The sequence below is a fragment of the Cupressus sempervirens genome, chromosome 5 (assembly GCF_028749045.1).
Source record: "Cupressus sempervirens isolate cs-2001-9-10 chromosome 5, ASM2874904v1, whole genome shotgun sequence".
In the NCBI taxonomy this organism is placed as follows: Eukaryota; Viridiplantae; Streptophyta; class Pinopsida; order Cupressales; family Cupressaceae; genus Cupressus; species Cupressus sempervirens.
This window is the reverse complement of record NC_143122.1, coordinates 920,602,323-920,674,411: the sequence shown is the minus strand read 5'-3', so window position 1 is coordinate 920,674,411 and position 72,089 is coordinate 920,602,323. Positions and strand designations below refer to the sequence as shown.

At 32.9% G+C, this 72,089-nt stretch overlaps 2 protein-coding genes and 1 pseudogene across 2 annotated transcripts; all 3 read left to right on the top strand.

Moving 5' to 3' along the window:
• The first annotated feature begins 15,950 nt into the window (after nt 1–15,950).
• Nucleotides 15,951–18,050, top strand: LOC149558968 (L-type lectin-domain containing receptor kinase IX.1 pseudogene; annotated as a pseudogene).
• Nucleotides 18,051–30,171: 12,121 nt separating this feature from the next.
• Nucleotides 30,172–50,577, top strand: LOC149558967 (basic agglutinin-like). The gene is made up of 3 exons (XM_089831171.1): nt 30,172–30,214; nt 30,371–30,771; nt 50,491–50,577. Exons 1-3 carry the CDS (start codon nt 30,172–30,174, stop codon nt 50,575–50,577), a joined length of 531 nt encoding a protein of 176 aa, XP_089687297.1.
• Nucleotides 50,578–51,681: 1,104 nt separating this feature from the next.
• Nucleotides 51,682–52,694, top strand: LOC149558966 (seed lectin-like). The gene is made up of 2 exons (XM_089831168.1): nt 51,682–52,182; nt 52,242–52,694. Exons 1-2 carry the CDS (start codon nt 51,682–51,684, stop codon nt 52,692–52,694), a joined length of 954 nt encoding a protein of 317 aa, XP_089687294.1.
• Nucleotides 52,695–72,089: the final 19,395 nt, after the last annotated feature.

Below are 72,089 nucleotides of genomic sequence, written 5' to 3'. Positions count from 1 at the left end.
TAGATGTTATTGGCAAATTCTTACAATTTGTAACCTAGATAAACATACATACGAATAAGAGATTTTCCCCTATGGAAAGTGCATGTAGACAAATTGGTGAACCGTTGTTTAATTTCTTGTTTTTTGATTCTCTAACTTTCTTTTTAAATTTATTTCTCCAATTTTTGAACAATTGATATCAAAGCGAGGTAGGATTGTTGGTTGAGATTTCAGCAATTAAAATCCTAGAATTGTGGAAAAAACTTGAAGGTAGAGAAATTAGTTGGATAGAATTTTGATTTTTGAATAGTGTAGATGGAGTCTTTTTTTATAAAGAAATACCTCAAACTCACACTTGATGGAAAATTGAAGAATCTAACTTTGGAAGAGGATATAAAGTCTAAGAAATCCTTAACAAGAAAGAAAGATAAATTATATTTCTTTCACTTCCCAATAATGTCCTCTTCAACATCACAAGTGAAACAACAATGAAAGAAACACAAGAAAAATTTACAACCATCTATGTAATGACATTGGCTACAAATAAATGATTCATAATGAAAAAGTTATAAGAACTCAACATAAAGGAAGGTGACATCATGGAAATAGATATAAATTAGTTTAATAATCTAATTAGCCATGAAAGTTCAATTGGTATGATACTAGATAATAAGTACAAATCCCTTCTCTTGTTTTATCCTTTAGCAAATAGTTGGGATAGAACTATGACAATCATTATCACTTCAATATCTAGTAAGAACAAGATGATTTTTGATGATATAGAAATTACTCTTCTCAATGAAACCATCTAAAGAAAGAACCAAGAATCCTCATCTAGCAAAATCTTCATGATAATAAGCACTAAAAATAGAGGAATTGATCACAATAGAGGTAGAAATAATTATCCTAAAAGATTCAAAACTAGCTAGGATATCAAAGTCTAGAAGAAGGAATATTAATTGTTGGTTTTGTGGTGATTTTAGTCATTAAAAAATAATTGTAGAAATTAAAAAAACACACAAGAACTAGTGCAGGACAGTGAGGCAAAATAGTTTATACTAAAGATGATAGTATTTTAATAGTATCAGCTAGTGAGACTATTTTATATTATTGGGTCTTGGATTTTGTTGATTCATTTCATGCCTCCTCATGTATGAAATACTACACAAATGACCAATATGGTGTGTTTTATGAAGTACATTTAGTATAGAAAATAAAGCTTCTAAAATTATCAATAGAAGGGGTCATTTTTTGTCATTAAATGAAGGTTGTGAATGGTTGCTACATGAAGTCGACCATCTTTGCAAATTAAAAAGAAAATTGATGAAGGTGTTTTTTTAGTGGCTAATATTTGTCAACTAGCTAATTTTAGAAAATTTTGGATAATAATTTAAGATTTAATGTAGCCTAAATTGCCACATTTTTATAGAATAGTCCTAGAATATTCAAATTTGCTTAATAATTTATTTTATTAAAAAAAATTAAATTGAAAGATTCACCAAAATATTTGATACATGATGAGATTTAACTCACCTAAATTTTATATACTATTGGAGAAATTAAAAATATTTCACTAATTATTATTAGAATCATTTGTTACTTTAGGGATATATCACCATGTTGGTAAACAGATAGTTCTTTCCTTTTACTCTTTTGGATGCCAAGTGTTTGTGAACAACAATTGATTGCAACAGTTGGAAAGTTGTTACTATGTGACTAAATTCCCTCTGAATTCTTAGGTATAGCTCCCTTTTGTGCTTGTAATTTGCAATGAATTGTGTTTTATCTCTAACTCTAAAATGGGGTATGTTCTTAATATGAGAATAGGAAAGGTGAACCAAGTTAGGCCTAAATAGAAACTAACTTAGGCAAGGGTTTAAATTTTAGGATTATTCAATTTTATGGATTCACACATCTTACGAACCAACAAAGCTTAGCAATTCAATGATGTGTACTATCTACAAATAAACTAAAATTAGCAAGATTTTAGTTCTAAGAATGGAAAAGATATAGCTTGAAGGGAATCATGGAAAGGGATTTGTCTTGGACTTCAAATAACAATACTATTATCTTCAGTTCATAGTTTTAGAATAGGGGAACAAAACTCTATTCATTCCTTGAACAAAACTAATATAGAAAAAAATAGAATAGATAATTATTGACACAAAATACCCTTCAATTGTCTCTACAACATCAAGTATTTCACACTAAAAATTACTTGACCTTTTGTTAATCTTTCAAATCTATATATATATATATATATATATATATATATATATATATATATATATATATATATATATATCTAAGATGATCGTTACAAAATAGGACTCAAATCGGTTCATCTCCTTAAAATTGACAAATGGAAAGGAGCCAATTTGTTAGTTACAATCATTACATGAAAATTTGAAAGGAGGGATATGAATCACTTGGCCTTCTTTCCTTTTTATGATTTTTCCTTATAGGCCTTGGCACCAACAATGATTGGAATCACCTCCTCATGCCTATGAACATGGACGTTAATATATCTTAAGAACCTCTTGGAATGTTCTTTGGCTAAATCTTTAATGGCATTCGATCACTCATGTATTTCGTCCATAGCTACGTGTACACACCCGCCAAGTTTTTAGAGCTCAGACACTCTATTATGGTGATTGGAAGATATCTCTATCAAGCCATCTAATAGCTGAAAATTTTCTTTTGCATGATGGCCACCCTGATGTTCAATTTTCCTTATCCACTAGCCTGGGAATCTATATGCAAACCTCTTAATAGTTCATAGTCTCTATCTTGATCCTTTTTCACTTTAGCTTCTATTTCCTTCAGTCCTTCCTCTACTACCAAGATCATTTCAGATTTGAATTGCATGCTCTAAAGCCATTCAGAAAAAGGCTCATCTCCCCTAGGAAGAATCTTTACTTCCATAGCTTCCTTAGCCTTCATATGGATAATCATTTTCATAAAGAAATACAATCTTCACTTTTGAATTTCTCTACTACTAGGGTGGTTTGATTGGCTAAGATATTGTCCTTATCTATTTCGAGCCTCAGTGCTACATTTCCTATTTTCTCTATAATTGCAAGTCCTTTTGACTTGAGTTTTCCACTCCACTCTCTACTAATTTGTCTGAAGTTCTTGTCTTCTTGTAGTTGGGAGATGAGAGCATGAATGTCAATAGCAGTAGGATCACTACTGATTGACATCCCTAAGATGCTTGATAATGGGGTGACTAATTTCTTGATGAAGCAATTAAGCTCATGAATCTCTTCATTGATTCTAATTTTTGCTAGCTTAAGGCTTTTGATTTGTCCTTATATCACATCATTTATGAACTTCCAGATGCCCACTTTAGTATCATGTCTTACTTCTTTGAGATTCACTGAATGTAGGGTGAAACCATCTGTAGACATGTCTTTGATTCTCCCTTCTTTAGTGGGCTTGGAAATTTCAATAGTCAGATGCCCTATGTCACGGTCTTCTACTCCTTGACTTTACTCAATGTTGATCTAGAGTGGATAGCCAAAGATAAATTCTTTTTATTGGGAACTACCTCTTCTTTTCTCTTCCTTTTTCTATCCAAGGTGTCCTCTAGCCATGATTCTATGCCAAACACCTTGGATGCAGTCTTGAGTGTGTCCATACTAAACATCTTTCTCTTGACTGGAGTCAAAGTCTTTTTAGCCAAAGAGAAAGGATTCTTTGGGACCTATGAAATGATTTTTGAAGCTTTGGGACCCCTCTCAATTTCCATGGTTTTCTTAGTAGCTTTGTTGGACTTAGTAGACTTGCTTTCATTTCTTCCACCATCTCCAAGGTCTACCACTTGTACTTGGGGACTACTTTCTAAGAGTAGTGCAACATTAATAGATGGGATCAAACTACTATGGGGTGAGAGAGCTACTGTGACTACACTATCTTTCAATTCCTTTGCGTTCTTTTCCTAGCTTTTGCTGCAATTTTCATTATAGGTAGAGAACCATCCTTACAAGTTTTGGCAAAAGGAACGCTCTTTTTTGGAGGTTGATCACCTCCACTTGATGGTTATACTATCCATTGAGTGATAGATAAACCCTAATTATCATGTTGATACACATATACAAATTACGAGTGTCAAGTGACACCATAATATTCACTATTATGTAACATTAAACACCTCACCATTACTAAATGGTAAATACATTCTAATTATGATACGATTAAAATATGAAACAACAGGCTCTACATCTCTTTATTAGACTCAACCTTGGGTTTCATAGATTATACATAGGGTTGATTTCTGATTCTATGTTAGATTCCATGGTCAATAATCCTACACACTCAATTCACACATCAATAGCTTGAGAAAAATCACATGTATATATATTTAAAACTCATTATGATAATCACATTAATCAAAACATCAAACTTTCATTTAAAGACCTTTATCTCATCTCTACACACATATATTTAAGCATTAAAAATTGCATAATTAAAGTATTAACCATATTCCTAATTCTAAATTCATTTACTCAACTACACCATCATTATGCATGCTTATAAAATATCAAATAACATGATTAATCTTTTTAAAGTAAAGCATCACATGATATAAAATAATATAATAATGTCTAGTCCATCAAACAATGTCTTGACATATCAAGTCATAATGAATCACAATAAAAATTTGTTAGATGTGTTGTGATGGATCGGGCTGAGGCCTCACAACAGATGAAAGACTATTGTTGAGAGTGGTAATTTAAGATTTGATGAAAAAATTAGAGTTCAAGAAAGGATACATGATTATAATTCTAATGTAGAGACTAATCAAAGAAATCACAAGGAATTATTTTATGAAGTTGACACTAATTTGCACAGTCAACTACAAAGAGAAGAATGGAGAGAAATACCTAGATCAAAACCTAGAGTAGAAATTAAAATTAAATAAGTGACACATAAGAGAAATAGGGAAAAGAATCATCTTATTGAACAAGTCATTGGGAGTAAGTAAAAAAGAGTTCTGACAAGGAACAAGGTATATAAGGAACTATGTTTAATTTCTCAAAATTTTCCTAAGAATGTTGATGAAACTTCTAAAGATGATTATTGGATAAAATATTCGAAAGAGGAATTAGATCAATTTGAAAAGATCAAGACTTAAGAATTGGTTCCTAGACCTAAATAATGGTATCATAGCTAAATGGGTATTTAGAAACAAGATGAATGGACAAATTAAAATTGTGAGAAAAAAAATCAATATTGGTATGCAAATTACATGCACAATAGGAAGGAATTTATTTTGAATAAAAATTCTCAACTATTGCTAGATTAGAGGTCATAAGAATATTTTTGGCAGTTGCAACTAACAAGAACTTTAAATTGTATCAGATAGATGTTAAATTAGTTTTTCTAAATGGAGAACTTGAAGAGGAAGCATACATCGAGAAGCTTGATGGTTTTACCTTAACATATGAAAATGACATGGTTTTAGATTTAAGAAATAATTTTATAGACTAAAACATGTACCTAGAGCCAATTATGCAAGATCGGATAAAAATTTCACAAGTTTTATTTTTGTGAAAGTTAATGTTGATATTAATTTGTATCTGAGAAAGAATGCAGATTAATTGTTAATTATTGTAGCATTTGTGGATGACATTATTTTTAGAGGTAATGATGAAGCAAGTAAGATATTTTCAAAATAAATGAAGAAGGAATTTGAGATGACTATGATTCAGGAGATGCAATGCTTATTGGGACTATAGACTAGACAAAACAAAGATAGAATTTTCATATCCCAACATAAGTATCTTAGATATTTGTTGAAGAAATTTGTAAACCTATTACAATACCTGTGTTAACTTGATGTAAGTTATCTAGAAAAGATAAATTCTGTAATATAAAGGGAAAAAAAAGTATAGATCTAAGTTTTGTGGATTTTAATATTTGACACATAGTAGACCTAATATAACTAATACAATTGGAATTGTGGCAAGATTTAAGGTAGATCCTAAAGAGACAGAACTTGTAGTAGTTAAAATAATTTTTATATATTTGAAAGGTACACTAGATTATGGATTATGGTATGATAGATCACATGATTTTACTTTATGTGCATACACTAATACATATTGGATGGGAAGTGCAGATGACAGAAAGAGAACTAGTGGTGGACCATTCTTCTTAGGTGGAAGATGGGTTTCTTAGCTGAGTAAGAAGCATGATTGTATTTCACAAAGTAAATAAGAGATAGGATATATTGTAGTAGGAAACAACTGTAATCAAATTATTTTGATGAAGCAAATGGGGAAAGACATTGGGATAGAATTCATTAAGCTAGTTACCATACATTATGATAACACAAGTATTGTAAGTATGTCAAAGAATCAAGTATTAATCCAAAGAAAAATTATTAAATAAAAGAAAAATATGATATAGGGGGAAATATGATATGAGGGGGAATATAGGATCTATTCTTAACCCAAATTCCAAAAAGGAATGATCCAAATAGATTAACCATAAGGAAGTGATCAATGCACAAATGAATCAAACAATGGAGAATATGAAGAAAGGAGAAAATCCTATAACCTATCATAGAAATTATTTACTTCAAACCTTGAATAAAACAAAGACAACTACTAACCTCAAAGTAGGGAAAATATGGAAAATATTGATTTATAATGTCTGTGTACAGTTTTAACGAATTTTGCAACTAGTTGCAAACTGAGAAAACCTAGAAAATTTGTGTCCTTCCAAGGGTAGATCAACCTTGACCTAGATAGCAGGGCACAATATTACCTTGGGGCATAATCTTACCTCAAACTGTCAACTTTGACCTATGCCACTCCGATGAAACTTTTGTTCCCAAATCCCCAAAGTTTGATGAAAATGGTATCCAAATCTACACTCTAATTCATTTTCTTGTACTTGTACCTACAAGAAAAATTATTATTATTTTTTGGATAGGTGGTTTTCCTTGGGAAAACCCCAATTTGGAATCAACCTTGAAATGTAATTGAAATTGCAAATGGATAAATAAAGTAAATGAAACCATTCACCTTTCTTATGTTGAAATTATTGTGGAGGATTCAAATCCTTGAATCCACAAATACAGATGCTCCAAATGAGTGTAGGAATGTATGTAGGATTCCTCAAATCAATAGAATTAGATCTTCAAAACAAATCTTGAATGGATCATTGCATAGGAAGAGGCTTGTATGAATATGGATCGAGAAATCTTCAAAAAGAGGGCTCCAGAGAGATTGAATCCTTCAATAGTTAACAATGGACCTCCTTGCATTGTATCTTGAATGCTTGAAGGCTTGAAGGCTTGAGAATGGATCATTTGACATAATATTCTTATCTTATGACCTTAGATAGTAGATTTTAATGTCATAGAAAATAGATCTGTGAGATAATAGTTCATAGAATGTGGAGGTCAAAATGAGGGACGAAGGATTCCTTATATAGAGATCTAGGGCAGAAACTTCTAGAGAAAGTCGACACAAGAGCATTAAATTCCAATTAGCCTTAACCCATAGAGATGGACCTATATTAAATGCAATTTAAGAGTTTACCATTTTGAAACTTGAAATAGTCAACTTGGAAGTGAGAAAATAAAATTTTTTGAAGCCCGATATCCCAAAACTCATGGAACTAGAAAATGGACCTAGGGTTAAGGATGAGGTTGACTCTTCCCTAGGTCAGGGTCAAGGTCATCCTTGACCTAGTTATGGGTCGAGGTCAACCTCGACCCAGAAAGCCAAAGTCTTTAGTTTCATAGAGAAAATTATTAGAAAGAGGCTGGAGAGAGAGAGAGAGAGAGAGAGAGAGAGAGAGAGAGAGAAGAGAGAGAGAGAGAGAGAGAGAGAGAGAGAGAGAGAGAGAGAGAGAGAGAGAGAGAGAGAAGTGTAATAGGCTAGATCCATGCAAAGATCCATTCAAGGCCCTTGACATGACCCCATACTACTTACTAAGAGGGCTACATGATCTTAACATGAAAGTTCTTCCATTTTAAGATGATACAAGAATATATCTATTAAGTATCACTTTTTGAGAGAGAAAGTTGCATAAAAAGAGATCAAATTGGAGTATGTTTGCACAAATGAACACATAGTAGACATATTTTCAAAACCCTTGGCTAAGGACATATTTGAGTACTTAAGAGGTATATTTAAGGTAATGTGTCAACTTACTTCATGTAGAGATTGCATCAATCTAGTTGGTAGAAGAGCATTATTCTTTACTTGGATTGGTTGCTTAAATGCTTCTCCTCTTGGGGTGTATTTTTTATTGACCTTAGTCATCAAGGACTCTTAGTATTTATGTTTAATAGTGTCTTTGGACACAGAGCTTAGAAACATTATTTTGGAGATGATTAAACTTAATAATTTAAAATTATGATATCCTTGTCATTTATGTCAATGGGGGAGAGAGTATCACATGAAAAACATCATTTATAGGAGAGATAGTATGATGAAGTGTGCTTCCCTTAATACCATAAATACATAACACAAAAAAAGAAACAACAATAATTGCAAGAGAAAAAAATGGGCTTCTTATTATTGCCACAAATGTGGAATTACAAAATCTTGAATTAAAAATATGCTAACCCACATGGGCACCTTCATTACAGTAATCTTCAAGACAAAGATGCAAACTATCACCCAAAGCTATCCTAGACAATGTTTAGGCCTATCTTAAATATGTCATTTTATACCGCTCAAGAAGGTTCTAAACACTCAAACTTAATACTTAGGGCTGATAGACCCTAACAATTCATAAAGAGTTGGCCAAATACACTTTTGAGATTTATTTTAGAATTTTTAGGTAGTCAAACTTTAGAAGAAAAAACTCTCGAACCATTGCTTTGATTGGCTATTATAACCACTTTTCAAAAACCTCAGCTCCTAATCTATAGACTCAAATTGGCACAAACACCCATCCATCAAGTTTTTGAGCCTCGTTCAGGGCCTCTAAGGCCTTCAAAATTAAGCTTGAAGTTTTAATACCAAAATTACACACCAAAAATTTGTAATGACAGTACAAATACATATAATCTAGCCATAAAAATCCATTGACAAATTGATATAACTAAAATAAACCTTCACCACTAAAAAAGAATATTATGAGCTCGTATGACTGACTTATTGAGTAGCAAGCCTCCATAGACAATAACTCTGCATTAAGAAAACCCTAATTGAAACAACTAAAAGGAAGTATTTTTGGATTACACCCAGGATGCTCCTACATCAGACAAATAGGGTAATTTGAGAACTAACCTCGCCACATCTCAAATATTTAGAGGAAAACCAAGAGGGTTAACCTCCTCCTTTTCTAGCCATGATGAATCTTCTACTGGCCTCCCTTTCCATTTGACTGGGTACTCTTCATAAGTTTTGTTCCTTGTACTTTTGACAACATGGCTGTCCAGTATCTCCTCAATCTCTTTTGTAGATGAACTAGATGCTGGAATACTCCACTACACTTCTATAACTTCATCCCCATCACCTCCTTCATGGTACTCTATCAAATCTGAAATATTAAATACTAGTTAAATATTTAATTCAATAGGAAATTCCACTTCATAGGCATTTCCAAAATCATGTATTTTCATTATCTTGCATGGTCGAAACTTCTTCATTTTCATCTTATTATATGTGCCCACAAGAAAATGCTCCTTTCGCAAATGAACCATGACATCATCTCTAATCTTAAATTCCTTATACCTCATTTTCATGTCTAACTTATCCTTATACTATGTATTCATCTTGACAATGTGTTTCCTCACCTCCTTATGGATATTCTTCAAATGCTTAGCAACTTCTTCTGCTTTAGCACTACTTATCTTGCCTTTATCTAACTATCTCAACTTAAAAGCATTTCTAGGCTTGCTCACATATACAATCTAGAATTCTAATGTACTAGTACTCCCATCAAAAAAATTATTATATGAAAATTTTGACTATGGTAAAATTAGGTCCCATCCTTTTGGCTTGTTTCCAACCAAACATCACAGAAAATATCCCAAACTGTGATTCACACCTTATGTCTGACCATCAATTTTGGATGATGTGATGAACTAAAATTCAAATCTATCTTCAATTTCTTCTACAATGTATGCTAGAAATACCCAAAAAGCTTGGCATCTTGAGCTAAAACTAGATACTCTTTGGTAAACCATGTAATCTCACTACTCTAAAAAAAAACTCTGCCACATGAACAACATCACTAGTGTTCTTCCAAGGAATGAAATGTGTAATCTTTGAAAACTTTTCAACCATAAAAAAAATAGAATGATGTCCTCACTGAGTCATTAGTAATCCAAGAACAAAATCCATGTTGGCCCCATCCCATAGCTTCTCTAGTATAGGTAATGGCTAGTACAACCATGTATTTTGCTTCACTCCTTTCACTATTTGACATACTCTACAGCTCTTTACAAAATTCTTCACATCTTACTATAGCCGTGGCCAATAATAGTTCTCAGCAATCAAAACAGTGGTCTTATCTCTCCCAAAGTTTCTATCTAATCCTCTGTTGTGCTTATCCTTGATGAGATTCCCTCTCATTGAGCTTCTAGGAATGCACAATTGGATTCCCTTGAACAACATACCATCTTGGATTGTGAAATCTAACCACTTTGTCCTATCAAGTGTAATGGGTTTTGTACAAGCCTTCCACACTTTTCTAATGGTATTCCTATGAGGTTTTCAAAGATGACAACATAGTTATCATTCTATGAAGATTGAAAGAGTTATAGATGAAGAAGTATTTTGCATGGTTTATACGTTAAAAATCAACTTATGTATACTTGAGGATATGTTCTACAATATTTCTAGAGGGTAAAACAAAGAGGCTGTATGGAAATATGAAGATTGGATAGAGTTATGAGGGCTTTAATAAAAGTTTCTTTTAGACATCATTTCTTGAAAATGGGTACTGCTATTTTGATTTTATCTCCTAATAGATATAGAATCTGAGTCAATGATCTTACAAGGATTTTAAATACATGTTAGAGATATCATGGTTCAGAGGACATAATAAGATTAGTAGCCTGTGAAAGGTTATCAAGACTATGAGCTAAATTTTTTTGCTTGTAATCTTGGATAAAGTATTAAATTTTAATATAACATATATTATAATATCTTAAGATGGCCCTATATTATTATCATAAATTGAGAAAACCTAAAGACTAACTCAATTAATTTTAGGACTTGGTATAGAGGAAATTCTTTCTCCTTGTCAAGAGAATATAACCTGAGGTGGTCATGTGAATGGATAGGTAGAGTGAAAACTAGATATGAGAATTAGTAAGTAGTAGAAGAGGTTGAGTTTGATGGTATTGTTGGAATATCAGAGGAACAATATTTGGAAAAGATAAGTTTTCTGTTAAAAAATTCATTATTGATATATCTTTCTTTGTATTATTTAGTAAGGATAGTATTGAAGTTGTTTGGAAAGTGGGTCCAACTAACTTCTAATCAACTCCTAATATGGTTTGAATCTCCTAATAGAGACTCATATCATTGATTTTTTTTTATTGGCTCCTAATAGGGTCTATCCTTTCAAAAGGAACTTTTATGTTAGTATGTCATCTTGTGGGCATCATTCCCGCGAAGAGTTTTCCTCTGATAAAGGGTCTCCCTAGTTAACATATGTGGTGTTATTATGCATGAGTATCTTTCTATGACTATTGTATCTATTGTTTATGTATTTCAAATGAATAAATATATATGCTTAGTTTTTTCTAAGAGTATAACTCCTTCACCCCAACCCTCCACCTCCCTACTCCTCCTTGCTCTCAATTATCTTGATGGACTTTATTTTTTAATATATGTTTCCTTAGATGGTTTGCAAAAACATAGTTTATCAAAAATAAATATTGAGTGAAGTAAATGTATCTTTCTTCTTTTTTGATAATTTATATCAATAAACTTCATTTTGTAAGAGTAAGAAGAGGGAAAAAAAAATTTATTTATAGCATTAATATCTTCACATAGATATATGATCATTTCATATTCATGTATGGTACTAATAATTGATTTTATGTTTTTTGTAGTGATAATGTATATCTCCTATTAGAATAAAGTAGATGAAACCAATATTAGCATTTATATATCTATCTAGCTATATAAATTCTAGCAATTGTGAAGGGTAAATTCACAAATTTGTGTCACCTTTTAGGACCTCTAAACTTGTTTAGGTCAAATCACATTTCTCTATAAAAACTAAACTTCTTTTCAAAAACTAAAAGCATGCTTTTATAGATCTTGGAGTCAATATCATAATTATATAATTTTCATAGTGTTTTGATTAGTTATAATATGTTATAATTTCAAAATATTATAAGAAGGTATTTTAATATTTCAGAAGATATTTTCTCAAAAAAGGAAAAAAAAAACTAGTAAATCATATCCAAAACAATTAAAATTTATATTTATCCCTAGAGGAGAGATTCCTCTTTAAAAATATGTAATTTTTTCAAAACTGTGTAGATTTGATTGGGAAGTTTTATGAGAAGGAAGAAACTATTCATTTTTTATATAGTCAACCTTGAGTACTTATAACAAAGAAAATATGCATTAAAAAATAGTATCTATTTTTTAGGGGCCTAACTATACATATCATCTATAACATATTTTTAGATCAGAAAATTAAAAATGATTTGGATATACATTTTTGATAAGAACTACATCCTATATTTTTCACAATTAAAAGAAGGACTTCAATTTTTTTTTTAAATGAATAAATCCTCACTCGACTTTTTTTCAAAAACATAGGCATAAAATTCATCCAATTTCACACCTTTCATTAGTGTACATCATCTTCAAATTATAAACAAAACTACCATTTTATGTCATAAGTTGAATAGTATGCATTCTATGATCTTTTTCTTTATAAAATGTAACACAGGTTTGTTCTTTTACCCTCAAATAAATGTACTTTAATGTTCCCTTTTTAGTTCTCGTAATAGTGAATGTAATCTACATGCATATCAATGTTGGGGAATAATAGGAATTGATCTAGCATGAGGGATGTGCTTAATATCACACTGGGACATCTCTTAGCCCTTCATTCTTAGCCAAAGAAGTTTCAACCTTACACTCATGATCTCATATCATACTAATATATATGTATATAAAATTTTAGTCACAAGAAATAAATAATTAAATAAATAAATAAACATACAATTTTTACAATTCACTAATTTTATTATTCTTAATCAAAGAGACAATGATAAATTTTCTTGACATCATGCCCTAAGCTTAAAGGATATCATTTAGCCCTTGGAAATTACTTTAGGAATCTTTAAGTCTTGGATGAAAGTCTTTGAATCATTTAGCTTATGGGACCAAGAAGAACATTAAAGTAGAAAAATATCTAAATGTGATTTGTTTCCATATTTTCTTAGAACCTTTTTTTGTTGTCTTAGAATATTATTAATAGTAGAGTTTTACAATCAATAATAAATCTGAACCTTGGTTTGCAAGTTGCAACATGGCATGACTCCCATGAATGAAAATTCACTAAAAAAAGATTAATGTCTTCGATGTGTTTGATCATTTGGATAAAATAAATCTAAAACTAAATTCAATATATAAATATATTGAATGATAAAAATAAATTAATAAACAAATAAAGTTTGCGATATTCATCTGGGAATGAAAATCTTGACCAAACCTATGTAGTTACTGTATGCGCCCTAAAATGGTCACCTAAGTTTGATCACTTTATCCTAAGTCTTATCTCATTAAAAGAAATTCTCTCTTTTAATTAAATAATTAATCCACATTTAATTAATTTAGAGAAAACCCCTCCTTAAATTTAATTAAATATTTCCTATTTAATTAAAATAACTTGCTCCCTTTTAACTAAATAAAATCTCACATGAAAAAGGAAATGAAATTAATGAAAATTAAATAAATTCTTTTTTTTTCTTCCCTCATTTAATTTTCCTCCTCTTTTCTCATTGGTGGAATTTTGCCTCACATGGATCAAACTCTATTATGCCATATTGGTTGTGAGAAGCCTCCCACCACCACATTCTTCTTTATAAGGGAGAGTCCTCTCCTCATTTTCAACATCCACAATTATTCTATTGTTATGCTACAAGTTTGGAGAGTGATTTTTGGAGGATTTTGAGCATTAGTGCATTTTTTGGAGAACTTCTATATTCTTGTCTTCTTCCCTCATGCATCCATGGCTTTCATCATCATGATCCATCCTTGCATTTTCATATTAGCTTAGATTCATATTTTTTTTCATAGATTAGTATTACATTGTTATTTCCTTTCATAGATTAGATTTCCTTTCTTCCATTGCTTTGCATTGTCATTATTTAGATTAGTTTGCATCTTCATTTGCATTCATATTTTGATATTTGAATCTCTCATTTTATGTTGTACTTGCATAGACACAAACTAAGTCAAACTAAGCACCTCCATTACAAACCCTTGTACTCCATGAATAGAAAACTATGAGCCATCATTTGAGACCTCATTCTTGAGTAATCTTGGATATAATGACTCATAGAAGTGTGCTCACATTTTAGGCATACAATTACTAAAAACAACAAATAGAAATATCACCCTGGGATGCAACACATTATGATCAATTCATCATGGATGGTGCATCACATATTGATATCCATACTCAACATAAAAATGGTTTGAGGTTTGTGAAATATGCACTAGTTAATTGAGGGAAAAATATTAACTAAATGAATAGTTGTTATCAAAATTAATAGGATAGATATAGAAAAGATCATGAAGATAAAAATAAGGATCTTCTTCTTAGTCCCATAAGTTATGTAGTCTCATGGACATTGCTAAAATATTTCATTCATTCATTTATCAATGACCCTAGAACACTAATATTTAGATGACCATGGTTTGTCAACCCTTATCCACCCTACAATTAAGTTTACACTTTCCTCATTTCAAAGATATTGATGCTCCAAATCATGCCAAAAGTGACATGTAGTAAAAAGACAACTTACAACACATGATAAATCAAGTAGTGTGTGGGAGAGGGGGTGGGGCATAGCAACAACTTCGTCCTATTTACAATGGAGCATCTCCTCTAATTTTAGGAATATTTTTCTAACCTATATTTAATTCATATTTCTGGGTATGAAGTTTATTAAATTATTATAGAGAGAGCATTCCGTTCTTTTTGGTGTCTCTCATCTTCAATCAACTCATGGACGCTTCTAGTAGATGTCTTGATATGCTTAACACAACAATGTATATTAGCTCACTCCTTCAAATGGTGGTTGTGGAATTTGATACATACAAAAATCAATATGATCTAAATGGCAATCACAATATCATCATTTAAATTTTCAATTTCTTGTTAACAACTTGATTTTCTATAATAGCCTCTTTTATAAGTCACAAAAATTAGAAGAAAAAAAAAAAGCTAAATAAATCAAGTATTAATTATGATTCAGCCTAATTTAGATCTACAACTATAACACTAGTCTCTAAAGGTAAACCAGAATGTAGAACTAAATCTAAATCTATGAAAACATACACTTTCTAAAATGTATTCCTCATTTCCATGTAGGAAAATCATTCTAAAAATATCGATTTAGAACTTTTACAGTGCACTATGGTCTTCCTAGACAAATTCTGAAAATTTTTTTTAAAAAGGTAAAATTTATAAAAGAGTTATTTTAGAATTTCGATTCATACGGATACAAAAGACAAACTGAAAATATAGAAGTAAATATAAGTGTATGATATGAACCCCATTGGGGAACACGTCTGGCTGGCTTAAAAGATCCTTTATCGGTATCGAATGCAACGCCACAACGAAATCCGTATCGAATTTTTAACGTCTTGTATGGGTTTTGGTCGTTTTTCGAAACGGCGTGATATCCAAACCATTTTTGTCTTCAATTTTTGTGCTTGATGTCGCCTGCTTTCCATCCAAGGCCCTTCAAAACTAACAAATCGCCTGTTCTAAGACCCTGTGAAACAGGGTATCAGATGGCCAATCTTTGTCAGCCTCTACCTGCCCTCCTTTTATTTTGCTTCGTTGCTTCTTTAATTTTATTCACGCACTCAGCAAGTGTTAGCTTTAACTTCCCTCCTGTGACAGATATAGGAACAGAACACGATGCCGAATACGAAGAGGACCATGAAGGAGGCATGCTGCGGCTTACCAAAAATGAAGCATCGGAAAGGCTAGATAGAAGCTATGGCTGGGCATTTTATAATCAAGCTATTCCTCTGTGGGAGAGATCCTCTGGGGCTCTGGCTAATTTTTCTACCCATTTCCAATTCGTTATTGAAATGAACCACAATACCGACGACAATCATGGTGATGGGCTTGCGTTCTTCTTGACACCTTTCGAGTTGGAACCACCGGAGAACGCTTCAGGCGGAGGTTTTGGCTTATTCAATGAGGAAACCTATAAGGGATCGCCCTATCCCATGGTTGCCGTGGAGTTTGACACTTTCAAGAACGAAATGGATCCCGATAACAATCATGTGGGGATTGATATCAATAGTATTTTCTCAAACTTGACTGTTTCTCTTAACAACTCCAGATTATTCAATACCTCTTGCTACCATCTCATAAACGGTAAACCATGGGACGCCTGGGTAGATTATGATGGTGTAGAAAAGAGTTTGCGTGTCTTTCTCTCTTGTAATCCAAACAACACCAATGTTTCTTATGAACCCAAAAGCCCTCTTTTTAACTATACAATAGATCTGCGTGACTATCTACCAGAAACCATCAAGGTTGGCTTGTCGGCTTCCACAGGAGCTTTCACGGAGGCACACACTGTCAGAGTTTGGAATTTTTCCTCTCACCATTCTTGGGAAGTCCGAGCTTCTGTGGATGGAATTAAAAAGCACGATAGAAAGAAATTTATTGTCCATGTTTTTTTGATATGTGTGTTGTTCGTTGTTGTGGTGCTATGTGGCTTTATAATAGTTAGGTGGTTGCAGTATTTCAGAAAAAGCAAAAGAGGTAAGGCGAGGGATGAAAGCGATCCAGAGCTGGACAAATGTTGTTCCAATGGCCCACGAAGCTTTTCCTACTCCGAGCTGAGGGCCGCAACAGGAAATTTCTGCGAGAAAGAAAAGCTTGGGCATGGCGGCTTCGGCAGCGTTTATAAAGGAATCCTGCCCGGCACGGGGGAGGCGGTGGCTGTAAAAAGAATAGCGCAAGGTTCGAGACAAGGAAAAAAGGAATATGTTTCCGAAATTCAAACGATCAGCAGGCTGAGACACCGTAACCTTGTGGGGCTTTTAGGATGGTGCCATCAAAAGGGCGAATTACTTCTTGTCTACGAATATTTGCCAAATGGGAGTCTGGATAAACATATTTTTGGGAAGGAGAAGGATACTCTGCAGTGGGACCGAAGATGCAGTATCGCCTCTGACATAGCGTCTGCTCTTGTTTATCTGCACGAAGAATGGGATCAGCGTGTTGTACATCGAGACGTCAAGGCCAGCAACGTAATGTTGGATTCCAATTTTAATGCCAAGTTGGGAGATTTTGGTTTGGCGAGACTGATGGAGCGTGATCAGGCGGCTTCCCACACGACCGTGGTGGCCGGCACGCGGGGGTATGTAGCTCCAGAATGCTATATAACTGGGAAGACCAGTCCAGAGGCTGACGTGTACAGCTTTGGGGCGGTTGCTCTGGAAATCGCCTGCGGAAGGCGGCCGGTTGATCACTGCTTTGAAGAGCACAATTGCAGACTCGTAGAGTGGGTTTGGGATCTATACGGGAAGGGAAAGGTCCTGGATGCGGTAGATGAGAAACTTGATGGAAATTTCAATGCGGAGGAGATGGAGCGCCTGATTGTTGTGGGGCTGCTGTGCTCTAATCTGGATTCAACATCGAGACCCAAAATGAGAGAGGTGATAAAGATATTGAAAAATGAAGTTGGACTACCATACGTTCCTTCAGATTTACCGGTAGCTGTTTACAGCCAGCGTAATCCGCTTAAAATGAGTTCAGGCTTGTCGAGCTCTGGGGTGCTTTTCTTCGCGGGCGTTGTTGAGCCCATTATGTCATCAAGTTCACCGGTTCTCACTGCGCCGGTTTTGTTGTCTTGCGACTGCAAATAGCTCTGAAAATCTATCTTCGGGCGCTCTACATTTCACAACTAGCCTTGTCAATTTAGATTATATCAAATTGAAGTGGGTGTCTAGAATGGAAGTTTCGTGTTTTAAATCTGTGTTTGTGAAAAACCAAAAAAATAAAAATTAATTGTTTTACAATTTATATTGGTTTTCTTTGCTCTCATTTCTTTAGTATATATGCAGCTTTACAGCTTTACGTAGCTCTATTATGCAAGAGGCTCTTAAGAACATTTCAAATATGAGACTCACACATCTTTTATGACAACACATAATCTGTAAAAAATTGTCACACGGTCAAATGCTGAAAATTCAGCTATAACAAGATATAGTTCTATTTATGCTTCTTGGTGAGATTGTGTGTGAGTTTATCAGCATCAATGTTTCAGATCATACTCAATCAGGATGAGAGAGCTAAGAAAAGAAATAATAGGTTGCAAACCAGACTTATAAAAAGAAAAGGAGAGGGGGCCAAGGAGGGCAGCAGGCAAGCCAAGAGGACAAATAATAAATAAAAAGAGAGAACAATGAGAAAAAAGAAAAAGATGTAGCTGTCACAACACTTGATTGATGTGTTTTCAAAAGATATTGTTAATTTATTAACATTACAAATAATATAAATTTTCACATCCTACTATGCTATTATAAATATTGAAATAAAACTTCTAGATTAAGAAAATAGTCAAGAATAACTTTAAAGAGAGAGGGGGAATAGAGGGAAGCAAGAGATGGAGAAATACATGTATATGTGAATGATATAAAAGGAGAGAGAAAGAGAGGGAGCAAAATAAAGAGATAGGAAAAAATAAAAAAATAATGAGGCATAGGGAAAAAATATTTAAGAAGTGACATGTAGAAATAGATAAGTAAAAAATACTTATGAAAAATATCAAATCTATAATAAATAAAACTATAATTATATAGTATATTTCAATAAATAGAAGGGTGAATTCTAACATTTAAAATTAAAAATAAATAAATTAGAACAAAATAATATTTAGATATTAAATTATTCTATTATTTGTAATAAGATTTAAAAAATAAAAAATTATTGATTACTCAATGCATATTTTTATTATTACTTAATTTTTATTTTTTTTAAATGTGTTACTAAATTTAGTTACAACTAATTTATTTTTAATTAATTAAATTTTACAATTCATAGTAGTTTGAAAAGTATTAAGTTTATTAATAGTATTGATTGTATTTTTCAATTTTTATTATTACATTTAAAAATATTAATTAACTATAATTATTAAACACTTAAAAATATAGAAATCACACAACTTAGAATACAAATGAAAAAACATGGCAGTAGTATTGAAATGTAACAAAATATTTGTTTTCAATTCATATTTCTAACTTATTGTGCCATATATTTTATAATAGAACTTGAGTTATTTTCAAGATTAAGGATATTTAAAAATAATTTCAAAGCACTAAGAAACTTGAAGACATTATTCCTAGTGTTCACACGTTAGCAAAAGGGTATCAAAAACTTTAGATAGGTAAATCAAGGGAAGATGGAAAATTTAGAGGATAAATTCGAAGGTGTAAATTTTTTTTTACATAAGATTGTGAATATTAGAAAATCTACTCTACATGATACCAATGAGGAACTAACATAGATTAATGAACAATTTGAGGTTGTACATTATCCATCTAAAAGTAACTCCCCAACTTCTAGTTCTAAATTTTTTATACACGGAAAATTCTAGGTGAACAAGAAGCATAGAGCAATAGAAATAGACAAGGACATGGCGAAAGATCTTGCACCTCCTGCTAGTACTCAAGCTCTACTACGCATCTATTTTTACAACTTGTTAATGTCAAACTTTTTTTGGGTTATGATCTATTGTATCTTTTCAGAAGTCATTTGGATTTTGACTATTAACTTTTGGGTTTCTAGTCCCTGTATAATAAATTTCCTCTAATAAAATAATTGATACTTCCTAAAATGCTATTGCTTAATTTTTAGCATTACACATAACATAAATTTTCACATGCTACTATGCTACCACCAAGATTGAACTAAATCCTCTTAATTAAGAAGATAATTAGGATAAATTTTCAAATAGTAGGGAGAAATGAAGAGAGAGGGGATGTGAAAGGAGAGAGAAAGAGGGGGAGGGAAAAATAAAGATAGAAAAAGGAAGACTGATAGAGAGGGAAAAAAAGGTATATACGAGATGAATTGTAGAGATTGGTAAAGGAATATATATATATACTCTATCTTTAAAAGTTTAAAATTGAAGAATTTCAAACTTTATAATATTTTAATATTAAATCATTTTTATTATTTATAATTAATTTTTTTAATGGCATTTATTAATTAATAGGTATTTTTAGTATTACTTAGAAATCTTTAAAAATAAGTTTATGCTAAATTCGATTCTATTTAACTTATTATTTCTTAATTTAACTTTAAATTTTAATTTTGTTAAACAAATTGTCTTTCATAATATGAATTATTAATAATTGTGAAAATATTCAACAAACAAAAAATAAACCATCAAAATACAAAAGAAAAAACTCGTTAATGTTATTAAAATACTATGAAAGCTTTATATCGATATATTCAACTTCTTGTGACATATTTTGTATAATGGATTTCTTTTTGTGGAGACTTTTATAGATTATAATCTCCTTTACTTGTAGTGTGCATAATAGACAAATAGATATGGAAACAAAGAAAAAGAAATTGAGTTATGAAGAATCATGGATCCAATAAGATTATGCACCACATGATATCATTTCTTATAATCAAAACTAAATCAAACAATATAATTTTTTTATTTCATCTCATTTTTGTTTGGTAAGGAATATTTTTCTTCAAATTTGTAAGTCTAAAATAATGAATTAGTCTCAAATAATATTTTTCTATAATTCTTAAAATTGATTGTTTACTTTTCTATTAATGCACTTGTTTTTGAAAAAAACTAATACATAATATGTAAAATAAAAATCTAATACTTGTGGTTATATATACAAAGATATAGTAGTTTACTTGGCATAACATGTCATCTTTTGGTCAAATTGCTATTGTCAATTTAATAGTCTTATTGAAAAATATATATTAAAATTAAGTAACAATTTTTTTTTATAGAATCAACTTTCTTACTTATACATTTAACCTACATAAATATAAATGAACTGAAAATGAAAAGAAGTTGTAAATAATATGAATAAAAATTAAATTATTTATCAATTTTCACATTCAAAAATACTACTTAAATATGGAATTGAAACAATCCAATCAAAATAACTAGAAGATTTACATTTGTCACCATTACTAGCAAATCGAATCATAACATTGAAATTTGAACACTGTACAAGCTTAAATTTAAAATGTAAATTAAAAACCTTGAATTACTAATAATAGTAGGCAACTTGTTAAATGGTTTTACTATTCAATCATTATGCCTTAAAGAGATTGGAATAAAATTCTATAGTTGGTAAGTCTTTTACAAAATGTTAAGGTGGATAGAATTAGTAGGTAACCCTCAAAATGAGGAAGAACTAGATTTGATTTTTTATTCTTGAAAACTAAGCATGTAGTTAGAATAAGTTGAATTCATAAAAATTATATATCTGTAGTTCTTTTCAAACACATTAGTTTCTATTATAACTTAATTCTATTTTAGTGTATAAATATTTTATGTAAATTGAGAAATTATTAAACATGTTCTATACGGTTGATATTTTAATATATGTGTTCATCCTAAAATATTTTCATACCATATTTGTAAGGGATCTAAACTTTTGGGCCAACCTAGCCTTATGACTGGTCATGTTGGAGTTGGCTAACTTAGGTAATTCACTTGCACATTTAGCTAGCAGGCTGACTTGGGTTTCCATTCTCAGAATGGCACTGAGCTTGGAGCCAACTTGCTATTTATTTACACATCAGGTCCCATGGTAGGGTTTATCGTATGTTAGACTGGATTGTTTAATGTAGTAGGTCACCATAGATGATTCAAAGGGGCTAGCCCTTAGTAGTTATTTCCTTGGAGAAACAAATAAGTCTCACCCCTTAAGTAGTTGTTTAGGCTTTATGGCTAGTTGCATTAATTTTGGAGTGATAGGGCCTAGCTGCCTAGATGGTTAGTTGATGACTTACCCAACGCCACCTCTACATAAAAAGAGATGAAGGATCATTTGGAGATCATCATCACTCAGCATTACAAGTTGGAGCATTTAGTCACTTGGTGTCGATCAGAGGCAATGAACTAAGAGAAGAGAAGCATTTTGATTCTTCCTAGCCAAGTAGCATCTGAGGAGCAGCAAGGCATGAGGAATTAAGGAGTAACTACCTTGATACCAAGCCACATTCAGCTAACTAACTATTGAAGATAGTTGTACTTGAGATAGATGCTCATCATTGTAATAAAGGGATATCCAAGAGACTTTGGCATGATCTCATCTTAGGGGTGATCTTTGTTCTTTAATGCAACATCCTATCCTTGATTGTTTGTCATATCAAATTGATTAATATATTAGATATTGGGGAAATCACCCCACATCACATCTTGGTCTATGTTGTTTGCTTGAAGTCATCATTTTGCATGCCTTCTTTATTTTGGATCCACTTGCATACAGTGTTAGGAATAATGAAGTTTGTTTACTTAGTATCTGCTTAAGCATAAAATGTGAAGGTGTAGCTTGGTATCCTTTATGTGAGCTTGGCTTGCATACTTATTTTGCATATGATAGCAAGTGTTGCATGGACATTTCCCAAGGTTTGTGACAATATGGGTAGTGCTTCCTTCAAATTTGCTCCTATAAGACCCCATATATATGAACTGAGAAAATTAACATAAAACACTTTTAATGATTTTAGAATTTAAAATTTCACATTTAAAAATTACTAAAATGATAAATGAAAAATAAAAATAAAAATAATTACATTTGATTGACCTAAATACAAAATATTAATCATGAGTTATGAGCGAGTGATTGTATAGTATATTTCCTACAATAAATACAACAAAAACTATATGCAATAGGAGTCCCGCCATTTGCCAAAATATGAAAAATTGAACCATTTGCCAAAATATAAAAATTGAACCATTTTCCTCAAGATGGAACATTGAGCCATTTTCCTCAAGACCAAAACATTGACTTTTATGCCATTTGTCAAAAGATAAAAAGATGAATTCTATCGTAGGGATGGTGTGATTGATAAAGGAGTTGGATGGATGAATTATCACATAAAAATAATAAATAATATGTAGATAATTTTATCAACACAAGTTTTCTTCTAAAAAAGTTGTTGCTATTGATCTTAGTAGTAAATGATTGGCTTCAGAATTATTTAAATCAGTTTTACAATATAGAGAATTGATTTATGTAGAAACACCCACATGAAATATGATTTTGTAGATTACATATAGTGCTTAGAAGCTCTATGGAATTCCATTTTCTCACATATCTCCACAATCTATAATCTTAGAGATGTTCTAAAGAGTTACACAAATTGATTATTTATAGATTGGCATGGTATAGGAGTTGGAAATTGTCATGCATACTGTTTGGAGGTGTGTATGAGCACCTTTTCTTTGAACATGAGTAATTTAAGGTATAATATTTCATCACAATGTATGAGTGAGAATATAGATGAGTTGAAAAAAAATAAGATGAGAACACAAGCTAGGAGAAAATCTCAAATAAAGATTTGTAATAAAATCATTGAACTTTTCAATTTTAAATAATTTTAAAAGTCTTCCAAGTCTTTAGTTTGAATGTTTGTAAACCAAATCAAAATTGAATGCATTTTTCTATAATATCTCAACGTTGAGAAGGCTTGATAAATAATAGTTTCCACTAGTAGTGACAAGATCCACAACTTGTTATTGTCCCTTTGAAACATTAAGATAAACAAACTAGTGATTTTCCATAAATTTGTAGACTCGAATCTATTTGTAAACTTGATAAAGGAAGCATAATTCAATGATATTAGTTGTAAGAAAGATGAATAGATAAAAATAATTCATAAAATATATAAGATCATCTATAGCAAGAAAATGATGGAAGAAAATTTGAAAACTTTGCAGACCCCTACTAACTATATTTAGAATACATAGTCAGTACAGGAAACATTACTTAAAAAATTGATATGTAAGTAATGAATTGCGTAGGAGACTTCCATTAGAGAATTCCAATACTAAAATCAAAAGGAACTAACCTATTATTATCATATAAAGGACCTAACCTATTATTATCATAAAAAAGAAAGATGGTAGAATCTGCCTACAATATCACTCCTTTTACTCCTTTTAGACACATATAATTTTCCAGTTTGGGGCATCATTCTACTGGCCTTATCATTTGTCATTTTTGGGGTGGTGGTCTAGTATTTCTCTATTGCTTTCACCTATCATTGATTCTTATATGTGTTGTTGGACAATTTTTTTAAAAATGAGTGCATAGTGTGAGAGAATAAAAATATGAGTTGCTAGTGTGAGAGAATAAAAATTTATGTCATTCAAAAGTCTCTGCATGCAACAAATATGGTATTTATCACAAATTATCCATTTCATCTATAACTCATGTGCTTATTTCCATGCTCTGTATTTTAATAAGAAAAGAGAATTCTCATACACTAGAGACTCTCAAAAAATATTTTTTGTCAATTAATAGTTATCAGTTCTTTGTACTAAACGTTGGAATGGAATTTAGGGAGAAAATTGATGAATGCTATTGACTTCTCAAAGGTATCATATTACTTATATTAATCATCAATGCTCCCATAATGTTGTAAATTGTATAGGTTCAAAATTTGTCTCTATCAATATAGGTATGTATGTTTAAAAGGATAGAAATAAACAACAATAATAATAAATGAATATTTCAATAGAATTTGTCTTTACTTTCCCACGGGAATATCCTGATATATGTTCACTATTGCTTGAATGTTTAATTAAATAGACATATTAGTTGTACAATGAAGAGCATTTAAGTAGAGATAAACAAAAATAAAACCAAACAAATTATGAGGAAGTGTGAGATACTAATAAAAACAACTACAGAAGTGTTGAAAGAAGTGATGTATTCATAAGTAATAAACATAGCAATGGAAGAACCGTGAGTATCTGAAGGGAAAAATGCATCACTTTCTTCTAATGGGACTATATACTAATGATTCAAATACTCATAAAACACAAAACACAAAACCTACCAAAATTGCAAGAAGAGGAAAATTATAAAACGCTCCTAGCACAGAGAAAAAGGCTCTCAAGGTGGTGAATTGGTACATCTCAAGGAGTTTGTGGGAGAAGATATTGATAAGTATTCTCCCTTATCTGACAACATTACATGTAAGTTCCTTTGAAAGGAGAAAAATAAATATGAAAGAAAATGTAAAAAAAATGGAAATTATAAAAATTTGGAAGAAAATGTTAAAACAAATTGAAACTTATTGGATGATAAATTATTTATTGATGTTCTCAATGTTAAGGGAAATAGTTTCCTTGTTCTTGATAGACACACAATTAAGAAAGAGCTAAAAAACAATAATTGAATTTCACTTGTACAAATTTATTTTGTAAGGAACCACTAAACAAAATTGGGACTCGAAAAATTAATTTTTTGACATCACTAACATACCTTCTCAAAAATTAAATTTTCTAATATGAATCATCTATCTCAATTTGTAGAACTTCCAGTTGCAATTGTTCCTTCAATTTTTAGTCAAATTTTTGATTTTGGGATAAAGTTTTGCACTAGCCAATTACCTGCCACAAGAGATGTGCTCACTAATATGGAATCTATATTCAAATATGGAATATCTTAACACAAAGTAAAATGCGTAGATTGACGTTGAAGGCATGTATGCAAAATGTGTGAATATAAATTTGGCACATGTATTATTTTATGGTTGTCAACAAATGCAAAAATGTCACCCAAGGATAGAAGTATATGCCAACTACAAAAATGTTAGAAAGGTGCCACTTGTCCAAGTTCAAAACATTAGTTTAGATTTTTAGATTTTTTTTCAACTAAGAAATGGAAAAGAGCATTAAGAAAAATGGAAACAACCAATAGAAAAATAGAAATAAAAATTCAAAATTTTATTTTTGTAAGGAAATTTGTTCAGACCATAGCATATAGATAAAAGTTGTGTAATTCTTCAAACATAAATTAATTTATTTAAAGCATCGAAAACTTTAGTCTCCACCTTTGAAAGGTCGGACTAATAATAAATACCAAAATTAATCTTGTTTGTTAACGTTGACATAAATATATCATTTGATTTAATAATTAATATATCATGTGTAAATTCATCATTATGAAATGAAACATTAAAGGACAAAAATTTGTGATTGAGGATATGAAGAAATGCTTACCTTACAATTGTTTTCAGACGTGGGTATCCTCCCTACAAAATGTACTATTGACTAAATTTCAAAAAATCAAAACCATGCTGATTTTTTTTTTCAGCATTTGATCTTCATGGTCTACATACTTTGTGATCGAAAACAACAAAAAGTTTGAAAAAACATCATCGTGGTTTCATGAATCTGAACAAAAACTATGTTTGACATTATTTTGTGTTTGGTACATTTTGTCTAGAGATTAGCCAGTGCCATTATTTTCTAAGGAATACTAGACCATAATATTAAAGAAAACAAACTAACGAGACATTAAAATATTATACAAAAAATTGGACATTTATGATATCCATCATTTTGTGGACCATGCCTATTTTCCTTGAAAAAGACTAAAATCATGGAACGTCAGAACAAGAACCCCGGATAGTTTCAATGTATTCAATGTTCATAATGGCCAAAGGCATTTCATGAAAAATTTCGTAGTGGATGACATCGAAAATATTTCTCTTGCACACTCTTCATATCTCAATGAAGACCTTGATGAAACCTGTGTGTCATCAAGGTTTAACCTAGCTCTTATACTAGGTTGTAAAGGAATCCTTTTTAGATACATGTTTCATCAATATGTCAAACAAAAAAATTAGGGTGTCGGGCACAACTGATAATGCACCCCATACATTCACATAGCCCATTAACAACCATCACTAATTCAATCTTCAATGCTCGATTGGGGGATATCAATCCAATAATCATCTATTACATGAAATTTTTTGATAACAACATACCTATGACATGCAAACAAACAAATTCTCACTGCCAAACTCACTACTTTCAATCCAAACCAAAGTAGACATCTTGAATAGACCCTTGTGCCATAAACAATCCTCAACATACCATCTCACCAACAATCAAACCATTTCTACTTGATGCAATCAAAACTAATTCTCATAACTAATCTATAACATCAAACATACATTCTTCAAAAAAAAATACATAATAAAATACTTATAATAGTAAAATAATTAGCTTTCACCCTCAAATTTAGCTTCCTTACTTTCACATTGCATTATTGTGAAATCTTCTTCTTTGTCAAGAATTGTGCATGCACTCTCTAGCACTTCTGCTTGCACAAATGTTGTCCACAAGACTATTAATCTATGACTAGTAGCTACACAATACAAATGCTCCAAAAACCTATAGATTTCTAATAGAAATCTCTATGGGACGAATTCCTAGCAACACTTCTCCAAATTTTTTAATTCTCCTTCAGCTCACTTCACAAAATAACAATCACAATTCATACCAAAAAATAGATTCATATTAAAACAAAATACTAATAGATTCATATTAATTCTACTAATTTGTTATTTAAATTAAGAAAAATAAGAAATAATATTTTATTTCAAACTGCACACTTCAGAATTTACAATATAAGTAAAGCAAATTTAAGGGCAAAGCAAAATGAATAATAATCTATTATTTAATTCTATTAATTTTTTATTTAATCAAAGAAAAAGAAAAAAACAATTTAATTTTTAAACTACACATAATTAAAATTCCTATCAATACTAAATATCATGGTTGTATTATTCTATAGTTGTAAGTTAATCTTGACTTTATGGCATTATGCATTATCATAGTTTTCCCAAAATACCTCTTACCATTTAATCGTTGCATGTACATAAACGTGCAACTCCTAGAATACCTAACAACTAAACTATGTTTATATGATAAATCATTATTATTGAAAAAATGTCACATAATTAAATTTTTGGAAATAAGGAATGTATTTTGTCTCGTTCAATTAAGTGATTTATTATATACATCTAATTAGTATAAATTTCAATTAACATGATTTTACATCAACATATAAGATAATATAACTATAGCTTACTTTCATGATTTTGTGATTACTTTTTGATCTTCTTGATAAAAATAAGATCTTATAAACATTAGGCAGGCAACTCCCCTGCCTACCTCTCTAATACTTACAGATATCAAGTTTAGGACAAAATAGGCTAAAATCGAAGTTATCATCGGAGTTACCTACCTACCTCTCTTTGGCATCTATGTTTCTTACTTGTAAAGAATGATAGTGTTTTATAGTAGTATAAATACATAATTTTGCTTAAAAATAATGTTGGAAGTAACAATTTCTATTGTTTGGGTTCTCCCAACATGCTTCAATGGTGGAGGGAAGCACTCCATTGCACCGAACTACATTCAGAACTTAGGATTGTGTTGTTCAATATAAACTCTATTAACACTTCCGTCTTTACTAGAATTAGACAACCCCCAATAGACACACCCATCGAGGAATCCATTTTCACATTGTAAGAAAGTGATCAATTATGAACAACTCTAGAATTCATGGATTCCTCAAATCATCATTGAATTATAGCTGACCCAGAAACATTATCTTCTTTGCTACAAAACTGTGTAGATGAAAATGACTTGGAAGAAGGTAGGCAAATCCATACCCAAATTATTAGAAACAACTTTGAGCAATATCTTTTCCTATCTAACCAACTCATAAGCATGTATGCCAAATGCTCGAGCCCATTAGATGCTAGGTTGGATTTCAATAGAATGAATAATTCAAACCTAATTTCATGGAGTTCCATGTTTAGGGCATATGCCATGCATGGGTGTTGTGAAGAAGTACTTAAACTATTTAAGGAAATGCAATTATATCAGCATACAACATCTATATTGTATACAACATTTATATCACCAGTGACATTTACTGTAGTTTACCAGAGACAAATCTAATTATGTGGAACAAGAAATGAATGTAAATTTCTGATCAGCAATAGGAGCAGTTTTTTGTATGTGCCTACCTCTTTTTTAATTTCAATTAGAAGATCTTTTACTTTGTGGCATAGCCAGTGCAAAGAATCCAGGCCCTTCAATAGCAGAATCAATATTCATATAACATAAGGTTTTGCCCCCAGGTTTAGGTGAAAAAAACAAAGCTGATCCATCTATAAAATTGATGGAAGATTAGACAGCAAATTTTCTTCAACATGTAGATTGCATAAGAAAGTTGAAGCTACCGATAGACATTTATAGAAATTAACAAAAAACATTAGAGAATTAGCAAGTTAAAAAAAAAGGGGGGGGAGAGAATTAGAAACGTCATAATAATAAAGATAGTTTATAAACAAAGGATATTTTTAAAAAATGCAAAAATATTGTTTATTAAATATTTCTAAAAAATGACTTCTATTGAAAAAGCTATCATAAAATAGAAATTCATTTGGGTTGACAACTTTTCCTTCAAAATTAATTTTTTTGGGAGCGAAGCTCCCACATAAAGCCTATCAGCTTAATTAATAATAAATAATAATGAAGTGTATGATATCGAGACCATTGGGGAACACCTGGCTGGCTTAAAAGATTGTTTATCCGTCTAAGAAGACGGAAATGCAACGCCAGACGAACAATCGTATCGAAATTTAACATCTTGTATGGGTTTTGGTAGTATTTTCAAACGGTGAAATATCCAAAACAATTTTCTTTTCAATGTTTTTGCTCTTCACACATCGACGAAGACCTTGATGTGCCCTGCTTTCCATCGAAGGCCCTTCAAAACTAAGAAATCACATGGTCTAAGACCCTGTAAAACAGATCATCAGATGGCCAATCTTTGTCAGCCTGTACCTGTTCTCCTTTTATTTTGCTTTATTGCTTCTTTAATTTTATTCACACACTCAGGAAGTGTAAGCTTTAACTTCCCTCCTATGACAGATACAGAAAGAGTACACAATCAAGGAGGGATGCCGCAGCTTACCAATAATGAAGCATCGGGAAGGCTAGATGGTAGCTATGGCTAGGCATTTTATAATAAATCTATTCACCTATGGGGCAGATCCTCTCGGGCTCTGGCTAATTTTTTTACCCATTTTCAATTCGTTATTAACCTGAACAACAATATTTACGGCAATCATGGAGACGGGCTTGCGTTCTTCTTGGCAGCTTTCGAGTTGGAACAACCAGAGAACCCTTCTGGTAGAGGTTTCGACTTATTCAATGTGGAAACCTATAATGGATCTCCGTATCCCATGGTTGCCGTGGAGTTTGACATTTGCAACAACGAAACGGATCCCGATGACAATCATGTGGGGATTGATATCAATAGTATTTTCTCAAAGTTGACTGTTTCTCTTAACAACCGTAGACTATTCAATACCTCTTGCTACCCGTATCTCTTCAATGGTAAACCATGGGATGCCTGGGTGGATTATGACGGTGTAGAAAAGAGTTTGCGTGTCTTTCTCTCTTGTAATCCAAACAACACCAATGTTTCTTATAAACCCAAAAGCCCTCTGTTTAACTATACAATAGATCTGCGCGACTGTCTACCAGAAAACATTAAGGTTGGCTTGTCGACCTCCACAGGAAATTTCACGAAGACACACACTGTGAGAGTTTGGAGTTTTTTCTTCTAACCATTCGTGGGAAGTCCGAGCTGCTGTGAATGGAACTACAAATCACGATAAAAGAAGATTTCTTGTCCAAGTTTTTTTTGATATGTGTGTTGTTCGTTGTTGTTGTCTTATGTGGCGATACAATAGTTAGGTGGCTGCAGTATTTCAGAAAAAGCAAAAGAGGAGGCGAGGCGAGGGAAGAGAGCGATCCAGAGCAAAATTTCATGTTTTAAATCTGTGTTTGGAAAAAACCAAAAACATAATTAGTTTTGTTTTATAATTTATATTGGTTTTCTTTCCTCTCATTTCTTAGTATATATGCAAAAGCTTTACCTAGTTCAATTATGCAAGAGGTTCCTAAGCAGGTTTCGAATATGAGATACACACACTTTCTATGACAACACATGATCTTACAAAATTGCCACATGACCAAATGCTGAAAATTCAGCTATAACAACATATAGTTGTCACAACGATGCTTTCCCAAAAGCTATTGTTGATTTATTAGCATTACAAATGATAAAAAAATTCACATGCTACTATGCTATTATAAAGATTGAAATAAGACTTTTACATTAAGAAGATAATTAAGATTAATTTTAAAGAGAGAGGGGGGAGAGGGAAGTTGAAGAGAGATAGAGAAATATATATATATGTCGATGATATAAACGGATGGAGAAAGAGGGAGAGCGAAATAAATAGATAGATAAAAAAAATATTATGAGGCAAAGGGAAAAAATATTTAAGTAATATGTAGAAGTAGGTAAGTAAAATATATTTATGAAAACTATCAAATATGTAATAAATAGAACTATAATAATATAGTATAGTAAAATAAAGATAAATCCTAACAATTAAAATAGAAAATAAACAAATTATAGAAAAATAATATTTTCATATTAAAATATTCTACTTATTTGTAATATGAATTTTTTATTTTAAATAATTATTGATTACTCAATGTATATTTTCATTATTACTTTTTTTATCAAAAAATATGCTACTAAATTCAATTATAACTAATTTATTTTTTATTAATTAAATTTCACAATTCATAGTAGTTTGTAAAGTATTAAGTTTATTATATTTTACAAAATTGTGTTACCAATCTCTACAATTCTTCTGACATATTTGTATAATAGAGATTGTGTTTGTGGAGACTTTTATAGATTATAATCTCATTTTTCTCTAGTGTAAATAATAGAGAAATAGATATGGCAATGGAACAAAAGAAGTCGAGGAATGAAGAATCATGGATCTATAAGAGTATGGACCATGCGATAGCACTTCTTATAATCTAAACTAAATCAAACAATATAATTTTTTTTTATTTCATCTCATTTTTGTTTGGTAAGGAATATATTTCTTAAACTTTTTAAATATAAAATTGCTATTGTCAATTTAATATTCTTGTTGAAAATAATTAAATATTAAAAGCAAGTAATTAGTTTCCATCCATCGATAGTTTTTTCACTATGTTGATTATAATTTTTTAAAATTTAATTTATAAATTTTAATTCTAGAATGTGTTAGAAGTATCAAGTACAAAGTCTAAATTGAGTTGGTATAAAATTTTGACTACGCTAAAATCTATGTGCAAAAATGAATTGGATTAAAGTATCAAGATTTCAAGGTGTAGATTTGAAAACTCCACATGGAAGTAAATTGTGTAGAAAGAAGTACTCAAGGATTATAGCTTTCTTGATATCTACTACATGTGTACAAAACTTGTACTTTTGATATACAAAGATATAGTAGTTTACTTGCCATTGTTGATTTAATAGTCTTGTTGAAAAAAATTAAATATTAAAAGAAAGTAATGATTTGTTTTTATATAATCATCTTTCTTACTTAAAGATTTAACCCACGTAAAGATAAATAAACTAAAAATGAAAAAAGGTTATAAATAATATTAATAAAAATAAAATTATTTATCAATTTTTACATTGAAAAATATTTTTAAATATTGAATTGAAACAAACAAATCAAAAAAATGGAAGATTTTCATTTGACACCATTACTATCATATGAAATTATAACATTGAAATTTTAATACCTTACAACCTTAAATTCAAAATCTCCATTAAAAACCTTGAATTACTAATAATAGTAGGAAAATTGTTATATAGTTCCACTATTCAATCATTATGCTTTAAAGAGATTAGAATAAAAGTCTATAGTCGGTAAGTCTTTTATAAAATATTAAGGTGGATAAATTTAGTAGGTAACCTTCAAAATGAGGAAGAACTAGATTTTAAGTTTCTATTCATGATAACTAAGCATGTAGTTATAATAAGTTGAATTCATAAAAAATATATATCTCGAGTCTTTTTCAAACCATTAGTTTCTATTATACTTAACTATATTTTAACTTGTATAAATCTTTTATTTAAATTGAGAATTTATTAAACATATTTATATGGTTGATATTGTGTGTGTGTGTGTGTGTGTGTGTGTGTGTGTGCGCGCGTGCGCACTGTACAATATGGGTAGTGCTTCCTTCAAATTGACTCCTATAAGATCCAATATAAATGAACCAAATAAATAAACAAAAAATACTTTTAATAATTTTAGAACATAAAATTTCACATTTAAACATTAGTCACATGAAAAATGAAAATAAAATAAAAATAATTACATTTGATTAGCTGAAATTAAGACTAAATGATTGAATGGTATATTGCCTACAAAAAATACAATAATAAAGACTAAACTAAATTAATTTTTTTTGTTTATGTTGACATAAATATATATCATTTGATTTAATATTTTCTACCATATTCTCCACATTTATGTGTTTCTAGGTTGGGGGTTGATGGTATCAGCACATCAATACTACTTTTGATTTTCCCTCTTATTTTGTAAGTTGAAAAATGTTTTCATGGATAGATTTTATTGGTAGTTGAGCTAATTTTATTTCTAGTCTAACTTGAAATCCATTTCTTGCAAGCCATTTTTTCCACTAAAGTTGACATTCATCATTGGATGACTTATATCACAGTCAAAGTTTTGTCTACAATAGATCAACAAGAATCAGTTCACTTAATTATTGGTCGGTATAATTGCTAAACTAAAGCCAATGTATCTTTTATTTTAGAAACTTCACAAAATTTACTTGTGAATAAAAATTCAAAACTACACTTGAGAGTACTCAATGAATCTTTTTGAATTGAGTTCTCAAAGTTTTGTTTTAGATTTCATGAGAGCATTGCTCAAAGAAAAAAATTGCAAAGCTTCTTGTTCCTAAAGTGAAAAATAAAATAAATAGTATTCAGCTCTCATAAAAATAATGCTCTAACCTCACATGGCCATGTATTTTATTCCTATGTCTAAATTTATGCTCTATCATGAATAATATACCTGGTTGATTTTTGGTTCTTTGGATTTCCAAATGATACTTTTCCAGGGAGTATTTCCTTCTTTCTTTCCTTTTTATTGTTTGATGATAACCACTTTGAAACGAATAGGAGATCGATAATCAGGCACAATTAGTTGCTAAAAATCACAATGTTGATGATAGCTGAAAATAAAATCAACATTTTCAATCTCTAATACATAATGAAAGGGATAAATGTAGGTCACTCAAAGGTCCTATCTGACCACATGAAGAGGGGCTTTGATGTGCTTGTAATTTGTTCATATCAAGTTAGAAACTATAAAATGTATTAGGTTAATGATGGGTTTAATCTAAAGATTTATGGATTATCACAAAAAAAACTAATAAGTATGTTTCAAACATTTTAACTTTTATTTTTGTAAGGGCTTGAAAACCTAGTACTGTATAAATTGCTCCCTCATACCTCTATATAAAAAGATAATTTCTTAGATTCATAGAGATGGAAGCAATAAAAGATTTAGGCCTATAGAATGAAATTGTAGGAAAGCACATGAAAAGTTACTTTCCATGAAAAATTTTGACACAAAAATTGTTCAATTTTTTTCTATATTGTTTGGAATATTTCTATTGCTCATACAAAGAATAACAAGATGTTCCATTCACCACTTAGATGGTACAAAAGACCATTGGCATGAATCCATTTTAGCAATGTAATATTTAAAAACAATGGTTGTAGATCGCCTCTTACAATGGTATATCCAGTGAAATTAAAGCTAGATATTTCAATAATCTCACATATTCCATTGTAATGCCATTTTCTAAACCCAAAAAAGAGATGCTTTGGAGACCATCTAGACTCTAAGCACAAATTTCACAATTCCTTGATGAGTTCAAGATTTTGGTAGCAAAGAAAAAGTGTCATGTCCCCTTTTCAAATAATTAAAAAATAATAATCTTTGCTAAGGCAGGCCAGGCCCAAGAAAGTGAAGTTTCGAAAAAAGGGGGTTAATCTTTGGAAACCGTTGGACTAATAAATGAAAATTATTATTAAAATAAGTTTCATTAACCTCTCTTGGACGTGAGTTATAGTTATGCCCTCTTTTAAGGGGTTTGGAGGCATTTTGGGCTCATTCCAGAACTTGATTTTTGCTCATTCTTTGTTATTCTTCAGAGGCTACCAAACCTGTGGAGAAGGAGACCCAAGAACGGGAGTTTGCAAGTTTCCAGGGAGACCCAAGAATGGGAGTTTGCAGGTTTCTAGGAAGGCTAAGGATGGGAGTTTGAAGCCATTCCATGTGCATGCTCATACAGAGTTTGCCTTTGTGCTGAACAGTGCAGATTTGTGAGTTTTGGGGTGTGTTTTTGTATGAGTTTGGTGTTTACAGTTGAGTATTTCATATCAGTTTGGGTTGCTGCTGTATATCAGAATTTTAAATGTTAAAATAGAGCTGAATATATATATTGGGACATGATTAAACTTCTGAGATAGATTATTGGTGTTTTTGTGGTGTTTTCGGGCATATTTTGTGCTATTTTGGGAGCCCGATGAGCATAGTTTTGGTCCTACATTTTCGAGCTGTTGTGTAAAGGCTATACGGATCTAGAAACATCAATTTGTAGGCTGTTATGCTGCTGAAAGTTCTGTAAAAATTTCCATTTTCAGATTTATTAATAATTTGTGAAGATGTGAAGCTTTTAGCACTATTTTCAGCATACCCAATTTGGGGTTTCTTGAGGAATTTGGTGGATCTTTGGGATCTTAGTTGTTTGATCTTAAAGATCTGATTAAAGGTTGGAAATATCATCTAAAATCAGAAAAGGGACATTTCAGTGGTATTAGAGCCATGATCTTGCCAGCCTGAGGGTTTGTAGAAGTTGCAGGTCAGTTTTGACAACTACCCAGATCTTGCATGTCAGTTTTGACAACTACCCAGATTTTGCATGTCATAATTTATGGTTGCATGTTTCTTCTAATCAACTGCATGTTAAAATTTATGGTTACATTCTACTTCTAATCATTTGCATGTTAGTTCTTGGTGAATTTGGTGGTTGTAGAAGTTTGCATGTCAATTTTGACAACTACCCAGATCTTGCATGTCAGTTTTGACAACTACCCATATCTTGCATGTCATAATTTGGTGGTTGCATGTTGCTTCTAATCAGTTGCATGTCCAAATCTATGGTTGCATGCTACTTCTAATCATTTGCATGTTAGTTCTTGTGGTTTGAAGAAGTTATATCCTATTGGGGTTACACTCTACTTTATCCAGAATGGACAGGTATAGTACAGAGTCTCAGAGGAAACGATCTTCGACAATTGATAACCAGAGTCAAAACAGTAGAAAGGATGGTTATTTAGACATTCGAGATAAACTTATGAAAATAAGCCATGACATGTCTGAACAGTTGGTTGAGCACCACCGTATAATGAATGACATGTTATCTGACCCAGCTAAGGTGGATAAGTTGACTAGATTTCTATTTGGCATATTTTCTCACAGGACAGATGACACAATTCCCAAGAAGTTGCATGAGGAGTTTGAGAAACTAGCTGATAGCCAGGTAGAGGTCTCAGATTCTACTCTGCCACAGGAGGTGGTGGGAAAGGATATTACATAGATTGATAGTAACGGTCAACTTGATACTCAAATTGAGACAATTGTTTACAGGTTGTCAAAGGGTGATGCCACAGGTATTCAGGATGGTATAGTTACAACAGGCAGTGACTACAGTGTAGTGGGTTCAAATGATGACTATGAGGATGTTGTTGTGCAGGATGGTGAGATACCTGGTAGAGATGAGCAAACATTGAGCATTCATGACTTTGCTGAGAAAGAGTACCACGCACAGTTAGATGCTTCATCACATGAGGTTGAGGCAGGTAGTACTTCACATGATTTATCCTGCTAGCTGAAGGTGAGTAAAGATAGTATTTTGACTTCATTATCTCATCATGATAGGTATGTGGAGTTAGTTGGTATTGGTCATATTACTCAAGTGAGGATTTTGCTTGAGTTACCAGCTGATTCTAGTTTACAGATATGGACTCAAGATTGTTATATTAGCATTTAGGATTCAGTTGACAGGAGATCTTTAACACTTTTTGGTAGCAGTGTTTGTTTGGGTGCTATCATGGATTTGATTAGCAGATTGCACGGTGTTGTCTTTTCTTGTGCTAGCAGCTTGTCCAATGTTGGTATTAGTTTTTATACACTGATGTTGGGCTTTGCTCATATATCTAGTCGACCATACTTGCTAGAATGTGTTGATGATATTTCATATTTGGCAGTGTGTATAGATGAGTCCAAGGATCATATTGGCATTGATGACATCCAGGAGGATGCAGTGGGCAATTTTGAAGACTTAGTTTCCTTGGGTATAGAGGAGTTGGATAGCAATGCTAATGTTTTTGATACTCCGTATGTTGATATGAGTTTTAGATTTGATTCACAGGATATGGATGGTAATACTCTAGAGACTAGTAACTTTGAGGATACTCCTTTAGACAGTGCATCAGAGGAGGTTTGTAGGAAACAGTCAAGCCAGTGCCATCATTTGTCTAATCAGTTGAGAGTTAGTGACCAAGACATTGCTATCACTTGCCAGCATTTTGATGCTGCTCGTCAGTTGTTAGCAGTTTATGGATGGGGTTCTCCTACTAGTGATGAGCAGGGAGGCAGTTATCTTTCCTTGACAGAGTTCCACTCTTTATGGGAGGCTATCCAGATTCTGAGACAGGATTATATGCAGTTGGTAGCCGACAGAGATTATCTTATGAAGTGGGGTAGTACAGCATATGATGCATTGTTGGCCAAGGAAGATGAGGTGAGTGAGCTTACTGAGCAGCTTGTGGTGACTTCTGAGATTCTTGAGAGTACACAATTGGCTTTCAAAGAGTCACAATTTCATTTGGCTAAGGTGACCATGGAGTTAGAACGACTATAGTCTTTACCTGATTCTATACAGTCACAAGCTGTGGTGTTTGGTGATCCGAGGATGTCCATGACCGAGATTGTTAGAGACAGTGGAGATGGGGATGCATCCATCCTTGATACTAACATTGGCATATCAGGTTCATTCCCACTAGAGTCAGGTTCAATTGAGTTGGGTGCTGTAGCAGATTTTTGTGGTGTGCCTGACATGGTGGTGACCTCTAGTACTAATGGCACGAAGACTAGAGATGTTGTATCAAAGACCATGTGTGATGTTGGTGAGCTAATAGTTGGCATGGTTCCTACTAGTAATACTACTCCCTTCGCAATGTCTTCAGAGGTAGTAGTCAGTTCCAACTTGGTTAATGATCGATTGCAGTTAGTTACATCTGGATTGCAGTTTGAGCCACTGACTGAGATTGGTGCATTCTATCGGCATTACACTGTGAGGTATGCTCATCTATCTACCTTTGATGACCATGTTGATGAGATGATGATACAGAGATGTACTTTGGTTCCTAGTGCTTATCATCAGTTATGGGATAGTTTGATGCCTCGGGATGAGAGTTGTGATGGGCATGACATGGTGATAGGTCCTGCAATTGACAAGTTGATAATACATGATTTAGAGCAGGAGTTTTGGAGTGATGCTTTAGCAGGTGTTGTTATTGATTCTACTCACTTGGCTATGACATCTCTTGACTTAGCTGGTGATCAGTCACAATGGGTTGTATCACTTCTTCATGGTGAGCTGTTAACTGAGGTTGGTTTTTTTTATCAACATTATATTGCAGGGTATGTACATCAGTTAGCATTTGATCCTTGTGCTGAGGAGTTGATGGAAGACAAATTTGGTTTGGATTCTATTTCTTACTCTTTATCTTGTAATGTCTTTTCACCATCAGCAGTGTATGGGAGTTATGGTTATGAGATAGTGGCCGATGATTTGCAGAGTTGTGTTGACTGCAGGAGTTGTACAGTGTGTGGATTCTCCATACTTGGTACAGTTTCATTCAAGAGGGTTCACCATTGTTGCAGAGTTGGATTGTACATTCCATATAGGCCAGTGGGATGCGTTGATGGTATTTACTGTGTTGGTAGTTTGATTTGTCCACTTTACTTGGGTTCTGATGTTCTAAGAGTTTGTGCCTCATGGGTTTTTGATTGTGGTAGTGGTGATTTCAGAGTTTGGTTGAGCTATAATTGTCAATTTGATTATGGATTCCTCTTGGTCATATTGCAGAGGATATTACAGGAGCCTGTGTTAATTGGTAGTAGTATAGTTCATGACTACATTTGGGATCCAGGTGGATTGATTGGTTTATTGTTCAGCCATTGCTTGAGGACAAGAAATGATTGGGAGGGGAGGACTTGTCATGTCCCCTTTTCAAATAATTAAAAAAGAAAATCTTTGCTAAGGTAGGCAGGCCCAAGAAAGTGAAGTTTCGGAAAAAGGGGGTTAATCTTTGGAAACCGTTGGACTAATAAAAAAAAATTATTATTAAAATAAGTTTCATTAACCTCTCTTGGACATGAGTTACAGTTATGCCCTCTTTTAAGGGGTTTGGAGGCATTTTGGGCTCATTCCAGAACTTGATTTTTGCTCATTCTTTGTTATTCTTCAGAGGCTGCCAAACCTGTGGAAAAGGAGACCCAAGAACGGGAGTTTGCAAGTTTCCAGAGAGACCCAAGAATGAGAGTTTGCAGGTTTCTAGGAAGGCTAAGGATGGGAGTTTGAAGCCATTCCATGTGCATGCTCATACAGAGTTTTCCTTTGTGCTGAACAGTGCAGATTTGTGAGTTTTCGGGTGTGTTTTTGTATGAGTTTGGTGTTTACAGTTGAGTATTTCATATTAGTTTGGGTTGCTGCTGTATATCAAAATTTTAAATGTTAAAATAGAGCTGAATATATATATTGGGAAGTGATTAAACTTCTGAGATAGATTATTGGTGTTTTTGTGGTGTTTCCGGGCATATTTTGTGCTATTTCGGGAGCCCGATGAGCATAGTTTTGGTCCTACATTTTCGAGCTGTTGTGTAAAGGCTATACGGATCTGGAAATGTCAATTTGTAGGCTGTTATACTGCTGAAAGTTCTGTAAAAATTTCCATTTTCAGATTTATTAATAATTTGTGAAGTTGTGAAGCTTTTAGCACTATTTTTAGCATACCCGATTTGGGGTTTCTTGAGGAATTTAGTGGATCTTTGGGATCTTAGTTGTTTGATCTTAAAGATCTGATTAAAGGTTGGAAATATCATCTAAAATCAGAAAAGGGACATTTTAGTGGTATCAGATCCATGATCTTGCCAGCCTGAGGGTTTGTAGAAGTTTGCAGAATGGACAGGTATAGTATAGAGTCTCAGAGGGAACGATCTTGGACAATTGATAGCCAGAGTCAAAATAGTAGAAAGGATGGTTATTTAGACATTCGAGATAAACTTATGAAAATAAGCCATGACATGTCTAAACAGTTGGTTGAGCACCACCGTATAATGAATGACATGTTATCTGACCTAGCTAAGGTGGATAAGTTGACTGGATTTCTATTTGGCAGATTTTCTCACAGGATAGATGACACAATTCCCAAGAACTTGCATGAGGAGTTTGAAAAACTAGCTGATAGCCAGGTCGAGGTATCAGATTCTACTCTACCACAAGAGGTGGTGGGAAAGGATATTAGACAGATTGATAGTAACGGTCAACTTGATACTCAAATTGAGACAATTGTTTACAGGTTTTCAAAGGGTGATGCCACAGGTATTCAGGATGGTATAGTTACAACAGGTAGTGACTACAGTGTAGTGGGTTCAGATGATGATTATGAGGATGTTGTTGTGCAGGATGGTGAGATACTTGGTAGAGATGAGCAAACATTGAGCATTCATGACTTTGTTGAGAAAGAGTACCAGGCACAGTTAGATGCTTCATCACATGAGGTTGAGGCAGGTAGTACTTCAAATGATTTATCCCGCCAGCTGAAGGTGAGTAAAGATAGTATTTTGACTTCATTATCTCATCATGATAGGTATGTGGAGTTAGTTGGTATTGGTCATATTACTCAAGTGAGGATTTTTCTTGAGTTACCAGCTGATTCTAGTTTACAGATATGGACTCAAGATTGTTATATTGGCATTTGGGATTCAGTTGAGAGGAGATCTTTAACACTTTTTGGTAGCAGTGTTTGTTTGGGTGCTATCATGGATTTGATTAGTAGATTGCACGGTGTTGTCTTTTCTTGTGCTAGCAGCTTGTCCAATGTTGGTATTAGTTTTTATACACCGATGTTGGGCTTTGTTCATATATCCAGTCGACCATACTTGCTAGAATGTGTTGATGATATTTCATATTTGGCAGTGTGTATAGATGAGTCCCAGGATCATATTGGCATTGATGACATCCAGGAGGATGCAGTGGGCAATTTTGAAGACTTAGTTTCCTTGGGTATGGAGGAGCTGGACAGCAATGCTAATGTTTTTGATACTCTGTATGTTGATATAAGTTTTAGATTTGATTCAAAGGATATGGATGGTAATACTCTAGAGACTAGTAACTTTGAGGATACTCCTTTAGACAGTGCATCATAGGAGGTTTGTAGGAGACAGTCAAGCCAGTGCCATCATGTGTCTAATTAGTTGAGAGTTAGTGACCAAGACATTGCTATCACTTGCCAGCATTTTGATGCTGCTCGTCAGTTGTTAGCAGTTTATGGATGGGGTTCTCCTACTAGTGATGAGCAGGGAGGCAGTTATCTTTCCTTGACAGAGTTGCACTCTTTATGGGAGGCTATCCAGATTCTGAGACAGGATTATATGCAGTTGGTAGCTGATAGAGATTATCTTATGAAGTGGGGCAGTACAACATATGATGCATTGTTGGCCAAGGAAGATGAGGTGAGTGAGCTTATTGAGCAGCTTGTGGTGACTTCTGAGATTCTTGAGAGTACACAGTTGGCTTTCAAGGAGTCACAGTTTCATTTGGCTAAGGTGACCATGGAGTTAGAGTGACTACAATCTTCACCTGATTCTATACAGTCACAAGCAGTGGTGTTTGGTGATCCGAGGATGTCCATGGCCGAGATTGTTAGAGACAGTGGAGATGGGGATGCATCCATTCTTGATACTAACATTGGAATATCAGGTTCATTCCCACTAGAGTTAGGTTTAGTTGAGTTGGGTGTTGTAGCAGATTGTTGTATGCCTGACATGGTGGTGGCCTCTAGTATTGATGGCACAGAGACTAGAGATTTATCAAAGATCATGTGTGATGTTGGTGAGTCGGCAGTTGGCATGGTTCCTACTAGTAACACTACTCCCTTGGTGATATCTTTAGAGGTAGTAGTTAGTTCCAACATGGTTAATGATCAATTGCAGTTAGTTTCATCTGGATTACAGTCTGAGCCACTAACTGAGATTGGTGCATTCTATCGGCATTACACTGTGAGGTATGCTCATCAATTTACCTTTGATGACCATGTTGATGAGATAATGATACAGAGATGTACTTTGGTTCCTAGTGCTTATCATCATTTATGGGACAATTTGATGCCTCAAGATGAGAGTTGTGATGGGCATGACATGGCGATAGGTTCTACAGTTGACAGCTTGATAATACATGACTTAGAGCAGGAGTTTCAGAGTGATGCTTTAGCGGGTGTTGTTATTGATTCTACTCCTTTGGCTATGACATCTCCTGACTTAGCTGGTGATTAGTCACAGTGGGTTGTATCACTTGTTCATGGTGAGTTGTTGACTAAGGTTGGTTTTTTTTATCAACATTATATTGCATTTGATCCTTGTGTTGAGGAGTTGATGGCAGGAAGATTTGGTTTGGGTTCAAATTCTTGCTATTTATCTTGTGATGGCTTTTCACCATCAGGGGTGCATGGTAGTTATGGTTATGAGATAGTGGCCGGTGATTTGCAAAGTTGTGTTGACTGCAGGATTTGTACAGTGTGTGGATTCTCCATACTTGGTACAGTTTTATTTGAGAGCATTCACCATTGTTGCAGAGTTGGATTGTGCATTCCGTATAGGCCAGTGGGATGCGTTGATGGTATTTACTGTGTTGGTAGTTTGATTTGTCCACTTTGCTTGGGTTCTAATGTTCTAAGAGTTTGTGCCTCATGGGTTTTTGATTGTGGTAGTGGTGATTTCAGAGTTTGGTTGAGCTATAATTGTCAGTTTGATTATGGATTCCTCTTGGTCATATTGCAGAGGATATTGCAAGAGCCTGTGTTAATTGGTAGTAGTATAGTTCATGACTACATTTGGGATCCAGGTGGATTGATTGGTTTATTGTTCAACCATTGCTTGAGGACAAGCAATGTTTGGGAGGGGAGGACTTGTCATGTCCCCTTTTCAAATAATTAAAAAATAATAATCTTTGCTAAGGCAGGCCAGGCCCAAGAAAGTGAAGTTTTGGAAAAAGGGGGTTAATCTTTGGAAACCGTTGGACTAATAAATGAAAATTATTATTAAAATATATTTCATTAACCTCTCTTGAACGTGAGTTACATTTATGCCCTCTTTTAAGGGGGTTTGGAGGCATTTTGGGTACATTCCAGAACTTGATTTTTGCTCATTCTTTGTTATTCTTCAGAGGCTGCCAAACCTGTGGAGAAGGAGACCCAAGAACGGGAGTTTGCAGGTTTCCAGGGAGACTCAAGAACGGGATTTTGCAGGTTTCCAGGAAGGCTAAGGACGGGAGTTTGAAGCCATTCCATGTGCATGCTCATACAGAGTTTGCCTTTGTGCTGAACAGTGCAGATTTGTGGGTTTTCGGGTGTGTTTTTTGTATGAGTTTGGTGTTTACAGTTGAGTATTTCATATCATTTTGGGTTGCTGCTGTATATCAGACTTTTAAATGTTAAAATAGAGCTGAATATATATATTGGGATGTGATTAAACTTCTGAGATAGATTATTAGTGTTTTTGTGGTGTTTTCGGGCATATTTTGTGCTATTTTGGGAGCCTGATGAGCATAGTTTTGGTCCTACATTTTTGAGCTGTTGTGTAAAGGCTATACGGATCTGGAAATGTCAATTTGTAGGCTGTTATGCTGCTGAAATTTCTGTAAAAATTTTCATTTTCAGATTTATTAATAAATTGTGAAGTTGTGAAGCTTTTAGCACTATTTTCAGCATACCCAATTTGGGGTTTCTTGAGGAATTTGGTGGATCTTTGTGATATCAGTTGTTTGATCTTAAAGATCTGATTAAAGGTTGGAAATATCATACAAAATCAGAAAAAGGGACATTTCAAAAAACTTTACCAGATTTCTTTGAAACACTTGATAAGTTTCATTTGATTTCCAAATCTTGCTGCACTTGCCTGAATTTTGATATTCATCCCTTAGAATTGCTTGCCCAATATTTGAATTTGGATGATCATGATCCATTGAGATAATACCCTTGGGTTTGTAATGTATTTTGACCAGTGATGTTGGAGAGGTTAATATGAGAATTGAGATTTAAATCTTTCGAGAAACTAATCGCAGTCTCTTTATCAAGGAAGAATTCCCTTTCCTAAAAGGTCATTAAAAAAGAGACAAGTGAATGCCTGAAAGGAATAAAATCCCAAGCCTAAAATATGTATTTGCACCCATAACCTGTGCATGTGAATTCACGAATACTAATAGCATACTATGCTTAATTATCATCTTTTCAAACTATCATTTTGTGAATGATCAAAATAATGTTTGATTTTATTTCATTCAACTTGAGAAATTTTGATCATGTTACCTCCATAAACCATGTCTAAATAGAAACATCTAACTTTCACTTGATTTCTGTTGAGGGACTCTACTCACTTGCTAAATCCATTTGCTCCAGTTGCAATCTCAAATTGCCATGTGGCTTCTTGCCTTTGCCTAAATGACACTTAGCCATCTATGCAAAAAGCACGTAGTTGCATTGAAGATCTCCACATGTTAGTGTAGACTCCACATAGGGTCATGTGGCTTCTTGTAGAGTCTAAAAAATCAGCAACTTATTTAAGGTATAGAATTAAAAAATACAATTAATCTTGTTTATTATATCAGGAGATTACTTTTGGATAGTTTGGTTTTTCTATGTTTTCTTGAAGGCTCAACTAGAAATAAATTATGAATTCAAATAATTTTATTGAATGTCATTAGTACAAGTTTTGTTTAAAAGAACTTCAGATTGACTAAAAACCAAGGAAACGTGTTTGGTAAAATAGGCATTATCAATTTCATTTGTCTAAAATATAAAATATAACATCACTATTTTCAGCTAAAATCTTAGCAATTTTATTTAGTTTTAATCATAAATAAATATATCGCATTAGATGATTTTATTTTAGTGATATATATTCATATTACATACTTTGGTTATGTCATATTTCTTTTTATAAAGTTGATTAATAAATTAAAATATATATATACATTGATTACATCAACAACAACATTTTAAAAAAAAAATGAATATCAAATTTTACTTTCAATTGATTTTAATACTTGTTAATATTAACTATATTTTAAACTTTTCTATACATATCAATTTTAATAGTATCGATAACTATTTTTATTTTCATTTTATTATTTATTAATTTAATAAACTTACATTTTTATTACTAATTTTAAATTAATAGTTAAATATTTAATTAACCTTTTTAATATTAATATTTGAACTTTTAATTTTCCATGTAATTTAATTTTTATTTTAAAGATATTTTGATCGATGAAAAATTTAATTTATAATTATTTCTAATTTATTTTTAAATATACTTCAATTATTAATATTCTAGAATAGTTAACTTGGTCTTCACAAATTGAAAACCCTCTCACATTTCACATTTTGTTTCAAGTTCACAATAAAATGTACAACTTGATATTACCCAAACCCCACCACACTAACTTGCTCCCCTTGTTTTCTAGGGAATAATAGATCATAATATTACTAACACTAAGGGCCCATATGGCAAGTGGAATACGACTAGAATAGGCATTTGTCTATTCTAAAATCATCAAATTCTCTATTTGGGTGTGGCAAGTAGGAATAAGGAATAGGCATATGATTGGAATACGTATTCCATTTTGTGCCAAAAGAGGGGGTATTTCAAGTCCACCCAAAGAGGTGGAATTGGAATACTTATTCTTATTCCACATTTTTATTTGCTAAAAATTACAAAATTTTAGGTCCATCCATGAAGCTCGCTCATCTTTTGGGCGCTCAAACACATTCTTTCATGCCGATAGCCAAAGGTAGGGTTTTCGTCTAGTTTTATTGTTCTTTGTTCTGCAGATTTTTGTTCATTTTGGTGCTATTTTTTGTTTGTTTGAAAGTGGTGGATTTAAAATAGTCATAGAAGGTGGATTTGAAATAGTTGTAGATAATGAAAGAGGAGAATCCCATTGGCAGTACACACAGATCTTCAGCAGTCATGATTTGGGGCAGTCCATGCTAGTGCTGCCCCATTAAGAAAGTCATCAAAGTCATGTTGATTACCACAAAATTTATAGTGGCAATTCCCAACTTGGTGGCAACCCAAGGAGTCCAGTAGATTTTCATATCATGTATGACAAAATTAGGTGAAAATATTTTCAATAACGCTTTAAAGGGCTTCTCACAAAGACAAAGTGCTTGGAAGAGCAGCGGTATTAAGTCTATCCTTCCCATCTCTGATAAACCTGTCATGCATTCAATGCCTATGGGTGACAATGGAATCTCCATGGACTCAATTCCAAGCATCCACAAAATCTAGCTTTTATTCCATGCAATGTTGAGAGGAGTGGAGACAAAGGAAATTCAGAGGCCATATGTGAGGAGGCTCTTGGCGAGCTCTAAGAAGGGAGTTATATAGCTGTGTGCAAGCCAAGGGAACATTACTACATGAAGCTAGTGATGATCCACCATTGTCTACAATTGTAGCTTATTTGCAGTAACTAGTGATCAGTTTCCAACCATCATATATGAGACACAATATTTCTATATACCAAAGATAGGTTATACATATTCCCTATCAAATTCTCAGTGAACCAAAAAAAGAATAGGAATACGTATTCCATTTTTGTATTCTTAGAATAACAAAACCTGAATAGGTATTCCTATTCCTGTATTCCTATTCTTCTTGCCAAATAGGCCCTAAGAGAAAACAAACTGATGAGGCATTAAAATACTATACGTAAAAATGGATGTCTATGATATCCGGCATTTGTGGACCATGCCTATTTGCCTCGTAAAAGACTGAACTCGCATAACATCACAACAAGAAACCCTTGAGAGTTTCAACGTATTCGATGTTTTTCATTCATAATGGCCAAAGGCATTCCACGACGAATTTCGTAGTGGATGATATCAAAAATATTTCTCTTCCACGCTCTACATATCTCAACGAAGACCTCGATGGAACTTGCGTGTTGTCGAGGTTTCATCATGACTAACAATTTCCTAGGCCTTATCGGTGACAAAACTATCATCAATTCTGAATGTTTCCGAATGTATCTAGAAAATTTGAATCAATAGTTTCAGCATTTTATATTTTTGCTCTTTTATTTTATATTTTCAGTTTCAAATTCTTTGGGCCTGTTATAGTGGTATTAGAGTAGGTTAATCAATGGGGAGAAGAGTGCTTTTAATGGATTTTGGATGACCATACCCTATTTGTTGTGAATAAAATAGGAGGTTGGAGGCAATGGAGGTTGGAGGATTTTTATCATCTCTAGCTAGCTTCTTGCTTAGAGATGATTATTGCATGGGAAGCACCTATTTCCGTCCTTGTAAAGTTGGGGCTTGGAAAATTCATCCCTAAAGATAAGAGGGGACTTGATGGATTTGTGTCCCTGAATAAAAGAGGGGGCTTGGCTACGTGATTGTCCTTCTATTGAGTGAGGGGGGCAGGATTTCAAAAATGGCATTAGAGACACTCAAAGAAGATGTCGAGTGTTGGAGGAAAGATGCCCATATATTAGTGGTGATTGGTTCTACGACACTTGAGGAGGCGTTAGACACACTCGGAGGAGATGTGGACTTTTGGAGGAAAGGCATCTCATGTGCAGCATAGAGGAGGCATCAGGCACACTCCATGGAGACGTGAGATTGTGGAGGAATTATGTCTCGTTGTGTAAAGGAGGTGGAAAAAATGTTATTGTGAGGTCAACTTTAGGATTTATAGTTTGAAGTTGGGATATTGGGATAGGAGGGCAACTTCAGGACTAGGATTTGTAATCTGAAGTTGCAGAGAGGGAGACTACTTTCAAAGATTGGTGAGGGAGCTCAACTTCAAGATTAGGATTTGCAATCTAAAGTTGTAGACTACTTTCAAAGATTGGTGAAGGAGCTTCATCAAAGTTTCCATAGGAATAATATTGGTGAAGGCTTTTCACTTTTATTGGATTAATGTAATAAAGGGGGAATGTTGGACTTATTACATTAATTAGATTATGTTAGTTTATAATAAGCAAGAATGTTAGATTGTTGAATTAATGTAATAAGGGGGGAATGTTAGATTTATTACATTAATTAGGTTAGTTTCTATGTTTAGATTAGATAAATAAAATTAGTTCAATATATAGTTGTGGGAAGTTATTCCCGTAAGTAGTAGATGTAAGGGAAAATAATTGTTGTAAAGGAAAAGAAGACTATATAAAGATGCTCTGGCATCAATGTAAATATTCATATCATTCCAATATAATATTCAGTATCATTTCAATATCATCAATTCTGAATGTTTCTGAATGTATCTAGAAAATCTGAATCAATAGTTTCAGCATTTTATATTTTTGTTCTTTCATTTTAAATTTCAGTTTCACATTCTTTGAAATTGTTACAAAAAAACAATAATCAAATTTAACGCAACACGAAGAGACCTATGTTTTCGTTGGTATGTCAAAATGGAATCACTCGACGGACTGCAAGAAATGCTTAACTTCTAAGTATTTTCTACAAAATGCCGAATCAAAGTCAGTAAGTAATCTAAAGACAATAAAGTAACAAGGCATTTAATGTTTTATAAAAACAATTCGACTTATATGATATCCACCATCTTCTGCACCATGCCCATCTGCCGTCAAAAAAAAATTATCCCCCATTTTAATCAAAAAACAAGGACTCCAGCTCCAATCTTGTTTTCTAGGAAATACCGTATCACTAGCGCTTGCACCAAGTTAGGGTGCAAGTGTATAGCCGATAGGTATGGGGATAATTTAGTATATTATTTAATATGCAAATCTTTGTTTTAAGGGTGAAATATTTGGATAAGAAATGGATACATGAAATATATCAAAACAAAAAATAGGTGTGTGAATGATGTCAATGCTCACCTAAAACCCCACAACAAAACCTTAACCCTAATCTTCTCCTTGACTGTGAGAGAACTTTCTTTTTTTAATTCAGTTGTCTCTGAAAGTATTGCTCAAGAAAACTGGAGAATTTCACCCATATTTGAGTCAAAACATTGCTCCTTTTTTTCCATAGAGCTCTCTGCATTTTGTGTTTCATTGGACACATTTGACATTGTTTTCATAATCTTCATAAGGACATGTTTTATATTAAACAATTTTAATCTAATGTAGAAATTTTAATGTATATCTAATTTAATTTTTAGTAATTTTGCTAGATAAGAATAATGAAAAAAAAATTGCTCACCACTAAACTAAAGACACTGCAATTTAAATATATTGTAGATATATATAAACACTTTATAACTTATTAATAATTTCAAAAGCTTGATTTCTTCAAATTTCCACTAAATCAAATAAATTTATATTTCAATATTTGAAATCCTAGAATTCAAAATAAACTTTAAATATATAAAATTCTCTTTGTAAGAATTCAAAATAATCTTAAAATTTAAATAATAAGAATAATAAAATTACCAAATTAGAAAAGTATCACTCAAACTTACCTACATCCTGAACATGTTATGTAAACGTGTGACGAAAAAATTGCCCTAACAGCGGCTCTTTAAGCAAAGTCTTTTTTAAGATCTATGTGTTTTAAGTTAAAATTTATTTCACATTTATAGTAGCGGAGATTGTTATGAATTATTCATAGCTTATACACCCAAGTCATCACTATGAAAATGTATTTTTTACTTTTCTATACTTTGTAAGCAATATGAGCAGCTGCGTTACCTACTAGTATGGTGTAGGAACTCTTGATGAAAATTTCTTCTAATTTCCTGCGGTGAGATTGTTTAATATTCTGGGTCGTTGTGATTTGGTGTAATAAATTTATGTATTTAATATAATATCAATTGCCACATCTTCGCTGTAATTTTAAATCTTAAGGGGCAACTCTATCAGATTTGGGGGATTTCATTTGTGATCTACAGCTTTAATAAGGCAACAATTGTGTCATATATTAAATTAGTACAAGTGCACCCAGGTGTCACGAGCATTGTCAGCCATAAACATAAAAAGTTTCCGTTTTCGAACAGCTGCGTGAAGAAATTCCGGTGGGCTATCGCCCAGGTGAAAGCCTATCGGCTAATAATATTAGGAAAAACAAACTGACGAAGCAGTAAAATATTATACGAAAAATTGGACAAATATGATATCCGGCATTTTGTGGACCATGCCTATTTGCCTTGAAAAAAACTGAACTCGCCGAAAGTCACAACAAGAACCCCCGAGAGTTTCAACGTATTCGATGTGTTTCTTTCGTAATGCCCAAAGGCATTCCACGACAAATTCCGTAGTGGATGACATCGAAAATATTTCTCTTGCACGTTCTTCATGATATGTCAACGTCAACGAAGACCTCGATGCGTTTCGTCGAAGTTTCATCTTGACTAGCAATTTCCCAGGTCTTATCAGTCACAAAACAATAATCTGGCCTATCTGTTCGTTGGTAGGCCAAAATGGAATCATCCGACCAACTGCAAGAAATGCTTAACTTCTATGTGTTTTCTAGGAAATGCCGAATCATAAAATCAGTTAGTTATCTAGAGAGAACAAACTAACGAGGCATTTAACGTTTTGTAGAAACAACTTGACTTATATGTTATCCACCGTCTTGTGCACCAGGCCCGCCTGCCTTCATAAAGACTGAAATGGAATATCAAACGAGAAGCCCATGTATTTCACAATTAGTTTGTACTTCGTTAGAATATGTCAACGTTAACGAAGACCTCGATGAAACCTGCGTGTCGTCGAAGTTTCATCTTGACTAGCAATTTCCTAGGGCTTATCCGTCACAAAACAATAACGAACTTTAACGCAACACGGAGAGGCCTATGTGTTCGTTGGTATGTCAAAATCGAATCATCCGACCAACTGCGAGAAATGTTTAACTTCTATGTATATTCTAGGAAATGCCGAATCATAAAATCAGTAAGCTATCTAGAGAGAACAAACTAACGAGGCATTTAACGTTTTGTGAAAACAACTCGACTTATATGCTATCCACCATCTTTTGCACCATGCCCGACTGCCTTCAAAAAGTCTGAAATGGAATATCAAACGAGAAGGCCTATGTGTTCGTTCGTATCTCGAAATAAACGGCCGAACAATTGCAATATATCTAAATCGTATCGAAGGCATCGACCAGAGCTTCTACCCGTGAAAGGCACCACAGAATATAATTGCTAACAAATTACCGTCAGAGACCCTCTAAATCACTTATTCGGATGGCTAAGCTCAGTCATCCTACACGGGCCTTCCTTTTCTTATCCTATGTTGCTTTTTTCCTATTATCATCGCATGCAGGAAAAGTTACTTTTAGCTTCCCTCCTATAAAAGGTATAGAAAGAAAAAATGATGCCACATATAAAGAGAGCAATCAAGGAGCCCTGCAGCTTACACGAAATGAAGCATCAGGAAACCTTCAGAACAGTTCCGGCTGGGGGTATTATAATGACAGTATTCTGCTATGGAATAGGTCTACTGGGGCTCTGGCCAATTTTTCAACTTACTTTCAATTCAATATTGATCTGAACAATGAAACATACGATAATCATGGAGATGGACTTGCGCTCTTCATGGCACCATTCGAATTGGAACCACCAGAGGATGCTTATGGCGGATTTCTTGGCTTGTTTAATGAGGAAAGCTTTAAACGATCATCTTATCAGATGGTTGCTGTGGAGTTTGATACATACAAGGACGATTGGGATCCTGACGACAATCATGTTGGGATCGACGTCAATAGCATTTTCTCAAAGTTCATTTTTCCGCTCAATACATCCAGTCTATTCAATCGCTCTACACACCAAATCTCACAAGCGCGACATGGGATGCCTGGGTGGATTATGACGATGTGGAAAAGGTTCTGCACTTCTTTCTCTGCTATAATTCTTCTAAACCCAAAAGCCCTCTATTTAACTACTCAATAGATCTGCGCAACTGTTTACCAGAGTACATCAAGATTGGCTTCTCGGCTGCCGCTGGAAACTACACAGAGACGCACACCGTAAAAGTTTGGAATTTTACTTCTGAATATTCGTGGGAAGTCGGACCTCCTGGTAAAGTATTTCGAGATGACAATAAAAACAGGTTTTCTGTGAAAGTTTGTTGTATATGTGTGTTCTTCGTTGCTGTGGTCCTATGTGGCTTCATAGTAGTTCGCTGCTGGCGGTATTTCAGAGAAAGGAAAATTGGAGGTAAGGCGAGGGAAGCAAGCGATCCAGAGCTGGACAAATGATGTTCTCATGGCCCCTTGTTAGAAAAAGTCAGCATCCACATCATGAATTTGTTACAACTGAACTCATTTTGGGCGTGCAGTTTGACTGCATTTAACTCCCCATCTCACTTATTTTTCCTATGAAATTGCATTCAGTTAGATTATTTGTCACACTAGAGTAGACCTTTCATCCACATAAATTGAGGCTCTTAAGATTACATGCAGTTTTGTCGTATTTTACCTTCTCTGCATGTGAAATCAGTTGAGCTTTTCTTGACCTTTCATCCACATAAATTGAGGCTCTTAAGATTACTTGCAGTTTTGTCATATTTTACCTTCTCTGCATGTGAAATCAGTTGAGCTTTTCTTGGTTCTAGAAAATGTAAACTTTTCTATATAGAGAGAGGTAATTGTAATGCAAAAATCAATAAAAGTTATTTTCTCTTCCATTATGTTTTGTGCTGCTGTTCTCTTCTCTTAAGTTTATTTCAGTTTTTATCATGGTATCAGAGCATATCTGATTTCTGGGCAGTGGCTTTTTTTTTGGAAGAAATCTCTAATCATCTTCTTTGTTGCAGGCTAAAAATTGATTGAACAACACTAAATCTGTTCTCTACACAAGTTTGGTGAGAATTTCATGTTCTTGTTAACTCTGAGGTGCTGAAAGTTTTTTTTTTTTTTTTTCAAAATGAAGATAAGTTGATTAATGGATTCTCTTGCTACTCCTCTACCCTCAATTAGATTGAATGGAAAGAACTACTATTATTGGGTTTCACAAATTGAAATGTCTCTAACTCTACAAAACTATTATGATATTGCTAATGGTAGTGGGTAGAGACCAGCAGGTTCTAGAAAAGAATGTGATGATTGGGATAGGAGAGACAAGAAGGCAGCAGCTTTGATAAAGTTAACACTTTTAGAAGAAGTCTTTCTAGAAGTTTGAAATGAAAGAAGTGGAGTGCAAGTATGGAAGATTTTGAAAAGCTTGTATCAAAATTCAGGTGATGCATGGATTATATCTCTCACCACAAAGCTATATAATCTAAAATTAAAAGGTTCACAGGAAGTAGTGACTCATTTAAGTAAATTAAAGGAAAAGAAAAATGAATTGGTTTCTCTTGAAAAAAGTATAGATGGTAAGGATTTTGTGCAAATAATTTTACAAAGTCTTCCAGGCTCTTGTTAATCTTTTATGAGGGGCCTTGAGAGTACTAATAAATTAAAAGGCATTAAATCTAATGAATTGTGTGCTAAGTTAATCCAAGAAGAAAAACATCAAATAAAAGAAAGAGAATCCTCTATTGTTGATTGTGAATCTCAAGCATTTGTAATGAAAGTAAAACAATATCATCAAAAGAAACAAGTTAATAGATCTAATGGAAAGAATTGGAAGTATGGAGATAATAATAATTCATATAGAAATCCAAATAGAAGTAAGTGGAAATGTCATTACTATGGTAAGCAAGGACAAAAAGTTAATGAATGTTACAAAAGGATTAATGATTCAGAAAAGAATAAGTCTAAAAAATCATTTGATTCTAAGAGGAATGCCTTCTATGTAGCACTTAAAGCAAATAGTTCAATTAAGGATGAATCGATAATTGATTCTGGTTCCACACAAGATATGTCACATAATAAGGAGTAGTTTGAGTTATTAAATGAAAACAATGGTGAAAATATATATCTAGGAGATGATTGTTCTCTAGAGGTTCAAGGAAGTGGAAATGTTCAAGTAAATAATGGAATGTTTAAAAATGTGAAGCTTGTCCCTCAACTATCAACAAATCTTCTCTTTGTCTTTCAAATTGCAAATCAAGGATACAAAGTAGAATTTTAGAATGATAAATGCTTAGTCAAGGATGTGAATAAAAATTATGAAGTGACTGCAATTGGTAGAGTGAAAAATGGACTTTATAAATTTCAAGAATTTATTGGAAATAAAGATATATGTGCTCTTGCAAAGTATGATGATGTGAGCAGGTTTGGCATGAGCATATAGGGCATGCAAACTATCAAAGTCTCAAACTTATGGAGAAGTTGAAGTCGGTGCATGGTCTACCAAGAATCTCTCCAACAAAAGCAGTATGTGAAGGATGTGCAATGGGAAAGAAAGATGTAGAAAGTTTCCCACAAGGAAAATCATGGAGAGCAAAAATGCCTTTACACTTAGTCCATAGTGATGTGATGGATCCTTTCAAAACACCCTCACTTGGAGGTGCAAGGTATTTTCTCACATTTAGAGATGACTATTCAAGAACAATTTGGGTATAATTTCTATAAAAGGAGGAAGTGTTTCATAAATTTAAGGAGTTTAAGGTTCTAACTGAAAAGCAAAGTGGGAAATTTCTAAGAATTATAAGAACAAATAGAGGTTCTAAATACATGAATAAAGATTTTTTGAGATTTTGTAAACAAAATGACATAAATAAAGAATCCACTATTTCCTACTCACCACAACAAAATGGGGTAGAAAAAAAGAAAAATAGGACTATAATGGAAATGGCTAGGTGTATGCTCCATTCTTGAAAAATAGAGGTACATATTTGGGCAGAAGTAATTCATATAGTAGTTTATATTCTAAATAGAACTCCTACAAAGGTTGTCATGAACATAATCCCTGAAGAGGCTTGGAGTGGAAGAAAGCCTATTGTGTCTCATTTTCATATTTTTGGTTGCACTGCTTATGCTCACATTGCTAATGAAAAGAGAAGTAAATTAGAAAGGAAAAGTGAGAAGTACATCATGGTGGGATAGAGTGAAGAATCAAAAGGATATAGGCTATATAATCCTAATAAAAATGAAATTCAAATCAAAATAAATTTATGGTTTGATGAAGGCTTTGAGAATACTAATTCCTCTACATTTTCTCAGTTACCTTTCTTCCTTGAAAAAGATGAAGTTAATGTTTCAGAGAAAAATATGATATCTCATACAAAAGGAAAAGAAGTGTAGGACTAAGATTCAAGAAGCAGCGATGATGAAGACACAAGAAATAAAATAAAAACTCAAAGCATTCAAGAGGTCTATCAAGAAGGCCCCAAGATTGTTGCTAACTATTCTCTTATGGCTAAGGTGATGTAGGCTGGAAATCCAAGCACATTTGAGGAAGCAAAAGCAAAAGATGAATGGGAGGAGGCTATGCAAGAAGAGTAGAACTCCTTGATGAAGAATAGAACTTGGGAATTAGCAACACTTCCATGAGGAAAGAATGTAGTTAGCTGCAAATGGATCTACAAAAAAAAGTTCACATCAGATGGAGCAATTGAAAGATACAAGGCAAGGTTAGTGGCTTGTGGCTTCTCCCAAGAAGAAGGTATTGACTATACTAAGACATTTTCCCCTGTTGCTAAAATGACTTCCATTCAAACTATTATAGCTTTAACTGCAAAGTGTGGATGGAAAATGTTTCAAATGGATGTAAAAAGTGCTTTTTTGTATGGTGACATAGAAGAAGAAATTTATATGCAACAACCATAGGGATTTGTTAAAGATGGTGAAGAAAATCTAGTATGTAGATTGAGGAAATCTTTATATGGCCTTAAATAGGCTCCAAGGGCATGGTACTCCAAAATAAATAAAACTCCAAAATAAATGAATTCTTTGTAACAAATGGATTTAAAAAGAGAAAAGCTGATCTAGATGTATGTGTCAAGCATATTGAAGATGAAATTGTTATCACTATTTTATATGTGGATGGTCTAATCATTACAGGGGATTCCATAAAATGTATTGATGGCATCAAGACACAACTTAAGAAAAAATTTGAGATAAGTGATCTTGGATTGATGCACTATTTCTTGGGCATGCAAGTTTGGCAAGAAAAGAGTATGATCTTGCTCTCCCAAACCAAATATGCTATTTATGTATTTAAAAAGTTTAATATGAGTGATTGTAAGCCATCCAATACACCATGTGAAGTAGGTTTAAAATTAAGTGCTCATTCATATCAAAAGAAACTAGATGGAAAACTATATAGGCAACTTGTTGGTAGTCTTTTGTACCTCACAATAACTAGACCAAACATTGCATATGCAGTTGGCATTGTATCCAGGTACATGGAAAACCCACACATTGAACATTGGAAGGCTGCTAAGAGGATCTTGAAGTACATCAAAGGCACTTATAAGCTTGGCATTAGGTACCAACATGGAGGAGACCCTACTTTGGTAGGCTATATAGGTTCTGATTATGTAGGTGATATTGATGATATGAAATCAACTTCAAGATATATCTTCCACCTTGGATATGGACTAGTCTCTTGGAGTAGCAAGAAGAAATAAATAGTGACACTGTCATCAACAAAAGCCAAATATATTGCAACATCAAAGGCATCTCAAGAAGCTCTATGGATCAGAAGACTACTTAAAGCGACACGTCATCAACAAGCTTATCCAACTACCATATTTTGTGACAACCAAAGCACTATCAAGCTTGCAAAGAATACTATCTACCATGTGAGATCCAAACATATTGAAGTTCACCATCACTTTGTTCGAGACCTCATGGAGAGTGAAGTAATCAAGCTACATTTCTATGGAACTAAAGATCAAGTTGTAGATATCTTTACCAAATCATTGTCTATAGTAAAATTTCTCAAATTTTGAACCTTGTTATGTCTCAAAGAAGTTGACGTTTCATTATATTCTTGTAATAATTTCTCCCACACAATATCTTTCATGGTAGAAATTAAAGGTGGGTGTTAGAAAAAGTTAACATCCACATCATGAATTTGTTAAAACTGAACTCATTCTTGGTGTGCAGTTTAACTATACTTAACTCCACATGTCACTCATGTTTCCTATGAAATTGCATTCAATTAGATTATTTGTCACACTAGAGTAGATCTTCCATCCACATAAGTCAAGGCTATTAAGATTACTTGCAATTTTGTCATATTTTACCTTCTCCACATGTGAAATCAGTTGAAATTTAAACTTGGTTCTAGAAAATGTAAACTTCTCTATATAGAAAGAGGTAATTATAGTGCAAAAATCAATACAAGTTATTTTCTTTTCCATTATGTTTGGTGCTACTATTCTAGATTAAGTTTATTTTAGTTTTTATCACCCCTGAAGCTTTTCCTATGCTGAACTTAGTGCCACAATAGGAAATTTCTAATAGAAACAAAAGCTTGGGCAAGGTGGTTTCGGCAGCGTTTACAACAGAATCCTGCCTGGCACCGGGGAGGTGTTGGCTGTGAAAATAATAGTGCAAGGATCAAAACAAGGAAGAAAGGAGTATGTTTCAAAAATTGAAACAATCAGTAGGTTGAGACACCATGAACTTGTGTGGCATTTAGGATGGTGCCATGAAAAGGGAGAGTTACTTCTTGTCTACCAATACTTGACAAATGGGAGTCTCGATAAACATATTTTTGGGGATGAGGAGGATACTCTGAACATAGTATCGCCTATGACATAGTGTCTACTCTTGTTTATCTCCATGAAAATTGGGACTAGCATGTCATTCATCGAGACGTGAAGGAAAGCAACGTAATGTTGGATTCTTATTTCAATGCCAAGTTGGGTGATTTTGGTTTGGCGAGACTGATGGAGCATGACCAGGCTACTTCTCATATGATGGTGGTGGCTAGAACATGAGGTATGTAGCTCTATAGTGCTACATAATAGGGAAAAATAGTCTAGAAGTTCACATGTACAACTTTGGGGTAGTTACTCTAGAAATTCCCTACGAAAGGTGGCCAATTGATCACAGTTTTGAGGAACACAATTGCAAACTGGTAGAGTGGGTTTGGGATCTGTATGGAAAGGGAAAAGTCCTGGATGTGGTAGATGAGAAACTTGGTGGAAATTACAATGCAGAGGAGATGGAGAGGTTGATTGTGTTAGTGTAGCTTTTTATTTTTCCTATTTTGCTAGGTTTTCCCTACACTTTTAATAATCTCGCTTAGGTTAATAAAGCATGTCTTATTAGGTGAATGGTTGTGAGGTGTCACCTTCCTACATGTGAGCATCCATTAGCTATCTTGGGAAGATACTTTGCTATCTTTAGTCCAATAGATGGTTGCTCCTCATTGGTTGGTGTTGCCACCTCCTCCCTCCTCCTAGCCTATATAAGCATGCCACCTGGCTTGTATTTGCATCTCTTGTTTTTGCATCCTCTTAATGCTATTTTGCTTCCAGCATTTGCATTACTCTCTTGGAGACTAACTCTATGATGCTATTTTGATTTTGTATCATTTGCATTCATAGTTTAGATATTTACTCTTTGCACTAGTTTTCTGGGTTATTAATCTTTTCAGATTCTAACATGGTATCAGAGCTTTTCTATGTGCAAGAGTAGATTTTAGGTTCTTTGATTGAGTAAAAAGAGGGGGGGGGGGGGGGGGGGATTTTCGTGACTGGGTTCTCTTCTTTTTAGAATTTCTTCATCATGGATCAAACAAATATGCCCATCCTAACTCCATACAATTACTTTGAGTGGAAATCACGCATGACAATTCACTTAAGGAAAGCTGGATTAAATAGGATAACTATGGGACTTGAAACTGAACCTGCTAAAGATGAAGATAAGCCTAAGTGGTTTAACAAATGTGATGAGGCATTTGGAACATTGTGTTTGTCTGTTTCTCCTGACTTGCTATTTCACATTGAGTCTTTGGATACACCAAATGAAGTATGGACAAAGCTAGAAACACTATTTGGCACACAAGATTCAATGAGGGGTCATATGTTGGAAAATGAATTAATTAGTTTGAGTCCAGGAAATTTCAACACAATCCAAGATTTCTTCTCCAAATTGAAATCACTAAGGTTGCAGTTAAAACAATGTGGAATTGAAAAGAAAGATGAACAACTGATTCTTAGTATTCTCTCTAAGCTAAGTTCAGAATATTCTATGTTTGTCTCTACCTTCTATGCTACTAAGGGTGCACTTGGTACTCAATTCACCATGCCATCTTTAGATGATTTTTCTGTCAATCTCACTTGAGAACAAGACAAGCTAATCCAGATTGGCATTCTTAAGTCCTCTAAGTCACATGCCTTGGCTTCCAACCAAGGCACAAAAGAATAACAAGGACAAAGTAGTAACAACAATAGTAAGGACAAGAAACAAAAGAATAGCGAGGAGAAGAAGGATCAGATGCTGGTTTCTTCAAAAGCAACTATTGATACACCATCTTTTAAGGGTGATAAGCCTAAGAAAGAAAAGGTCAAATGTACCTATTGTAAAAGACCTGGTCATGATGAACATAAATGTTTGCAGAAACAACTTGATCACTTAACATACATTCTTGAGAAGAATAATATCAGTGTTCCTGAGTCTATCAAACAAAGTTCTAATGAAGGGTCTAACAAAGAAAAAGAAAATAGCAAGGGGAAAGGAAAGGGCAAGGCCCTTTTTGCAGTTGCTTCCTCACCATCCACTTGGGTTCTTGATTCGGGTGCTTCACACCACATGGCTTCATCTAAGGAAGAACTTACATCCTTGGAGCCATGTACTATGCCTTCTATTTTGATGGGTGATAACACTCTTGTTGAGGTGTGTGGGAGAGGGTCTGTTGATGTGGGGGATGGGACATTCCATGATGTTCTTTGTGTACCCTCATTGTCAACTAATCTCCTATCAATACACCAGATCACTCACACAGGTTTAGGCAAGCGGGTTGAGTTCACTCTTGATTCAGTGGAGATACGTGAGTTGCACAATGATTCTACAGTTGCAGTTGGGAGAGCAAATCATTAGTCACGACTCAATATGTTTTCTCACCTTGTTCTTGATCCTCCTTTGACTGTGTTGCTCACTCACTTTAATGATGTGAGAAAATTATGGCATGAGCAGTTTGGCCATCTTAACTTCCACTACTTGCATCAGCTTAACCAACAGAGCATGGTCACAGGGTTGCCTTCTACTTTGACATTAGAGTCACTTGGAATACATGATAGATCTTCTAATGGGCCAGATTCACTTGAGCTGTCTTCTACCTCCACTTCTGATGTAGAGAGTGATTCAAAGGACTCACCTCCTTCCTCTCCTAGTCATCATTTATAGGTTGATGATTCTCCTCTAGATTCTCCATCTTCTGGTCCACTTTGGGCTAGACAGACCTTGCAGTTTGCAGGTGATTGGGTTGGGGATCCATCAGACACCAAGCAGACTCGTTCACAATTCCAAGATGCTCTACATATCTTCATTGCTACTACCTCAAATCCACAGTCCTTTCATGAGGCTTCTGGTATTTTTGAGTGGGATACAACTATGCAGGAAGAGTATAGTTCCTTGATGAGGAACCACACTTGGGATCTTGTCCCTTTTTCTAAGGGAAGAAATTTTTTTCGATGTAAGTGGATCTACTGGACAAAATTTGCAAGCTTTGCTGGAGGTGTGAGATGCTACATCTTTTGGGGGGGGCTCTTCCTCTCACTTGGAGTCCTAATTTTCTTTGGGGAGTCTCTTTTCTCTCTCTTTTGGGGAAATTTTATGTACATGGGTACCTCATCAGGCTTGACTTGCCGGGACCCATTTCTACATCCACCTAAGCTTTGCTTATGGGGGGGTGTTAGTGCAGTTTTTTATTTTTCCTATTTTGCTAGGTTTTTCCTACACTTTTAATAATCTCGCTTAGGTTAATAAAGCATGTCTTATTAGGTGAATGGTTGTGAGGTGTCACCTTCCTACATGTGAGCATCCATTAGCTATCTTGAGAATATACTTTGCTATCTTTAGTCCAATAGATGGTTGCTCCTCATTGGTTGGTGTTGCCACCTCCTCCCTCTTCCTAGCCTATATAAGCATGCTACCTGGCTTGTATTTGCATCTCTTGTTTTTGCATCCTCTTAATGCTATTTTTCTTCCAGCATTTGCATTACTCTCTTGGAGACTAACTCTATGATGCTATTTTGATTTTGTATCATTTGCATTCATAGTTTAGATATTTGCTCTTTGCACTAGTTTTCTGGGTTATTAATCTTTTCAGATTCTAACAGATTTTTGTGGGGCTATTGTGCTCTAATGATCGGACATCAAGGCCCAAAATGAGAGAGGTGATGAAGATATTGAAAAGCGAGGCTTTGATGCCACATGTTCCTTTGGATATGCCAGTGGCTCTATATAGTATCCAAGGTCAGCAGAAAATGAGTTCTTTTTTTTCAAGCTTAGTGGTTCTTATGTTTGTGGGTGTTGTTGAACCGAAAGTGTCATCATGCTTAGTGGTCAACAGAGCTTGTCAAAGAGCTTGGTAAAATTGTCATTAAGCTCTCTGTGGTCAATGACTGACATCTTAAATATCATATATCAAGGGGAAAATTATGTTTGGAAAGAGTAAGTCAGTTTTGTATATTTAACATTTTTGTTTAGGAATCAAAGTATATATGTGTAATGTATAACTAGCCTCCCTAATTTGGATTGTATCACACAAACATGTATTTAACGCAAAAATTTCAATTGAAAACTAAAATTTTTTAATCACTGTATAAAAAGGGGAAATGAAGGAGCAATAAATTAATCATTTTTCAAAATAGAGGTGTATATAGATTAAGAATTTTATTATCTTCATTATATCTCTTTAAATTTATCTTGATATTATTTTGTATTTTTTAAATAAAACTTTGAGCTTTGTGTAATATGTTGATATAAATTGTTAAAGAATATTATTTATGAGTATTAATACAAATAATAAACAAAATTCATGTACAATAAGTAGGAGTGCTAAGGTTTCAAGCAACATAGAGGAGCCAAAGGAGTCTACTAAGGATGATGAAGATAGAGATGGATATGTTGGACATGGGTTCCAACTTGTGTTGGCTTTATAACTGTGTGGGTGTGTCTTTTGCCTTGCCCTTTTGGTGCAACAATCTATTTTTCTTTTGGTGTATAGGGGTCTCATGTGACTATTATTTGGGGGGATTTGAGCCTTTTCCCCATTGCCTTGTGGATGTCCTTTTTGGGTTTTGTTGGTGCCCTTTTCTGGGAGCTTTAGTTAGCCTTTGGGACTAATGCTTTGGGTATTTGTTTCTCATTGGCATGGTTTATGGTGATGAGGGTATTTTTTTCCCTATCTCTCTCTAGTTTTTGTTGGTGCCCTCATCTAGTAGCTTTGGCTAGCCTTTGCAAGTGAAGCTTTGGGTATTTGTTTCCCGCTGGAGTGGTTTTGGGTTTCGAGGGTTTCTGCTATCCTATCCCTTCCTTAATTTGCTAGTCTTCTCTTCTACAATGAATCATCTTCTATGGGGATTTGTTTGCTCAAATCTAGTTTCTATAATCTTAGGTTTTTTATCATTTTGGTGAGGGCTTGCCATTTTCTGTTAGACTTGTTTTACATCAAGGTACTTTGGGGTTTTTATTTTGGTGATTGAAAGGACCTTGCATGGTGCTTTTCTTTTTCATTTTCTTGCAACATCTTCTTTGATATATTTCTTCTCCTCTAGTCTTCAATTGTTCATGTCTTTTGTGCTTGGTTTGATATATTTGAGGTGGATCTTACTTGTTATTTGGTGACTTGTCTTTGGAGGATGGATTTGGTTGAAGATCTTTCCCTTTCCCTTCATTCTTTGTATTTCTTTGTAAAGGTTTTCCTTGGCTAGTTATCTCCCTACAAGACTCTTTTTGAGGGAGAGTCTTTCTCTATATAGATTATTTTTTGTATTCTTTCCACTTTTGTCTTATTTCAAGTTTCCTTTTGAGGTGGGATCTCCTTTTGAGGTGGAGGCACATCCTTTGGAGGTGGGTCACTGTTGGTAAGAAGAATTCAGGGGTTGTTGAGAAATTCCTCCTTTAGTTGCTTTGTGATAGGTTCATTTCTAGTTGGTGGCATTCTATTGGCTATCTCAATCATTTTTGATGTGGCTTTCCACTCTTTTTAGTTTTTGGGTCTTACTAGTTTCCTTCTTGGCAATATCTATCTTTTGATTTCAGTATTGGAGGTTTTTTGTTGCCTTATGGAGTTGCTAGAGTTTGAGTTTCTTCTGTTGGTGTCCTTCATTCACTTTCTATTCATTCACTTTCTATTAACAATTTGGCTAGCATTGAAATTTTGATGTTGTTATTTATGGAAATACACCAGTCCTCTGAAGTGGGCAAAATATGAAGATGAAGATATGACATTTGTACTTAGAAAAGTGTCTAAGTGTTGAATAGTTTATCAAGAAGAAGAGATAGAGTTTTGATTGGTGAGCTTCACAAGAACATTATGGACACATACAAAGTTAGGTACAGATACCTAAGATTGTGATGGTGATGTATGCGAGTGCACATGATAGTACAAACTATACAAATAGAGTTATGATGAGTTTACATGTTTCAATAGTATATAGATAGAACAAAGCATAATGAGCATATAGATATTTTTGGTTAAAGATTTATTTTCTTAATGAAATATTTACTTAACTAATTAGGGAGAACATCCTAGGCATTAACCCTATGTGAACGAAAGCTGATTTTGCATTTTGATTATTGTATAAAGGCATGAAGGTCGACTAGGCAACAATTTGTAAATTAGCAAGGTATAAAGGAAGATCATTAAATCTGAAGTATTATGTGATGTGATGCAAGTTATGATGTATGATATGATGAATGTGAATTTTGTGATGAGAAACAAAGGTAACATCCAATATTGAACATATTGGAAACAATGCAAAGAGGTTTTTATATCTATCTCTTTGTATTGAATAAATATATTGTGCATTGCATCTTTGGGTAGTGGGATGATCTTGCATACATTTTTGTAATTGTATATAACAACTCCTAATAGAATTGAGGCTTCTAACAAGGCCTAATTCCTTTAACAAAGACTGAGACACTATACGAATGTAACATACTCCCAACAGGATCAATATCTTTCACAAGATACTTTTGATTAGTGGATCATTTTGTGGGTACTATCCCCACTAGGTTTTTCCCTTGATTAGGGTTTCCCTGGTTAACAAAACATCGTGTTATGATTTCTCTTATTGGATGGTTATGTTTACTACTCAACATAGTGAGTTTACTTTCTTATATGCATAATATAAAGCTATTAAATATATAAAGTTTTGGGCTAATGTTTGTGAAATAGTGATTCACCCCCCTCTCAATATTTCATATTTCCAACACTTCCTTGTTCATTCTTTGTTAAGTGCAAGGGGTTATCTCTACTTTCTTGTTCAGGTTTCTTACTTAGAGCCCTATATTTTTTAAAAATTTAAAATTTTAATTGTTTGACCATAGATCCAATAGGTTGTGTCTCCTTTCAAAAACCTTTTGAATTCACCTCTTGTGAATTCCTTTTTGCATGTCATTACAACTTGATGCTACTTTGATAATCTTTGTTTTTGATTTATTGTACAAGTTTGGGCCGAGTCTCTCTTTACCTAATCAGAACAATATTCATTTTAAAATGTAAATAATAAATATGATAAAAATTTATTAAGTTATTTTGAAATTATCATATATAGACTAGAGACATTATCCTATAATAAATATACTTTTTTTTATTGATAATAGGCCAAAGCCAATATGAACATAAGGCCTGAGTAGACTCAAATCCAACATCTACCAAATTAAGATACCCACAAGTAAATAATTTTATATGAAGAATCCATAACCATTTGACTTGGAACATGTTGGCTTTCAAAATCATTAACCAACATTCTTATAAAAAAGCTCAATACATATTGAACTAAGAATGTAGGCCAAGCTAGACTGATGATACATGAATCATTGTCATACTATAGACAAGAAACAAAATTAGAAGAGTAGAGAACCCCATTATAATTATGGCTACATAAAGTTGAACACCAAACACTTGAGAAATAGAAACACTAGCATGCAATAGTCCTTTAAAAATTTACAATTTATGTATGTTAATATACAATATGACAATAACTATCTAGAATTCTAAGTTAATACAGATACAATCCAAAAGACCTTTTTCAAATCTATTGACCATAAAATTCTGGATACAAGAAAAATATACCTAAAAAGTATTACCTCATATGAATACTTTTATTCTATAAGATCATATGGCCTTCTATAATGATAGGAATTATTATTCAAGTCAATAAGTTTATATAGTATTATATTCAACACAACTAAATAAATACATGATGCTTCAAAAGATGTCCTAGATAAATAATTTAAGTGTCTCCTCTTGTTAATTTGGCTTGTTTCACCACCTAATCTACATCTATTATTATATCTAATATTTAGAACTAGGGATTCCTTTGATGGCCCTTGACTCCCTATCTTTCTCTCTAAGTTTTCTTTCTCAAGAAAGGGCATTTGTTCATCTAAAGGATAAGTTCAAGAACTAGAGTCCCAAATTGACCAAATTTCTCAGGACTTTTGGAATATTCTTGTAAGAAATACACATAAATTTTGAAAAAATAAATGAACTATGTGTTTTAGACCCAGTTGCCCCATTGAAAAATATAAAAAAAATTGTATGCATTTTGATAAAGTATAATTATTTTTCTAAATAATAACTATAAACACATTTTTACAAACAAATTTATTAAATTATAAAATAGACATGTATTTTTTATGGGTACACATTATTTAAAAATTACTCAACTTCTCTTTGCATTGGATTTTGGGTCAAGGTACTTGGTGGGACCAAGCTTATGCCCTAAATGTACAAATTATTGGCTAAGAAACTGGAATAGACAAATCATGCATCCCCACAATATTTTGAAGGTCTTCTTGATTGAATGTTTTTGAAAAAAAATTAAATTCATTTCACTCACTATGATTTAGAATTACCTTTTTTGGATTGGGTGGAGCGAGGGGGGCATAGTGCAGATTTAATTAATTTTACCATTTTCATTTTAGTTATGAATATGATATATAAATAAACTTGAAATAGAGTGATTAGAGGAAACAACCTATAGCATAATAATAATAATCTCAGCAAATATTAGTAATTAATCTTGAGTTCAAACCATTATTAATAATAAAAAATTATATTCAAGAGGCTATCTAAAATTTAATACATATTTTTAATAAAAACTGAATACAAATAATTGTATTACATCAGTCTAATCAAAATTTCCTTGGAGAGAAAATCAAATGAAAAAAGGAAAAGTTTGCTTTGATTTGTGGTGGTCATGTACACTATAAGTTTCCAAATTAGAATTTATGGGTAACAAAAAATATAATATTTAATAAAAGATATGAAAAATTATGATCATTAATCTTTGGTATGTCTTTAGAGAATGATTTGTAAAAAAATATTTTATTTTTCTCAAGTTATGGCAGTTTTTTATGTTTGTGGTTTGTTTGTGAAACAAGCACTCAGGGAAAAGTGGTCTACGATTTCTACTTTAAGGAAATTTCTAGGATGTGGGTATTGCAACAAACTATACATATTTGAGAAGTAGACTTTAAGAACTAAATTTCTTGTTGAAATTTTATTATTATATTCAACTTTTAGATTCCTCAATTTTAGGTATCAATAGATTAAATAAATTAAAAAATAAGAAAAAAACTTCTAGTTTTGCACAAAAAGTGCTACATTACTTTCTAGAACCACAAAACAATTCTATTATGTTATGTGGGTGTCTCCTTGGGTAATTTTAAGGTTTCAAAAGTTACATAAAAATATCTTTTGTACATTCTTTTTAGTCAACAAAGTTAACAATTGGTGATATACTAATTATAAAATAAACCAAAATAAAAAAGACTTAAATTGCCTTATAGAATTGAGAATGATCTCAAATTTTAAGTAGAAAACCAAAAAATATTTAGCTACCAATGAAAATATTGAATACATACAACCAAATTATTTATATTGCATAGATAAGTCAAGAAAGACTTCCCAAATGGGCATTAATATTCTCATTCTTCCCAATAATGACCATTAGGATGAATATGAAGTAAATCTATGAGATTACAAATTTTTTGATGAACTACAATATTTGTGAAGATATCCATAATTTGATCTCTTTTATATCCATGTAGAATTTTGATAAACCCTTTTTCAACTAGGGTATGTGTAGGATCATGGTCAACTAAACTATGCTCTTAAGTGGCAATACAAAATTAGAAATTTAGGGTTATGTCAACTTGACGTGCAATTTTCTACTTGTTATTAACTTTATATAGAAAAAGTTGAGAGAAAAGAATCTCTAGCAAATTGAATCTAATTTTTGAACTACTAGGACTTATCTCAAAAAAATAAAAATTGATTGGTCAAAATTTTGAAATTTAATACAATATTACAAAAAAATTAGAACAAAAATAGGAAGTAGACATATGTCTTACCACCTTAATCAAAATCAAATGATAATATTTTTTAATAATATTCTAGATATAGGTAGTAAACTCATGCCTAGATGTGACACATATTTTTGGGTATTTTTATTCTAAATAAATAAGTAATAATTAATTTTTGACTTTAGTATTTTTGGAATAAAAAACTCTCATATCTGACCACCTGAACTAATTCAAAACTCTATAAAATTCAATTTTTCAGTTTTTTCTCTTATAGTAGAAGAAGCATAGAATGTGATGCATCTTTTGGATTTAAAAAATGTTGTACCATTTGAAAGTTATAGTTGTTTTTCAAGTAGTGTGTCAACCAACACTTTATATGTAACTCCATTAGAAAATAAGTAATAGTTACTTACTAAACTAATAATTTGGGAAAGCTTACATTTATGGAAAGATAAGAACATTCTTAAGAAACGCTTTTCATTTCACCAAATTTTGGTGAAAAAAAGTTGTCAGCTACATGTTTGAAGTAAAAATCACATAAAAATAGGCTGAAAGCACATTTTTGGGATGTTTTTAAAGTTGACCATGTAGATTTGGTATCAAAAGGTATAGTAGACCTTATAAAGATATTAATTTTCTTCATTTAGTATTAGGGTGGGTGGGAAAAAAGTTGGAACAGATTTTGAAATGGTTTGAGATATTTCAAAACTATAGATTTTTTAGATCGCCACTTTTTGGCACACCATGATCCTGCACATACCCACTAATTATTTGAATCATTGCTATTTTATTTATCTATATTTTTTTTTACTATGGAATATATTGGATTCTTGATCATTTGTGTTGAAGTCTTAATATCACAATACAAAAAGGTAGGTCCATTTGTATTTGGTGTAAGTATTCCAATAGTCTTCTCAACCATATAGTTTTGAAAGTTGTTGATATCACATCTTTTTCTTCTACCTATTTTGGAGATAACTCAATATTATTTTTTATTTCTTTAATTTTCAAAATAACAATGCAATGTTGGAAATCTGATAGGGAAAGTGTGATATAGAGATTGGGGGGTGGGGGGGAGGTGAATCAAGATCTATACAACTTTTTTTGCTTCAACATGAAATATATTTGGTATCACCACATAAAATATCATTTAAACATTAATCTCATATCAATGTAACCATTCACATTAACATAATATCATGTCTATCCTCTAACTACATAAATATAAACTCATAAACACATCACACATTAACATGTAGATTTAGTAATGTAGAAACCCTCTAAGGTGAAGGTAAAATTGTGGTGGGGGTAATGAAAACCATAAAGTCTTCACTACTATAGAAATACATTTGCGCCTATTTAGGCTACAATTATTTGATCACTTCTAATGATCTAACCTATAAGGGGTCTTCCTTGTTAAAGGCTAAAAGAACTGCTAGGTTTTACCTTGCTTAAAGGGGTCTTTACACTCTTATTCACCTCCAAAACTTTTCTCTTCACCTATTCATGTGCATGTTGGAAATATAAGATGAGTAACTAAGAGGGGAGGGGTGAATTAGTTACCACAAAATAAATCCAAGATCCCTTAAAATGTCAATATAACAAAAAACCAAAACTTTAGAAAAACTAAAATATTGATGTAACTCAGTTAGCACAAAATTACTTGGTTAATACAACACAACTTGGTTAGCACTAAGAATTATTGTCACTTAGAAAACACTATAATAACAAATTTTTAAGATATTTAGTGTGTTTAACCTTAATTAACTTAGTTGCAAAAACATAAAAGAAATAGTATGAACACAATAGACACCAAGACTTAATGTGTAAACCCAATTTGGAAAAACCACCAATTGCAACTACTTACTATTTTTCACTCTTCTAAAGGGAGCACTATTAGGAGCCAACCCTGTTAAAAGTTACAAAACACACTTTTGGGGGTGACCTTATTAAAGGATTTAGTTTACCCTATTAGGAGTGGCCTTGTTAGAGGTTTTCAAACACTTCAATCTAGAAAGACCACCTTATTAGAGGATTCACAAAATAGTTTTTAGGCTAACTCTATTAAGTGATTTGATTCACTGCTACAATTGTTAGAGAGTAACAATGAATTGACTTGATTGCTAATGCAACTAACTTCACTTGATTCAAATCTTAGTTTTGGCTTCAATACATGATCCTCCTTGATCAAATTAATCTTTTCAACTTGGTCAACTAGGATATTTTTCTTATCCTTCCAATTTGCATCCTATATTCATCTTCTTATCTTCCACACATTATCTATTTTGAATCCAAAACTTGACCTTATATAATTTACATTGTCAAGTTAGCTAGAATATACATTTTAAAAAATAATATTCATCTCTCAAGTTGGCTAGAACTAACAAATAAATCCATCAGACTCAATATGTTGAAACATGAAAATTCTTTCTTAGCATACTCAGCTCAGTAGATGCTAGCTTTGAAATTATTTTCCTATGGTAGTTGAGTGACCTTGGTAATCACTATACATCTTCATTAAACTATAATTTGGTAACTGAGTGAGCTTGGTTAACACCGATTCCACACCAACTTTCCTTTGTTAACTGAGTGAGGTTAGTTAACAATGGAATTATGCCAACTTTTTTTTGATGCCCAAGTGAGATCAATAGACACTAGAATTACACTATCTTTCCTTTAATGCTCAAGTGAGCTCAGTAGAAATTTTAATTATGCTAACTTTCCTTTGATACCTAAGTGAACTTGGTAGACACTAACTGTTCTTGTCATGCACTGGAGATTGTGTTCAACACCCAAGTGATCTTCATAGATACTAATTGCTCAATAGATACTTGAAATTTTGTGTAACATCAGAGACAATATACAATTGAATAATTATTTTCAAAAATCTCCCTCTTTAGCATTGATGACAGCACAACATGTCATAATATAATGAAATTTTCGAGAAAAATAAAAGTAAGGATAATATCCATAGTTTCATTCTAATTCTCATCCATGAGAACTCCCTCTATTAGTGTGAGCTCCCTCTTGCATCAATTTATCCCTCTGGAATGATTCTATGGTTTCTTCCAACAACAATATGACATCAAACTTTGACATCTCAATTATTCTCCCTCTTTGATATCTCAAAATACAAAATTTCAATAGTATGACAGCAATACACTCTCCCCCTTTGACATCTTGTGCCAAAGGCAACATCAAATAGATTTCAATATATTTTATGTAAAGATTCATATGCAATCTACACTTACATTACTGCATCAACTTGACTGATCTTCAAAATACTCAATTGATGCATAACCAAACATAATTTACTAAGCTTTAGATAGGGAAATGACTCATAAATTACCTCTTAGATACAAGAATGCATCCTTAGGTAATGGCTTAATGAATATATCTACAATTTTTTCTTTTGTATTCACATATTCCAATCCTTCCTCTTTGTATTAAACTAATTCTCCCAAAAAATGATATTTCATTGCAATATGGTTGGTCTTGGTATGCATCACTAGATTCTTTGATATGTTAATTGTACTAGTGTTATCATAGAAGATAACTATTGGATACTAGAAAAAACAATATTTGAACAATTGACTACTACTACAACATATTTTACCTTTGGTGTAGACTAAGAGATACAATTCTACTTCTTGCTTGTCCAAGACACTAGTCTCTTTCCAAGAAAGAATGCTCCACCATTGGTGCTCTTCTTGCCATCAATACTTACTACCCAATCTGCATCAGTGAAGGCTTTCATTTCAAAGTTTCTTCCTTTCTTATACCACAATCCAAAATCTTAAGTACCTTTTAGATGCCTCATTATTCTCTTTATTGTCATCATATGATTTTATTTTGGATGAGCAAAAAATATTGCCAACATACTAAATACTAGTGCAATATCTAGTCTTTTGTGCACTACATACTAAAGCTTTCTAGTCAATGATCTATATTTATTTTGAGCTACCTCTTTGTAACAATCATTTTTGGAAAAATATGTCCATTAGAAATTGGTGTTCCAATTGGTCTAGAATCCTCCATTCCAAACTTTTTCAATATCTCCTTGATGTATTTTGATTGAATGATGTAGATGTCATCCTTCTTCTCTTGAATCTATAGACCAATAAAGAATTTGATCTCTCCAAACATTTGCATTTCAAATTCCTTACTCACATTTTTCATAAAAGGATTCACATAATTCATCATATCTAGTATATCATCTACAAAGATTTATGTTAGCAATATCTTCTTTCTTGGTCCTTCATTGAT

What these genes read in the sequence shown, in the direction of transcription:
- LOC149558967 (XM_089831171.1), top strand. Translation starts at nt 30,172, where the DNA reads ATGCCGCAGCTTACCAATAATGAAGCATCGGGAAGGCTAGATG. An exon ending in AGCATCGGGAAGGCTAGATG is followed by an intron (nt 30,215 to 30,370) that starts GTAGCTATGGCT and finishes TCTTCTTGGCAG; the next exon opens with CTTTCGAGTTGGAACAACCA. An exon ending in GTCTACCAGAAAACATTAAG is followed by an intron (nt 30,772 to 50,490) that starts GTTGGCTTGTCG and finishes GTTTTCGAACAG; the next exon opens with CTGCGTGAAGAAATTCCGGT.
- LOC149558966 (XM_089831168.1), top strand. Translation starts at nt 51,682, where the DNA reads ATGGCTAAGCTCAGTCATCCTACACGGGCCTTCCTTTTCTTATCCTAT. An exon ending in GGGATCCTGACGACAATCAT is followed by an intron (nt 52,183 to 52,241) that starts GTTGGGATCGAC and finishes CAATACATCCAG; the next exon opens with TCTATTCAATCGCTCTACAC.